Source organism: Triticum urartu, chromosome 2 (genome assembly GCF_003073215.2).
Source record: "Triticum urartu cultivar G1812 chromosome 2, Tu2.1, whole genome shotgun sequence".
Taxonomy (NCBI): domain Eukaryota; kingdom Viridiplantae; phylum Streptophyta; class Magnoliopsida; order Poales; family Poaceae; genus Triticum; species Triticum urartu.
In genome coordinates this window covers 527,778,566-527,842,967 of record NC_053023.1, presented here as the reverse complement: position 1 = coordinate 527,842,967, position 64,402 = coordinate 527,778,566, and the positions used below count along the sequence as shown (strand labels likewise).

The window sequence follows — 64,402 nt, the reverse complement described above, 5'->3', positions numbered from 1 at the left end:
GCTGCTCCGTACGTGTGTTGAACGCGGAGGTGCCGTCCGTTCGGCGCTAGGATCATCGGTGATTTGGATCACGACGAGTACGACTCCATCAACCCCGTTCTCTTGAACGCTTCCGCGCGCGATCTACAAGGGTATGTAGATCCACTCCTCCCTCGTTGCTAGATGACTCCATAGATTGATCTTGGTGACACGTAGGAAAATTTTGAATTTATGCTACGTTCCCCAACAGTGGCATCATGAGCTAGGTCTATGCGTAGTTTCTATGCACGAGTAGAACACAAAGTAGTTGTGGGCGTTGATTTTGTTCAATATGCTTACCGTTACTAGTCCAATGTTGACTCGGTGGCATTGTGGGATGAAGCGGCCCGGACCGACCTTACACGTACTCTTACGTGAGACTGGTTCCACCGACTGACATGCACTAGTTGCATAAGGTGGCTAGCGGGTGTCTGTCTCTCCCACTTTAGTCGGATCAGATTCGATGAAAAGGGTCCTTATGAAGGGTAAATAGCAATTGGCATATCACGTTGTGGTTTTGCGTAGGTAAGAAACGTTCTTGCTAGAAACCCATAGCAGCCACGTAAAACATGCAAACAACAATTAGAGGACGTCTAACTTGTTTTTGCAGGGTATGCTATGTGATGTGATATGGCCAAAAGGATGTGATGAATGATATATGTGATGTATGAGATTGATCATGTTCTTGTAATAGGAATCACAACTTGCATGTCGATGAGTATGACAACCGGCAGAAGCCATAGGAGTTGTCTTAATTTATTTATGACCTGCGTGTCAACATAAACGTCATGTAATTACTTTACTTTATTGCTAACGTTAGCTGTAGTAGTAGAAGTAATAGTTGGCGAGGCAACTTCATGGAGACACGATGATGGAGATCATGGTGTCATGCCGGTGACGATGATGATCATGGAGCCCCGAAGATGAAGATCAAAAGGAGCAATATGATATTGGCCATATCATGTCACTATTTGATTGCATGTGATGTTTATCATGTTTATACATCTTATTTGCTTAGAACGACGGTAGTAAATAAGATGATCCCTCACTAAAATTTCAAGAAGGTGTTTCCCCTAACTGTGCACCGTTGTGAAAGTTCGTCGTTTCGAAGCACCACGTGATGATCGGGTGTGATAGATTCTTATGTTCGAATACAACGGGTGTTGACGAGCCTAGCATGTACAGACATGGCCTCGGAACACATGCGAAACACTTAGGTTAACTTGACGAGCCTAGCATGTACAGACATGGCCTCGGAACACAAGAGACCGAAAGGTCGAGCATGAGTCGTATAGAAGATACGATCAACATGAAGATGTTCACCGATGTTGACTAGTCCGTCTCACGTGATGATCGGACACGGCCTAGTTGACTCGGATCATGTAATCACTTAGATGACTAGAGGGATGTCTATCTGAGTGGGAGTTCATAAGATGAACTTAATTATCCTGAACATAGTCAAAAGGTCTTCGCAAATTATGTCGTAGCTCGTGCTTTAGTTCTACTGTTTAGATATGTTCCTAGAGAAAATTTAGTTGAAAGTGGGTAGTAGCAATTATGCGGACTAGGTCCGTAAACTGAGGATTGTCCTCATTGCTTCATAGAAGGCTTATGTCCTTAATGCACCGCTCAGTGTGCTGAACCTCGAACGTTGTCTGTGGATGTTGCGAACATCTGACATACACATTTTGATAACTACGTGATAGTTCAGTTAAACGGTTTAGAGTTGAGGCACCGAAGACGTTTTGAAACGTCGCGAAACATATGAGATGTTTCGAGGGCTGAAATTGGGATTTCAGGCTCGTGCCCACGTCAAGAGGTATAAGACCTCCGGCGATTTTCTTAGCCTGCAAACTAAGGGAGAAAAGCTCAATTGTTGAGCTTGTGCTCAGATTGTCTGAGTACAACAATCATTTGAATTGAGTGGGAGTTGATCTTCCAGATAAGATAGTGATGTTTCTCCGAAGTCATTACCACCAAGCTGCTAGAGCTTCGTGATGAACTATAATATATCAGGGACATATATGATGATCCTTGAGATATTCGCGATGTTTGACACCACAAAAGTAGAAATCAAGAAGGAGCATCAATTGTTGATGGTTGGTGAAACCACTAGTTTCAAGAAGGGAAAGGGCAAGAAGGGATACTTCATGAAACGGCAATTCAGCTGCTGCTCTAGTGAAGAAACCCAAGGTTGAACCCAAACCCGAGACTAAGTGCTTCTGTAATAAGAGGAACAACCACTGGAGCAGAATTACCCTAGATACTTGGTAGATGAGAAGGCTGGCAAAGTCAATAGAAGTATATTGGATATACATTGTGTTAATGTGTACTTTACTAGTACTCCTAGTAGCACCATGGTATTAGATACCGGTTCGGTTGCTAAGTTTTAGTAACTCGAAATAAAAGCTACGGAATAAACGGAGACCAGCTAAAGGTGAGCTGACGATATGTGTTGGATGTGTTTCCAAGGTTGATATGATCAAGCATCGCACGCTCCCTCTACCATCGAGATTGGTATTAAAACCTAAATAATTGTTATTTGGTGTTTGCGTTGAGCATAGACATGATTGGATTATTTCTATCGCGATACGGTTATTCATTTAAGGAGAATAATGATTACTCTGTTTATTTGAATAATACCTTCAATGGTCTTGCACCTAAAATGAATGGTCCATTGAATCTCGATCATAGTGATACACATGTTCATGCCAAAAGATATAAGATAGTAATGATAGTACCACCTACTTGTGGCACTGCCACTTAAGTCATATCGGTATAAAACGCATGAAGAAGCTCCATGTTGATGGATCTTTGGACTCACTCATTTTTTAAAGGATTGAGACATGCGAACCATGTTTGTTGGTAGATATGCATGAAGAAACTCTATACAGATGGATCGTTTGGACTCACTTGATTTTGAATCACTTGAGACATGCAAATCATACCACGTGGGCAAGATGACTGAAAGCCTCGTTTTTAGTAAAATGGAACTAGAAAGCAACTTGTTGGAAGTAATACATTTTGATGTGTGCAGTCCAATGAGTGCTGAGGCGTGTAGTGGATATCGTTATGTTCTTACTTCACAGATGATTTGAGTAGATGTTGAGTATATCTACTTGATGGATCACGAGTCTGAATTATTGGAAGGTTCAAGTAATTTCAGGGTGAAGTTGAAAGATCGTCATGACAAAAGGATAAAAGATCTATGATATGATCATAGAGATGAATATCTGAATTACGAGTTTGGCACAGAATTAAGACATTGTGGAAATTGTTCCACAACTAATACAGCCTGGAACACCATAGTGTGATGGTGTGTCCGAACATCATAACTGCACCCTATTGGATATGATGCATACCATGATGTCTCTTATCGAATTACCACAATAGTTTATGGGTTAGGCATTAGAGACAACCACATTCACTTTAAATAGGGCACCACGTAATTCCGATGAGATGACACCGTATGAACTATGGTTTAGAGAAACCTAAGCTGTCATTTCTTAAAAGTTTGGGGCTGCGACGCTTATGTGAAAAGTTTCAGGATGATAAGCTCGAACCCAAAGCGGATAAATGCATCTTCATAGGACACCCAAAACAGTTGGGTATACCTCCTGTCTCAGATCCGAAAGCAATAAGGGATTGTTTCTAGAATCGGGTCCTTTCTCGAGGAAAAGTTTCTCTCGAAAGAATTGAGTGGGAGGATGGTGGAGACTTGATGAGGTTATTGAACCGTCTCTTCAACTAGTGTGTGACAGGGCACAGGGAGTTGTTCCTGTGGCACCTACACCAATTGAAGTGGAAGCTTATGATAGTGATCATGAAACTTCAGATGAAGTCACTACCAAACCTCGTGGGATGACAAGGATGCGTACTACTTCAGAGTGGTACGTAATCCTGTCTTGGAAGTCATGTTGCTAGACAACAATGAACCTATGAGCTATGGAGAAGCGATGGTGGGCCCGGATTCCGATAAATGGCTCGAGGCCATAAAATCCGAGAGAGGATCCATGTATGGAAACAAAGTGTAGACTTTGACAGAACAGCTCGATGGTCGTGAGGCTGTTGAGTACATATGGATTTTAAAGGGAAGACGGACAATGATGGTAAGTATCACCATTAAGAAAGCTCGACTTGTCGTTAAGATGTTTTCCGACAAGTTCAAGGAGTTGACTACGATGAGACTTTCTCACTCGTAGCGATGCTAAGAGTCTGTTGGAATTATATTAGTGATTACTGCAATCTTGCAGATAGGATGTCAAAACATTGTTTCCTCGACGATTTTTTGAGGAGAGGTTGTATGTGATACAACCAGAAGGTTTTATCAATCCTGAAAGATGCTAATAAGTATGCAAAGCTCCAGCAATCCTTCTAAGGACTGGAGTAAGCATCTCGGAGTTGGAATGTATGCTTTGATGAGATGATCAAAGATTTTGGGTGTATACAAAGTTTATGAGAAACTTGTATTTCCAAAGAAGTGAGTGGGAGCACTATAGAATTTCTGATGAATATGTGTTGTTAACATGTTGTTGATCGGAAATGACGTAGAATTTCTGGAAAGCATATAGGGTTATTTGGAAAGTGTTTTTCAATGGAAAGCCTGGATTAAGCTACTTGAACATTGAGCATCAAGATCTATAAGGATAGATCAAAACGCTTAATGGTACTTTCAAATGAGCACATACCTTGACATGATCTTGAAGGTGTTCAAGATGGATCAGTCAAAGAAGGAGTTCTTGCCTGAGTTGTAAGGTATGAAGTTAAGACTTAAAGCTCGACCACGGCAGAATAGAGAGAAAGGACGAAGGTCGTCCCCTATGCTTAAGACATAGGCTCTACAGTATGCTATGCTGGGTACCACACCTAAAATGTGCCTTGCCATGAGTCAGTCAAGGGGTACAAGAGTGATCTAAGAATGGATCGCAGGACAGTGGTCAAAGTTATCCTTAGTAACTAGTGGACTAAGGAATTTTATCGATTATGGAGGTGGTAAAAGAGTTCGTCGTAAAGGGTTACGCCGATGCAAACTTTGACACTAATCCAGATTATTCTGAGTAGTAAACTGGATTCATATAGTAGAACAGTTATTTGGAATAGCTCCAAATGTAGCGTAGTAGTTGCATCTACAAGATGACATAAGAAATTTGCGAAGTACATACGGATCTAAAAGATTCAGACCCGTTGACTATAACATCTCTGACAAGCATAACATAATCAAACCCAGAACTCATCGAGTGTTAATCACATGGTAATGTGAACTAGATTATTGACTCTAGTAAACTCTTTGGGTGTTAGTCACATGGGGATGTGACCTTGAGTATTAGTCACATAGCGATGTGAACTGGATTATTGACTCGAGTGCAAGTGGGAGACTGTTGGAAATATGCCCTAGAGGCAATAATAAATTGGTTATTATTATATTTCCTTGTTCATGATAATCGTTTATTATCCATGCTAGAATTGTATTGATAGGAAACTCAGATACATGTGTGGATACATAGACAACACCATGTCCCTAGTAAGCCTCTAGTTGACTAGCTCGTTGATCAATAGATGGTTACGGTTTCCTGACCATGGACATTGGATGTCATTGATAACGGGATCACATCATTAGGAGAATGATGTGATGGACAAGACCCAATCCTAAGCCTAGCACAAGATCATGTAGTTCGTATGCTAAAGCTTTTCTAATGTCAAGTATCATTTCCTTAGACCATGAGATTGTGCAACTCCCGGATACCGTAGGAATACTTTGGGTGTGCCAAACGTCACAACGTAACTGGGTGGCTATAAAGGTGCACTACAGGTATCTTCGAAAGTGTCTGTTGGGTTGGCACGAATCGAGACTGGGATTTGTCACTCCGTGTAAATGGAGAGGTATCTCTGGGCCCACTCAGTAGGACATCATCATAATGTGCACAATGTGATCAAGGAGTTGATCACGGGATGATGTGTTACGAAACGAGTAAAGAGACTTGCCGGTAACGAGATTGAACAAGGTATCGGGATACCGACGATCGAATCTCGGGCAAGTATCGTACCGCTAGACAAAGGGAATTGTATACGGGATTGATTAAGTCCTTGACATCATGGTTCATCCGATGAGATCGTCGTGGAACATGTGGGAGCCAACATGGGTATCCAGATCCCGCTGTTGGTTATTGACCGGAGAACATCTCGGTCATGTCTGCATGGTTCCCGAACCCATAGGGTCTACACACTTAAGGTTCGGTGACGCTAGGGTTATAGAGATATTAGTATGCGGTAACCCGAAAGTTGTTCGGAGTCCCGGATGAGATCCCGGACGTCACGAGGAGTTCCGGAATGGTCCGGAGGTAAAGATTTATATATGGGAAGTCTTGTTTTGGTCGCCAGAAAAGTTTCACGCACTATCGGTATTGTACCGGGAGTGCCGAAAGGGGTCCAGGGGTCCACCAAGGGGGCCCACCTGCCCCGGGGGGCCACATGGGCTGTAGGGGTGTGCGCCTTAGCCTATATGGGCCAAGGACACCAGCCCCAAGAGGCCCATGCGCCAAGAGATAAAGAAGAAGGAAGAGTCCTAAAAGGGGAAGGCACCTCCTAGGTGCCTTGGGGAGGATGGACTCCTCCCTTGGCCGCACCCTTCCTTGGGGGAAGGGCCAAGGCTGCGCCCCCCTCTCCCTTGGCCCTATATATAGTGGGGAGAAGGGAGGGCAGCAATACCTAAGCCCTGGCGCCTCCCTCTCCCTCCCATGACACATCTCCCTCCTCCCGCAGCGCTTGGCGAAGCCCTGTTGGAATCCCGCTACTTCCACCACCACGCCATCGTGCTGCTGGATCTCCATCAACCTCTCCTTCCCCCTTGCTGGATCAAGAAGGAGGAGACGTCGCTGCTCCGTACGTGTGTTGAACGCGGAGGTGCCGTCCGTTCGGCGCTAGGATCATCGGTGATTTGGATCACGACGAGTACGACTCCATCAACCCCGTTCTCTTGAACGCTTTCGCGCGCGATCTACAAGGGTATGTAGATCCACTCCTCCCTCGTTGCTAGATGACTCCATAGATAGATCTTGGTGACACGTAGGAAAATTTTGAATTTATGCTACGTTCCAACACCCCTAGGGGGTGCGCCGGCCCTAGGAGATGGGATCTCCTAGGGGGGGGGGCGGCCAAGGGGTGGAGTGCCCCCCAAGCCAGGTGGGGCGCCCCCCCACCCTAGGGTTCCCAACCCTAGGCGCATGGGGTGGGCCAAGGGGGGCGCACCAGCCCACTATGGGCTGGTTCCCCTCCCCACTTTGGCCCATGGGGCCCTCCGGGATGGGTGGCCCCACCCGGGGACCCCCGGGACCCTTCCGGTGGTCCTGGTACAATACCGGTGACCCCGAAACTTGTCCCGATGCCCGAAATAGCACTTCCTATATATAATTCTTTACCTCCGGACCATTCCGGAACTCCTCGTGACGTCTGGGATCTCATCCGGGACTCCGAACAACATTCGGGTTACTGCATATACATATCCCTACAACCCTAGCGTCACTGAACCTTAAGTGTGTAGACCCTACGGGTTCGGGAGACATGTAGACATGACCGAGATCGCTCTTCGGTCAATAACCAACAGCGGGATCTGGATACCCATGTTGGCTCCCACATGCTCCTCGATGATCTCATCGGATGAACCACGATGTCGAGGATTCAATCAACCGTATACATTCCCTTTGTCATCGGTATGTTACTTGCCGAGATTCGATCGTCGGTATCCCAATACCTCGTTCATCTCCGTTACGGAAGTCACTTTACTCGTACCGTAATGCATGATCCGTGACCAGACACTTGGTCCACTTTTGAGCTCATTATGATGATGCATTACGAGTGGGCCCAGTGATACTCTCGTCATACGAGTGACAAACAGTCTTGGATCCGTGTCAACAACAGACACTTTCGGAGATACCCGTAGTATACCTTTATAGTCACCCAGTTACGTTGTGACGTTTGGTACACCCAAAGCACTCCTATGGTATCCGGGAGTTACACGATCTCATGGTCTAAGGAAAGGATACTTGACATTGGAAAACTCTAGCAAACAAACTATACGATCTTGTGCTATGTTTAGGATTGGGTCTTGTCCATCACATCATTCTCCTAATGATGTGATCTCGTTATCAATGACATCCAATGTCCATAGTCAGGAAACCATGACTATCTGTTGATCAACGAGCTAGTCAACTAGAGGCTTACTAGGGACATGTTGGTGTCTATGTATTCACACATGTATTACGATTTCCGGATAACACAATTATAGCATGAATAAAGACAATTATCATGAACAAGGAAATATAATAATAATGCTTTTATTATTGCCTCTAGGGCATATTTCCAACAAATATTAGTAACTCAAACTCCAAGTGGTGCTCCCAACTCTTGATGAACCACATCAACCTTGAGCAACCCACACAAGTTCAACTACATGAGCAAGACCCACACCACCACCCAAGGTATGTTATTCCATCTTAGAGAAGCTTTACTCCAGGTCATGAGTCAAAGCAACTCAACAAGATGTGAATACATCAAGATGCTTAAACGAAAATGGTAACCCCATTTTGAGCTTAAACGATGAGTATGACCTATGATCAAGTGTTCACTTGACTCCTAAGTCAATATACTCTAACATAGGTGACTTTGTCGACCAATTCTAGATGAAGTTCTCTTGTGTTTCTCTGTGCTCTTGCATTTGTCTCGTGCATATTTATTTCCCCTTTCAAAAAAACTTCATCTAGATTTCCTTTCTGTATTTGTGTCTGCATTCCCTGCATCCAATTCATTGCAAATCTTTCAGCTAATTCCTTGCAAATCCTTGTGAGATCTAAATTGCCTAGTGAGCTGAGGTGACAAGTGTTTTCTCTGTGATGGACTCGGTCACACCGGTTTGTTTCCTTCGGTCCAACCGAATTCTTTCGGTGCCACCGAAGTACACAACTCCTGCCACCGATTTCACTACAGGAAAGACAATTTGCCACTTGATTCCTACATTCTTTTTGTTCCACCTCCACTCAATGTTTCTTGTCCTCTACCAGCATCACATTCGACCTGCTACTTTGCATTGTGACTCAAGGACCGAACCCATTTGCTCTCACTGTCAGAGGCGACTTCTTACGCGGGTTATTGTGTACAGAGGGAAGCGCTTGAATGAAGGCTTAAGGTTGCTCATGTTCTATAGGGAGAGAGAGCCAGTGAGAGTGTACAAAGACCTCGCAGATGCTTGGTGTTCAAGAGGAGAGAAGTCATGTCTTTAAGAGGGGAAAGACATGTTCATATTTGATTGTTTGCATTTGCTCTTTTTTTCTTTCGTTGCTCTGATTTTCTGTTCCCTATCTTCTCCCTATCCCAAGCAAGATTCAGGGGGAGCAAGACATCTAAGGGAAGGAAATCCTTGAATTCATTGCACATATTTACCTTTGGGGACATGTCTATATCCAATAGAGTACTCAGTACTCACTCTCTACATGTCATCCCAGTCTTGGTACTCTTGTGGTTTCTTTGTTTGCTCTGGCTAGTAGGTGTATCTGTGTTATCTAACCTTGTTTACTCAGGTTCATTCCTTCCTAAGCCAACTCAAGACCACAAGGTAAGTATATGCATCACAGTCATGTGTATGAGGATTTCTTGCTGATGTACATACTGTTTGCAAGAAGGACTCATGAGCATGAAGGTACATTTCCTATATTCACATCATTTGCTCTGATGCATATAGCCAAGATACATGTAACACATTGCTTACTCTGTCATGCTTATGCATTCACATGCTTCCTATATTCCATATTTACATGATTGCATACATGTAGGGGGAGCCTATGCATGTTACATGTCTTTCCAAAGCTTTACTTTATTTCTATATCTTTATCTAAAGCTTTGATGTATGTTGTCATCAATTACCAAAAAGGGGGAGATTGAAAGCACAAGTGCTCCCTGGGTGGTTTTGGTAATTAATGTCAACATATCTCTTGTTGGACTAACTTTACCTAGTATGTTTCAGATAAGTTCAACAATGGAGTGGCATGGACTAGAGGATGTGGAACCCCTTCAAGATGCTGAGACAAAGGATTGGCTCAAGCTCAAAGCTCAGGACTCTACATTTTATTTTAGTGATCCAAGATCACATTGAGTCCATAGGAAAGCCAATACTATTAAAGGGGATGAGGTGTTGCTTAATGGCTTGCTTGCTCAAAGTGCTTAGTGATATGCTCCAAAGCCCTCAACCACTTTCTCATATCCACATATGTCCCAAACCAAAAGTCAAACTCGGCCCCACCGAAATTTCTATCCGGCGCCACCGAGTTCTCTTGACATAGCCACTGCCAGAAACCCTAATCAATTCGGTCTCACCGATGGGATCTCGGTCTCACCGAGATGGGCTTGCAAACTCTCTGTTGCCTATTGCAATATTTCGGTCCCGAGGTATGCAATCGGTCCCACCGAGTTTGCTTGCAACTCTCTGTTTTGCTTATTACCCAAAATCGGTCCCACCGAGTTTGTGTAATCGGTCAAACCGAGTGAGTTTTACCCTAACCCTAGCACATCGGTCCCACCGAGTTGATCATATCGGTCCCACGAAAATCCTAACGTTGCACATTTTGAACTAAATCGGTCTGACCGAGTTTATGATTCGGTCCCACCGAGTTTGGTAAATTTGTGTGTAACGGTTAGATTTTGTGTGGAGGCTATATATACCCCTCCACCCACTCTTCATTCATGGAGAGAGCCATCAGAACATGCCTACACTTCCAACACATTTTCTGAGAGAGAACCACCTACACTTGTGTTGAGGTCAAGATATTCCATTCCAACCATATGAATCTTGATCTCTAGCCTTTCCCAAGTTGCTTTCCACTCAAATCTTCTTTCCACCAAATCCAAATCCTGTGAGAGAGAGTTGAGTGTTGGGGAGACTATCATTTGAAGCACAAGAGCAAGGGGTTCATCATCAACACACCATTTGTTACTTCTTGGAGAGTGGTGTCTCCTAGATTGGCTAGGTGTCACTTGGGAGCCTCCAACAAGATTGTGGAGTTGAACCAAGGAGTTTGTAAGGGCAAGGAGATCGCCTACTTCGTGAAGATCTACCGCTAGTGAGGCAAGTCCTTCGTGGGCGATGGCCATGGTGGGATAGACAAGGTTGCTTCTTGGACCCTTCGTGGTTGGAGCTCCTCACGTGGACTGCGATGAGCCCGTGGACAGAGTCGCGCAACGTGTTACCCTGCCGTGGGTTTCGCATCCAGTCTCTAGCTCCGCTTTAATGCTCTCCGCAACTGTGCTACTGGCGTAGCTTTACCTCCGCTATGTATTATTTAGTTCCTTGTTCTATTGCTTGCGTCTCCGGTCTTATCTATTCGTGAATGTTTTATTCGTTGTGCTTAAACTTACTTAACTATAGTTTAAACTGCAAATTTTTTATGGGTCTATTACCCCTCTGACACTCTTTTCATCTTTAGGAGGCGACCATGTGGGTTTTGGCATGGCTATGTGTTCGATGCAAGGAGTAGCCCTAGATTTTCTTGCAGAATTCTATGTTCCTGTCTCTTGGAAGCGGAGACAAATGAGTAGTTGCTGATATGTTAGAGAGATCTTTTAGGAATAATGTTCTCATGTTTGACTTTGTAATCCCTGATTTTATTTCTCAATTTTGTAATGACCTATCGATTTGAGGAATTAAAGTTGTTTTTTCAAAAAATGTTTTTTGTTACGTGCACAAGTGCGTATGCAAGTTGGTTTTGTGACTTTTCTAGTGAGGAGGATTACTCCCATACCTTTCATGCGGGGACAACCATGGTCTTGTTTTTTTGGATTTTATTACGGGCATCTCTAAGGGATTCAAAGAAGGAAAAAAGGCTCTAATGAGGGCAAGCGTCATTTATTCTCCTAGACTTGTTCACGGAATAGGTCCCGACAAAAATAGGGAGTGACCATTTTACATGCATTTGTGTTAGAGCATGTCGTGTGGGAGCGTGGTGAACTTGTTGGTTCTTGGTCTAACCAGTGCAGACCGATGGTTCGCTCGGTCCTCAGCCTGCACGTAGTTTGAGATATTCTACGAAGGTTTAGGTTCAGTATTTAGAGATACACTTCACACGCTTACAAGATTGATCACATAAGTACTGGCAGAAATTAGAGTTGAGTATTGCAAACAAGGGAGCTTCTCGTGTGTCTCCATATTTCATAGTGCGCCCGTAGGTATGTCTCCTCTCTTATAATTCCTTGTTAGTGTGTGAGGTGCCGCTGCTCGGAGGCTTACATCGCGTCACTGGGGTTCTAATCGATCACCAAGGATCCAGATTTACCCAGCCAAACAAGTCCACATGGCTTGAACCAAAAAGCTCCGTAGGGGTAGATATTCACAATTGGGTCTCTGAGCTTCAAGATCTTGATTCCTTCAAGAATACAATTGGTTGAAGTGCTATCAGTGAATTCCACGTCTAGGAGACGCAACTTTCAGGAGTAAAGAAATTAAATCTTTGGTAAACTGCGCCAAGAGACTCATCAAAGTATTTCATACAATTAGGATCTTCTCTCTTCGACACAAGCTATTTAGTGTTGTGAGAGGAGGAAGTAGGGGTTCGAGAGAAGAGAGGAGTCGGTTTTCAAGAGTCATGCGAGATGTTCTTTGAATATCCACACTTTAATTCTTTCTACTCCTTGAAACTCTTAGCTTGTACCGTATTAATACTGTTGCTCGAGTGCGCTAAGCTGTGGGCTTTGCTAGACGATTATTTTAGATAGTGTTGTTGTCGCCTCGTCGGGCATGACGTCGTATTCTCAAGCATTACGGAAATCTGCAACTACGCAGATCGATGCGCAGATTTCTATCTGGTGAGGTGCATGGGCCCAGCGCGTAAGGAGCGCGCGACGGCGGTAATGCCTTCGATACTGCGCGCCTTGCGTCTTCTGGCTCTGTGAGCGCCGGGCTAAAAGGTTGTACTGCGCGTGTGTTGTGGATAATGCCGTTATGTATCGAATGTGCTTCGCGTCTCGGGATCAATAGTGAGGCCGACAGACTGAGTTGACAGGGCAGATGTTCAGCCTGCGACATATGGAACTGCCATTATAACTGGGCCTGCGACGCACGACACCTCCGAGATCTACACACGTTATTCTCGGGTGACGTACCTCATACTCTTGATCCAGTGAGGCCGAGGGTGAGTTTGTCAGCACGACGAGGTTGTGTTGACGTGGATGATGAAGTTACCGACGCAGGGCTTCGCCTAAGCACTACGACAATATGACCGAGGTGGAAAACTGTGGAGGGGGGCACCGCACACGGCTAAAGATCAACTTGTGTGTCTATGGGGTGCCCCCTCCCCCATATATAAGGAGGGGAGGAGGAGGCGGCCGGCCACAAGGGGCGCGCCCAAGGGGGGAGGAATTCCTACTCCTAGTAGGAGTAGGTTTCCCCCTTTCCTAGTCCAAGAAGGAGAAGAAGGGAAAGAGGAGAGAAGAGAAGGAAGGAGGGGGCGCCCTTCCCCTTGTCCAATTCGGAACTGGGCAGGGGGGCGCCACCTCTGGCCGGCCCTCTCTCTTCTCCACTAAGGCCCATTGTGGCCCATTAATCCCCCGGGGGTTCCGGTACCCGGTACTCGAAAATACCCGATACACTTCGGAACCATTCCGGTGTCCGAATATAACCTTCCAATATATCAATCTTTATGTCTCGACCATTTCGAGACTCCTCGTCATGTCCGTGATCTCCGGGACTCCGAACAACCTTCGGTACATCAAATCACATAACTCATAATACATATTCATCGAACGTTAAGCGTGCGGACCCTACGGGTTCGAGAACTATGTAGACATGACCGAGACTCATCTCCGGTCAATAACCAATAGCGGAACATGGATGCTCATATTGGTTCCTACATATTCTACGAAGATCTTTATCGGTCAAACCGCACAACAACATACGTTGTTCCCTTTGTCATCGGTATGTTACTTGCCCGAGATTCGATCGTCGGTATCATCATACCTAGTTCAATCTCGTTACCGGCAAGTCTCTTTACTCGTTCCGTAATGCATCATCTGAACTAACTCATTAGTCACATTGCTTGCAAGGCTCATAGTGATGTGCATTACCGAGAGGGCCCAGAGATACCTCTCCGATACACGGAGTGACAAATCCTAATCTCGATCTATGCCAACTCAACAAACACCATCGGAGACACCTGTAGAGCATCTTTATAATCACCCAGTTATGTTGTGACGTTTGATAGCACACAAGGTGTTCCTCCGGTATTCGGGAGTTGCATAATCTCATAGTCATAGGAACATGTATAAGTCATGAAGAAAGCAATAGCAAAAACTAAACGATCATTATGCTAAGCTAAACGGATGGGTCTTGTCCATCACATCATTCTCTAATGATGTGATCCCGTTCATCAAATGACAACACATGTCTATGGTCAGGAAAATTAACCATCTTTGATTAACGAGCTAGTCAAGTAGAGGCATACTAGGGACACTCTGTTTGTCTATGTATTCACACATGTACTAAGTTTCCGGTTAATACAATTCTAGCATGAATAATAAACATTTATCATGATGTAAGGAAATATAAATAACAACTTTATTATTGCCTCTAGGGCATATTTCCTTCAGTCTCCCACTTGCACTAGAGTCAATAATCTAGTTCACATTGTCATGTGATTTAACACCAATAGTTCACATCTTTATGTGATTAGTTCACATCTCCATGTGACTAATACCCAAAGGGTTTACTAGAGTCAATAATCTAGTTCACATCGCTATGTGATTAACACCCATCTGATCATGTTTTGCTTTGGAGAGAGTTTAGTCAACGGGTCTGCCAACATTCAGATCCGTATGTATCTTGCAAATCTCTATGTCTCCCACCTGGACTGATCCGGATGGAATTGAAGCGTCTCTTGATGTGCTTGGTTCTTTGTGAAATCTGGATTCCTTTGCCAAGGCAATTGCACCAGTATTGTCACAAAAGATTTTCATTGGACCCGATGCACTAGGTATGACACCTAGATCGGATATGAACTCCTTCATTTGATGCTTCCGAAGCAGCTATGTACTCCGCTTCACACGTAGATCCCCGACGACGCTCTGCTTGGAACTGCACCAACTGACAGCTCCACCATTCAATATAAATGTATCCGGTTTGTGACTTAGAGTCATCCGGATCAGTGTCAAAGCTTGCATCAACGTAACCTTTTACGGTGAGCTCTTTGTCACCTCCATATACGAGAAACATATCCTTAGTCCTTTTCAGGTATTTCAGGATGTTCTTGACCGCTGTCTAGTGATCCACTCCTGGATTACTTTGGTACCTCCCTGCTAAACTTATAGCAAGGCACACATCAGGTCTGGTACACAGCATTGCATACATGATAGATCCTATGGCTGATGCATAGGGAACATCTTTCATATTCTCTCTATCTTCTGCAGTGGTCGGGCATTGAGTCTTACTCAACTTCACACCTTGTAACACAGGCAAGAACCCTTTCTTTGCTTGATCCATTTTGAACTTCTTCAAAATTTTGTCAAGGTATGTGCTTTGTGAAAGTCCAATTAAGCGTCTTGATCTATCTCTATAGATCTTAATGCCTAATATGCAAGCAGCTTCACCGAGGTCTTTCATTGAAAAACTTTTATTCAAGTATCCCTTTATGCTATCCAGAAATTCTATATCATTTCCAATCAGCAATATGTCATCCACATATAATATTAGAAATGCTACAGAGCTCCCACTCACTTTCTTGTAAATACAGGCTTCTCCAAAAGTCTGTATAAAACCAAATGCTTTGATCACACTATCAAAATGTTTATTCCAACTCCAAGAGGCTTGCACCAGTCCATAAATGGATCGCTGGAGCTTGCACACTTTGTTAGCTCCCTTTGGATCGACAAAACCTTCCGGTTGCATCATATACAACTCTTCTTCCAGAAATCCATTCAGGAATGCAGTTTTGACATCCATCTGCCAAATTTCATAATCATAAAATGCGGCAATTGCTAACATGATTCGGACGGACTTAAGCATCGCTACAGGTGAGAAGGTCTCATCGTAGTCAATCCCATGAACTTGCCGAAAACCTTTTGCGACAAGTCGAGCTTTGTAGACAGTAACATTACCATCAGCGTCAGTCTTCTTCTTAAAGATCCATTTATTCTCAATTGCTTGCCGATCATCGGGCAAGTCAACCAAAGTCCATACTTTGTTCTCATACATGGATCCCATCTCAGATTTCATGGCTTCAAGCCACTTTGCGGAATCTGGGCTCACCATCGCTTCTTCATAGTTCGTAGGTTCATCATGATCTAGTAGCATGACTTCCAGAACAGGATTACCGTACCACTCTGGTGCGGATCTTACTCTGGTTGATCTATGAGGTTCAGTAGTATCTTGATCTGAAGTTTCATGATCATTATCATTGGCTTCCTCACTAACTGGTGTAGGTGTCACTGAAACAGTTTTCTGTGATGAACTACTTTCTAGTAAGGGAGCAGGTACAGTTACCTCGTCAAGTTCTACTTTCCTCCCACTCACTTCTTTCGAGAGAAACTCCTTCTCTAGAAAGGATCCATTCTTAGCAACGAATGTCTTGCCTTCGGATCTGTGATAGAAGGTGTACCCAACAGTTTCCTTTGGGTATCCTATGAAGACACATTTCTCCGATTTGGGTTCGAGCTTATCAGGTTGAAGCTTTTTCACATAAGCATCGCAGCCCCAAACTTTAAGAAACGACAACTTTGGTTTCTTGCCAAACCACAGTTCATAAGGCGTCGTCTCAACGGATTTTGATGGTGCCCTATTTAACGTGAATGCAGCCGTCTCTAGAGCGTAACCCCAAAACGATAGCGGTAAATCAGTAAGAGACATCATAGATCGCACCATATCTAGTAAAGTACGATTACGGCGTTCGGACACACCATTACGCTGTGGTGTTCCGGGTGGCGTGAGTTGCGAAACTATTCCACAGTTTTTCAAATGTACACCAAACTCGTAACTCAAATATTCTCCTCCACGATCAGATCGTAGAAACTTTATTTTCTTGTTACGATGATTTTCAACTTCACTCTGAAATTCTTTGAACTTTTCAAATGTTTCAGACTTATGTTTCATTAAGTAGATATATCCATATCTGCTTAAATTATCTGTGAAGGTGAGAAAATAACGATATCCGCCACGAGCCTCAATATTCATCGGACCACATACATCGGTATGTATGATTTCCAACAAATCTGTTGCTCTCTCCATAGTACCGGAGAACGGTGTTTTAGTCATCTTGCCCATGAGGCACGGTTCGCAAGTACCAAGTGATTCATAATCAAGTGGTTCCAAAAGTCCATCAGTATGGAGTTTCTTCATGCGCTTTACACCGATATGACCTAAACGACAGTGCCACAAATAAGTTGCACTTTCATTATCAACTCTGCATTTTTTGGCTTCAACATTATGAATATGTGTATTACTACTATCGAGATTCAATAAAAATAGACCACTCTTCAAGGGTGCATGACCATAAAAGATATTACTCATATAAATAGAACAATCATTATTCTCTGATTTAAATGAATAACCGTCTCGCATTAAACAAGATCCAGATATAATGTTCATGCTCAACGCTGGCACCAAATAACAATTATTTAGGTCTAATATTAATCCCGAAGGTAGATGTAGAGGTAGCGTGCCGACCGCGATCACATCGACTTTGGAACCGTTTCCCACGCGCATCGTCACCTCGTCCTTTGCCAGTGCCCGCTTATTCCGTAGTCCCTGTTTCGAGTTGCAAATATTAGCAACAGAACCAGTATCAAATACCCAGGTGCTACTGCGAGCTCTAGTAAGGTACACATCAATAACATGTATATCACATATACCTTTGTTCACCTTGCCATCCTTCTTATCCGCCAAATACTTGGGGCAGTTCCGCTTCCAGTGACCAGTCTTCTTGTAGTAGAAGCACTCAGTTTCAGGCTTAGGTCCAGACTTGGGTTTCTTCTCCTGAGCAGCAACTTGCTTGCCGTTCTTCTTGAAGTTCCCCTTCTTCTTCCCTTTGCCCTTTTTCTTGAAACTAGTGGTCTTGTTAACCATCAACACTTGATGCTCCTTCTTGATTTCTACCTCCGCAGCTTTCAGCATTGCGAAGAGCTCGGGAATAGTCTTGTTCATCCCTTGCATATTATAGTTCATCACGAAGCTCTTGTAGCTTGGTGGCAGTGATTGGAGAATTCTGTCAATGACGCAATCATCCGGAAGATTAACTCCCAATTGAATCAAGTGATTATTATACCCAGACATTTTGAGTATATGCTCACTGACAGAACTGTTCTCCTCCATCTTGCAGCTATAGAACTTATTGGAGACTCCATATCTCTCAATCCGGGCATTTTCTTGAAATATTAACTTCAACTCCTGGAACATCTCATATGCTCCATGACGTTCAAAACGTCGTTGAAGTCCCGATTCTAAGCCGTAAAGCATGGCACACTGAACTATCGAGTAGTCATCAGCTTTGCTCTGCCAGACGTTCATAACATCTGGTGTTGCTCCAGCAGCAGGCCTGGCACCCAGCGGTGCTTCCAGGACGTAATTCTTCTGAGCAGCAATGAGGATAATCCTCAAGTTACGGACCCAGTCCGTGTAATTGCTACCATCATCTTTCAACTTTGCTTTCTCAAGGAACGCATTAAAATTCAACGGAACAACAGCACGAGCCATCTATCTACAATCAACATAAACAAGCAAGATACTATCAGGGACTAAGTTCATGATAAATTTAAGTTCAATTAATCATATTACTAAAGAACTCCCACTTAGATAGACATCCCTCTAATCTTCTAAGTGATTACGTGATCCAAATACACTAAACCATAACCGATCATCACGTGAGATGGAGTAGTTTTCAATGGTGAACATCGTTTATGTTGATCATATCTACTATATGATTCACGCTCGACCTTTCGGTCTCCGTGTTCCGAGGCCATATCTGCATATGCTAGGCTCGTCAAGTTTAACCTGAGTATTCTGCTTGTGCAAAACTGGCTTGCACCCGTTGTAGATGGACGTAGAGCTTATCACACCCGATCATCACGTGGTGTCTGGGCACGACGAACTTTGGCAACGGTGCATACTCAGGGAGAACACTTCTTGATAATTTAGTGAGAGATCATCTTATAATGCTACCGTCAATCAAAGCAAGATAAGATGCATAAAAGGATAAACATCACATGCAATCAATTTAAGTGATATGATATGGCCATCATCATCGTGTGCTTGTGATCTCCATCTCCGAAGCACCGTCATGATCACCATCGTCACCGGCGCGACACCTTGATCTCCATCGTAGCATCGTTGTCGTCTCGCCAATCTTATGCTTCCACGACTATCACTACCGTTTAGTAATAAAGTAAAGCATTACATCGCGATTGCATTGCATACAATAAAGCAACAACCATATGGCTCCTGCCAGTTGCCGATAACTCGGTTACAAAACATGATCATCTCATACAATAAAATTCAGCATCATGCCTTGACCATATCACATCACAACATGCCCTGCAAAAACAAGTTAGACGTCCTCTACTTTGTTGTTGCAAGTTTTACGTGGCTGCTACGGGATTAAGTAAGAACCAATCTCACCTACGCATCAAAACCACAACGATAGTTTGTCAAATAGACTCCGTTTTAACCTTCGCAAGGACCGGGCGTAGCCATACTTGGTTCAACTAAAGTTGGAGAGACAGTCGCCCGCAAGCCACCTGTGTGCAAAGCACGTCGGGGGAACCGGTCTCGCGTAAGCGTACGCGTAAGGTTGGTCCGGGTCGTCTCGTCCAACAATTCCGCCGAACCAAAGTATGACATGCTGGTAGGCAGTATGACTTATATCGCCCACAACTCACTTGTGTTCTACTCGTGCATATAACATCAACATAAATAACCTAGGCTCGGATGCCACTGTTGGGTTTCGTAGTAATTTCAAAAAAATTCCTACGCACACGCAAGATCATGTGATGCATAGCAACGAGAGAGGAGAGTGTTGTCTACGTACCCAACGCAGACCGACTGCGGAAGCGCTGACACGACGTAGAGGAAGTAGTCGTACGTCTTCACGATCCAACCGATCAAGCACCGAAACTACGGCACCTCCGAGTTCGAGCACACGTTCAGCTCGATGACGATCCCCGGACTCCGATCCAGCAAAGTGTCGGGGAAGAGTTCCGTCAGCACGACGGCGTGGTGACGATCTTGATGAACTACAGCAGCAGGGCTTCGCCTAAACTCCGCTACAGTATTATCGAGGAATATGGTGGCAGGGGGCACCGCACACGGCTAAGGAATAGATCACGTGGATCAACTTGTGTGTCTAGAGGTTCCCCCTGCCTCCGTATATAAAGGAGCCAAGGGGGAGAGGTGCGCCGGCCAGGAGGAGGGCGCAGGAGGAGTCCTACTCCTACCGGGAGTAGGACTCCCCCCTCAATCCTATTCCAACTAGGATTCCCAAGGGGGAAAGAGGGAGAGGGGTGGCCGGCCACCTCTCCTAGTCCTAATAGGACTAGGGGAGGGGGGAGGCGCGCAGCCCTTATGGGCAGCCCTTTCACCTTTCCACTAAGGCCCACTAAGGCCCATATGATTCCCGGGGGGTTCCGGTAACCTCCCGGTACTCCGGTAAAATCCCGATTTCACCCGGAACACTTCCGATGTCCAAACATAGGCTTCCAATATATCAATCTTTATGTCTCGACCATTTCGAGACTCCTCGTCATGTCCGTGATCACATTCGGGACTTCGAACAACCTTCGGTACATCAAAATGCATAAACTCATAATATAACTGTCATCATAACCTTAAGCGTGCGGACCCTACGGGTTCGAGAACAATGTAGACATGACCGAGACACGTCTCCGGTCAATAACCAATAGCGGGACCTGGATGCCCATATTGGCTCCTACATATTCTACGAAGATCTTTATCGGTCAGACCGCATAACAACATACGTTGTTCCCTTTGTCATCGGTATGTTACTTGCCCGAGATTCGATCGTCGGTATTCCAATACCTAGTTCAATCTCGTTACCGGCAAGTCTCTTTACTTGTTCTGTAATACATCATCCCGCAACTAACTCATTTAGTTGCAATGCTTGCAAGGCTTAAGTGATGTGCATTACCGAGAGGGCCCAGAGATACCTCTCCGACAATCGAAGTGACAAATCCTAATCTCGAAATACGCCAACCCAACATCTACCTTTGGAGACACCTGTAATGCTCCTTTATAATCACCCAGTTACGTTGTGACGTTTGGTAGCACCCAAAGTGTTCCTCCGGCAAACGGGAGTTGCATAATCTCATAGTCATAGGAACATGTATAAGTCATGAAGAAAGCAATAACAACATACTAAACGATCGAGTGCTAAGCTAATGGAATGGGTCATGTCAATCAGATCATTCAACTAATGATGTGACCTCGTTAATCAAATAACAACTCATTGTTCATGGTCAGGAAACATAACCATCTTTGATTAACGAGCTAGTCAAGTAGAGGCATACTAGTGACACTTTGTTTGTCTATGTATTCACACATGTATTATGTTTCCGGTTAATACAATTCCAGCATGAATAATAAACATTTATCATGATTATAAGGAAATAAATAATAACTTTATTATTGCCTCTAGGGCATATTTCCTTCAAAAACTTCTCAAATCAGCAAGGAAACCAAACACCAGAAGCCAAACATCCTGATTCAGATTGAAATTTTTTCAATTCATATCCTCATTGTGCCTTTGAAAGACGATGTGGATGTCGTCATAGGCATGCGGCCCTCTGTTAACTAAGAAATCTCTGTCTGCCGCGCTATGAACCCGCACAAAAGCTTGCCCAAAAGGGCATTTCTTCACAGCCGTGACTCCAATACGCTTGGATTGAAGAAACTCAAGGAGGATCTCACGGGCATTGAGAAAGCTTACTTCTCCTTGAGGCATGGGGATGATTGTTCCAATGGCAAGATCCTCGTTGGCAGGAACCTGATTGCCATGAAGCACACGATGATGCGCGGGACGCCCTTCGACCTCAATCGCATCGAAGCCATCTGGGAGGAAAGGGATAGGGTCAAAGGGGAATGTTGCCATTGCCGACGGCTGGACTGGGGCAGCTCCGGAAGAAACCCTCGACGAAGGAGCTGGTTGCAGCAGAGGCGGAGGAGTGTGGTGGGAATGCGATTCGACAGCGGCGGTAATGGCTTGATTTGACTAAACAGCAGATATGGCAGTCTCTCTGGATGGTGGGTCTAAATGTGGCGATTGACGGTTGTCAGGACCACTAGCCAAAAGTGGTTGCTGCAGCAGAAGAGGAGGTTGAATGTGAGGCGTCGACTCGGAGATCGCGCCACCGAATCTATAGTTATCTTTGATATGGCCTAGGCGACGGCATCCTCTACAGCGGATTTTTTTTACAACCAGGCCTGAGATGGCCCACCTCAAGACAGCGAACACAGAAGAGGTTGTTGGGCTCTCTAGTGGGCTAGACCGGCCTAGAGTTTTGAAAACCCATGGATCCCGCCCTCCCAATAGCCACATTAGTTGGCGCAGTTAGTACAGGGCTTAAGGCTGCCGTTGATTGAGTGAGGCGTTCCGAAACTGACAGGGGACATAGCGAATTGGATCTGGCCGGAGATTTGGGTGGGGATTTGGTATGCGAGGTATGATCTTGGAATATTCTAGGAGTTTGAACCGTTGCAGCATAGGATCTACGGTCACTGGATCGATCTACCACCGTCCATTCTTGATCAAGGTCTTGCTGATAGAGCCGGAACTCTTTGTGGAAATCTGGTCCACCATTCCCCCAGAGAAAGAAACTAAGATTGAAAAGATCATTGGCACAATTACCCTCTTTGATAATAGCAAAACCTACATTCTTAGAGGAAACCCTGAACTTGAAGGACCAATTCTAAAGGCAAGAAACTTTGAAACGAGAAGCATGTCCCCCAAAGCAAGATTGAAGCATGAGACTGACCTAATCCTCATTGATACGAAGTTTAGAGCGAGTCACCTCAGCCACTAGGAAGAATTCCTTGAGTTTGCCGCCTTCAAAGTGGTTGATAGGCACACCATATTGTTTCCAGATGAAAGCTTCAGAGGCCAAACCTTGCTCGAACTTGAGATCTGAGAGGGCCATCTTGGAGGAGGACGGCGTGCACCGAGCCTGGGATGGTGGCTACCAGCACCGGAGTGGCGGCCGGTGGGATTTGTGGCCGCCGCGGCCGGAGTGGCCAGCGGCGTAGGGAGGGGCTAGGCGCATGGAGGGGCTAGAGGGAGTCCGCCAAGTTGTAAAACTTCAGTTAGATGCTTAATCTTCGCCTTGTGCCACTAGAGTTGGTGCGATGGTGTAGTCTCAGATTGCCGAGGATATCAAAGGATCTATATATAACCTTTGTTAGTTGTTTGCCTTATGTGTAGACGAGTGTCATGGCTGGTCGCTGGAACACTTCGTTGTTGTTTTATTACTGCCTTTAGTCTCCTAACCGTATTCATGGCAACCTTCCGGTTGCCCGACGACCTATAATGCTACAACAAACTCACTAAAAACTTTCTTTGATTAAGTCTTCCGCTTGACTAGCTAAAAAATAATTTAGTGTTTCAGCACACCATAAACTGAAAACAAATGAAGAATACTGCTTATAAATAAGTAAAAACGACGCTCGACATGCACAATTTGTTAGGAAGGCTGACTTGTACATAAAGTGTAAGCAAGCTACCGCATTCACGCCTTCATTTGACTACCGGTCAGGAATGTAAGCTTACAAAAAGCCTTAGAAGTATGTTTGCATGTCATGTTTTTGGCTTCTAATCCCACACCATATTCTTCAAAGATTGAGGAACAAGAGGATATATAATAAAAGAAACCTTTCTTAGAGAGAAAACTAAGCCGCTAATGTTCGGTTTGGATAAATAAAGTCATGTCGAGAGTCAATTCGTGGGACCCAAACACCCTAGCTTCGTGGAAAAGACCAGAATGGGTGTGAAGCGGATGAACTTTATATTACAATGGTCTCTACCATTGATATGTCGCCATCATCGACACACAACCCTAAGACAGAAGAAACTTAGTCCTACTCTTCAAACAATGATGCATGGTTAACATTGCCTCCGTGCACTCAGAATGGCACTAAAGGGCAAAGGAAATTGGTTTACAAAATAGAAACATTGTTGTGCTCCTCTCCATGGTGACCAGGGTTTGTGGTGGTTGGTCAATCATTTCGCATGAGCTCTATTGCTCATGTTTGTTCCTCTTTGTTATGTTGTACCGAATTTATTGTATTAATGTAGCCAGTTTGTCACTGAAACCCCCACTAAAGTTGGTTTATGAAGAAAAAGTTAACGGAAATTTACTTCACAAACACAAATTTAAGTCTCTCTCAAGAAAAAACTAAACACAATATTTCTTGTCAAAAAGTAGGTGCATGATATGATTAAGTGGACTCACACAATAGATATGATAGAGATGTTATCCTAAATAGTTGGGTTGGGTCTTTAGAACTAAATCAACAACTAACTACAAGAAAAAATGAAAGGAATCGTGGGGTGATTGTTCAAAGTTGCTCCGATCGGCGTAGAGAAGGTACCAACCATATATAAAGTTGACAATAAAACACATTATACAATAGTATCCTTTAGTGACTTTTCTAAGAATTAATGCTTATATTTGTGTACTATAAGATAATCAATGCTTGCATCCGCTACAATTCTATGGTGATTAAAAAAAATAGAAACCCGGACTTCAACGTATCGATGCTTGCAAGATAGGCATGGTGAATCCTCCAAAACCGGGACTCTTTGTGTGGCCAGGTTTTGCAAGCAAAATACTTCCCCCTGCGGGAACATCTTGGAAGCACAACCAGTCGCAGGCATGAGTTATATTTTGTGCAGTATTCTTAAGGGTGTCGCTTTTGTGAAGGAGGGCATGATATGGAGAGTTGGCTCAGGTGAAAATATAAGAATCAGAAATGTTTGTTAGCTTTAATCATGGTGGCTGGGTAGGAGCGCTCTTTCCTAACGGTTGTTGGTTAGCTTTAATCACGGTGTTCATACCGTGAGAGGAGCTTCTGTGCCTATGTCGTTCAAACCCTGAGAGTGGTTTCTATGCCTATGGTGTTCAGCTCAATTATCACTGTTGATTGTCTGGATAGCTTATCAGACATGCCGCCTGGTCTTATCGAACATAGTTATATGTCCTTTTTTCACGGAAAAACTTTCAATCTATTCATCATCGATCATACTATGAGCATTGGAAATAATAAAAATTACAGCCAGATGCATAGACCACCTAGAGACGAGTACAAACACTGAATGAGTCGAAGACGCGCCGCCATCATCACCCCTCCCTCACTGGAGTCGGACAAAACATGTTGTAGTAGACAATCTGAAAGTCGCCGTGCTAAGACTCCATAGGACCAGCGCACCAGAATAGCAACCGCCGCTGATGAAGAGAAGTGTAGATCGAAATGATTCAACCTGAAGACACAATTATATGTCTTTTGTATTCTAATAACACATGATGTTTGTAGTTTCCCGCACAATAATCATCTAAATGAAGCATGGTCACCCTCCAATTTTTCCATCAAAGATAATCCTCTCATTTTGACCTTTAGCATCATGCGCTAGTTCGTGTTAGTGCAAGCAAAACATTATCGTCAGCATGCACGCACATACATATACGTGAACCTAAATAAAAGGAAAGAGACCAGAGGCAGCTCGACGTGAGTGTCCGAACCACTACACCGTCGTCCATCCTAATCCGCACGTACAGAAACCACAAACTTAATTAGCAGCCAAACCTCCATCACAAACCTCCCATGCATGGCTCGCGCAGGTCCATGTATTATCTTAACCTAATCCGAATGCCACTCGTTAGTGGAACAATCGCCCATGGCCATCCGTCTCCTTCCACTACCTTGTTATTTCCTTAATCTCTTTCGCGGCGTTCTTCCTTTAGTTTGTCCGGCTCTTCAGCATAATGCGGCTAGTTTAAGCTGGCAGATGAGATGGGGGTTTTAAAGGACTCCAAATTGCACTAGAATAGCTTGTGTTCGTGCGATCTTAATTCGGTCAGAGCATGCCTTGATCAAAAGGTACAAAATATTTTGGAGATATATACCAAAAAATGAAAAATAAATTATCTTTGCACCCCTTCTTGGGGAGCTACTTTGCTTTAGAAGGAAAATGCTGACCAACTGGCTTTAGCACTGTTTGGTGTCTCATATATGTTTAATCGTACCAATAGTTGGTTTTCTATGGATTCATAGCATGTTTAATCATGCAAATGGCTGTGGTTGGGTTTTTATGTACCATTTGGTTCACTTGAAAAATCTGAAATAACAAAAAAAAACTATACAATCCAATAGTCATTTTTTTTCACGAGGAAATCCAATAGTCACTGTGATGCACGTAACCATTTTTTATTAAAGAGCAACACAAGTTCAAAGCAACGAAAATTCAAGCCAAGCTCAAGAGCTTTTTCAGACTCGTATATTTTAACACTTAACACCAACTGTTTGTGATGCCTACCCGAAGTCCACTCACCAGTGAAGGACAGCCATTCAAAACAGAGCAGAACAAGGGGGGCGGTGATAAAAAATGACTTCGTGTTTATTATCTTATCCATCCAATCCAATTCTTTTTGGCATCCCTCCAAAGGGAAAGTCCCAGTCAGCTTCTGGTTTTATAATCAGTGTCAACGTAAAAGCTCAGCCGGGTGAAAGGATTGCCCTAATTGGCACATTTAAGGTCGTATAAATCACCATCAAGTTTGACCGCCTGTTTTATTTTTCTGCGGCCAGAGGACTCGGCAGCAGTGAGCTATGAAGACGACACGCACGTACTCTACGCACTAGGGATACGGATACCCAACTCTGCAGACCTGCTCGGGCAGCCTTCAGCTTTTCTTTTGCGGCCGGTTTTGCTCAGGCGACCGTCTCACTTTTCAGCCCTCGAATTGAGAACCTCCAGGCCGAAATTTGATTGGCTGATGGCTGACAATGAATTTCGCCCGAGTCCCAAAATATTTGATGCTGACAATGAATTTCGCCTGTGTTGAGATCGCCTGGATCGATCCCACCAAACCCAAACCTTCCATAGTGGTACCCAAATTTAAACCAAGAGGATATGAACCTGGTATTGCACCTTCCCTCGCCCACTCAGTTGCTGTCATCTCAGTTCCTCCGTTCGCTTACAATTGGCATCGAATTCGATCAAACATTTCCGAGAGCATCCGGTGAAACACTGATGCAGTTACCATGAGCAGCAAGGGATCCGAACCTGATCAGACAAGATCCTCAATGCAGCTGGTGGATGGTGGCAACATGAGCTACCCATGTCCAGCTGATCCCAGCAGCAGGATCTTTGACTGGCACAAGTGATTGACCAGTACTTGAAGCTAAGATGACTAGACTGCAATGATGTAGCACTTTGCAGCATGATTCCTACACACCACTCATGCATGCAGTCAGTGCACAAGAAAGGCGTAACAGATTGGGCGGCAGATTAGTTTGTTTGTTTAGGCACAGTGGTACGTGGCTAGCTAGTGCTTGCACCATGCTGCAGCATGGAACAGCAGCAGCTTTGCAAGTGGTTTCCTTATAACCATTAAAAAGGTGATAACAGGAGGCGAGGTGGTGACACCATGCGTAACCGGAACTGAACCCGATCGCCCCCAGTTGGGCAAAGCCCCCAACAACCACCTGCATCGGCCGAATGCTAGTGCCGTCCGTTCGTGCAGTGCGGTGCCCAATCACCCCTTCTGCAACCAAAAGCTAGTGGCGTCTGCGCGGGGCCACATGTCCGGTCATATCTGTATATATGTGTGCAGCGCCCTGTGCCTGCATTGGACTGCTCAGAGCAACACATTTAACACTTGCAAGCTGTACAGAGAAGGCATGGAGAGGGAGATTGGTCCAGAGTATGAGCTGAACGAGATAGATGGCGGCACGTTGCATGGCTCTGTGGGGAGCAGGCTCTCCCTGTTCGCCAGGGAGTTCAAGTGGAGAAGCAGCAGCTGGCATAGCAGCAGCGCCTTGAGGCTCCCCAACAATTGCTATGGCAGCAGCTTTGTCATCGACCCCAATGGAAGGTACGTCCGTAAGATAGTGCTTAGAAGCCAGATAGTGCTGAAAAAGATGATCCAAATGTTGCATTCAAAATCAATGACTATTAACTGAGTGCTGGCCGATTAGAGAAGCTCTGCATGAGAACGATGAGAGATGCATACCATGCAGAGGCATGGAAGCATGGAGCTAGCTAGGCAGCCATGATTCTTGATGTTGAACGTGCTCTGCTCTGCTCTGCTGCAGATGGTACAGGATGTGGTCGAACATGATGTTCCTCTGGTCCATCTACTCCGTCTTCTACACCCCCTTCGCCTTCTGCTTCTTCCGGGGCATCCCCGAGCACCTGCTGGACCTCGAGTGCGTGCAGCTCATCTTCCTCGCCGACGTCGCCGTCCACTTCTTCCTCGCCTACCGTGACCCTCACACCCACCGGGTGGTCTACGACCAGCAGAGGATCGCGCTACGGTCAGAGCCTCTCACAATGAACTCAAGACGGAATGACATGTTTCTGAATTTCTGAAAGTGTTCTTGCCTTTTCAGCTACATCAAGGGCAGCTTCGCTCTCGACATGCTCGGATGCTTCCCCTGGGACGCAGTCTACAAGGTAAATTAACTTGGTTCACAATCTCAAGAACCAGTCCGATCAACATTTCTGCATCGGAAAGAATGAAAAAGAAGTTGATACACACACGAGACACCATGAGTCCATGACACCATTGCTGGCTCCTTGCGTGATCAGTTTACGGGGAGGATGGAGGTGGTGAGGTACCTGGTGTGGCTGCGGCTGTACAGGGCGAGGAAGATCCAGGGCTTCTTCAAGAAGATGGAGAAGGACATCCGCATCAGCTACCTCTTCACGCGGATCGCGAAGCTGGCCACCGTGGAGCTCTACTGCACGCACACCGCCGCCTGCGTCTTCTACTACCTCGCCACCACGCTGCCCCCGGCGCGCGAGGGGGGCACCTGGATCGGGAGCCTCGCCATGGGCGACCAGAGCTACATCAACTTCAGGAAGGTCGACCTGCTCACCCGCTACATCACCTCCCTCTACCTCGCCATCGTCACCATGGCCACAGTCGGTAATAAGCATTCTCGACGCCATGCATGCCCCATGTCGGTTGCAGTTCTTGATCTGACACAAGAAAAAAACATGTGCAGGCTATGGTGATGTGCATGCGGTGAACCCGAGGGAGATGGTGTTCATCGTGGTGTACGTCTCCTTCAGCATGCTGCTCGGCGCCTACCTCATCGGGAACATGACGGCGCTCATCGTCAAGGGGTCCAGGACCGAGCGGTTCCGGGACAAGATGACGGAGCTCATCAGGTACATGAACAGAAACCGGCTGTGCAGCGACATCAGCTCCCAGGTGAAGGCGCACCTGCTGCTGCAGTACGAGAGCAGCTACAAGAGAGACAGGATCGTCGACGACATACCCGCCGCGGTCCGATCCAAGGTACTGTTCAGGGCTTCAGGCTAGTTTTTCTCTGACCAAATAAATTTTCTTTTTGGAGCAACTTTAATCAGTTTGAGCATTTTGTTTTAAACTTCTCCCAGACACTGTACCTGGAAACGGTCTCAAAAGTGCACCTGTTCAGAGGATGCTCAGAAGACTTCCTGAGCCAGATTGTAAGAACTTGAGTAGACTCATGCTTGTCTCACTGCAGTTTATCTCAGGTGGACAATTCATCTAACTCTTCAGTTGATGGTTTCAGGTGGTTAAAATACAGGAAGAATTCTTCCTCCCCGGGGAAGTTATTTTGGAGCAAGGCACTGTAGTGGATCAGATATACATTGTGGCACATGGATGTCTGGTACTACTTTTCACTGAATTTTTCTCCATAAACCAAGAGAAAACACAACTCTGCTGTATTACTGACCTTCACCTATCATGTCCCATGTGATCTTACAGGAAGAGTTCGCCGCCGCCGGAGAAGGCGGATCAGAAGAGATCGTCTCAGAGCTGCTGCCCTACGACATAGTCGGCGACGTCGCCGTGATCTGCAACACTCGACAGCCATACACAGTTAGAGTCAGTGAACTCTGCAGCCTCTTGAGAATTGACAAGCAGTCCCTGACTAGCATCTTGCAAATGTACCTCAAGGATAGCCGTCAGATACTGAGCAACCTACTCAAGGTACATCCTAATTTAGCAGTAGAATCATAGTAAATGTTAGCATTTCGACGCAAAAAGATTGGCGGTACTGAAGCATTTCTTCTGCAGGGGAAACGAACAGAGTCAAAGGGGAAGCAACTAGAATCAGATATCACATACCTTATAGCAAAGCAAGAAGCTGACCTGGTCCTTGGAGTCAACAATGCTGCCTACCATGGAGATTTGTTTCGGTTGAAAGGCTTGATCGGTGCAGGAGCAGATCCGAGTAAACCGGATTACGACGGGAGGACCTCCTTGGTACGTGAACCTTTGCAGATCAATCATCAGTCAAATTACTACAGGAGTTCCACATGCTAACTAGTACTCCCTCTGTAAACTAATATAAGAGTGTTTAGATCACTACTTTAGTATTCTAAACGCTCTTATATTAGTTTACGGAGGGAGTACTAAAAGTTAACTGCAAAAATTATCAGTCAAGATTCTATTTGCACAGTAACAACTCTTCAACTTTTCCCACATCTTTTCCTTGCAGCATGTGGCTGCATCAAGAGGATACGAAGATATCGTCAGGTTCCTTATCCAGCGAGGAGCAAACGTCAACAGCATAGGTGCGGTTTCCTTTTTCTTTTTTTATTTACAGAAGCAGTTCAAAACAGTAGTACTCCCTCCGTCCGGAAAAACTTGTCCCAAACTTATCTCTCAAATGGGTGTATCTCGCACTAACTTGGTGCTAGATTCATCCATTTGAGGGACAAGCTTTTTTGGACGGAGGGAGTATGAAGCAACTAACACACACATCTGAAAATGCAGATAAGTCTGGGAAGTCGCCGCTGCTGCAAGCGGTGAAATCAGGGCACGAGAGGATCATCTCGCTGCTGGTGGCGCACGGCGCGGCGCTGAACCTGGAGGACGCAGGAGGCTACCTGTGCAGGGTGGTCGCCCAGGGCAAGATCGACCTGCTGAGGAGGCTGCTCAGGTTCGGCATCGACCCCAACTGCAGGAACTACGACCGGAGGACGCCCCTCCACGTAGCCGCCAGCGAGGGCCTGCACCTCGTCGCTGGGATGCTGGTGGAGTTTGGTGCTGACCTTGTGGCCGCAGACAGGTGGGGCAACACCCCGCTCGACGAAGCACAACGGTGCGGCTGCAAGCCGCTGGTGAGGATCCTGGAGCAGGCTAGAGCTGCTGCTGCTGCCGATCATTAGGTTCATCAAACCATTTGGCTGTAGTTCATGTAGGCTAGGGGTAGGAACTATTATTGGCAATCCAATATTCTTTCTGAGAGCATCTATCACGGATTCATTTCAAAGAGAAGTAGCACCCCAGATGCCATCGCAAAGATGTGTATCCAGTGTGAGAGTAACAATGGCAGGCAGAGCAAACGGATGGCATGTCAATTCACTAACCAACCATTTAATTACTAGAGAGGTGGGTTTTCACGCTCAACAATCCATCAAAACTACTCCATCTGTTCCTAAATAAGTCTGTGTAGAGATTTCATTATGAACCACATACAGATGTATATAGATGCATTTTAGAGTGAAGATTCACTTATTTTACTTTGTATGTAGTCCATAGTGAAATCTATACAAAGACTTATACTCCCTCCGTCCGGAAATACTTGTCATCAAAATGGATAAGAAGGGGTGTATCTAGAACTAAAATACATCTAGATACATCCTCTTTTATTCATCTTGATGACAAGTATTTCCGGACGGAGGGAGTATTTAGGAACGGAGGGAGTAGAAAGCAACAGATGGCCTACTCATACTACTACCAACATAGTACAGTACTACCCGTACTATGTCCCCTCAGATGATTTTGATTTGAAACGGTGTCAAAATTCAAAAAAAGGAGCACCACATTGGGATGTTTGAACCCAAGCCAACGGCCTGTACAAAGCCACCTCCTGTCCCCATCACCAGCCAAAATCCTAACATGTCACCAAGATAACGCAACAGCGGAGCAAACAGCATCGTTGGGAAATGAGAGATTTCCCATGGTTCAAGCATCACCAGTCACCACCATCACGAGTCGGAAGCTTTCATCATCACCGCTATATCGAGTCAGAAGCTTTCGTCGTGGCTTTGTAGCTGCAACCAGGGCACATGTAGTCCTCGATTCCGTTCGCCATCTCAGTAGTCACGCCAACACACTTGCCGTGGAACCACCTCTGACAGTGGTCGCAGCCAATCCATAGGTGCCCGTCGTTAGCGCTGTAGATCTCGTCGCAACCGGCACACTTGGTTATAGCTTGATCCTCGCCGCCCCCACCCTCTTTGCCACCATCCTCCTCCTTGAGCATTGGCCGGTCCTCCATTACCTTCCAGCTGTTGAAATTGGCGTAGTAATCTTCCTTGGGCATCGGCAGGGCCGGTGTCACCGGCTTGCAGTTAGAAGTGAATTGATTTGGTGGCTGGAATGGGATGCAGAATGAGTGATAATTGATAAAGCCTGTGTTTGATATGTACAACAAATAAGGAATGTCGTGTGGTCAGCGCATGTTAACCTGGGAGCTGGACTTATTTTTCCTGCTGCCGTTGGGGGTCTGTGCTTGCCTCTCATAGCTTCCTGTCACAGCTTCATAGACAGTGGGAAGACGATTGATCAACCTGAAGAGCTGTTCCCTGCAACCAAAATACAAGTGCCACTTCAGCACCATTATCAAACTCCATGATAGCAATCAGTACTTCGTTCCAAACTAAACACCGTACTCCGGATACACCTATCTAGGCTGGCATAGAAATGACATGCATCACAAAACAAGCTCCGTTCAGAAGCAAGAACGTAAAGGAGAACCAATGCCACATAGGTTCAGAACCCAGCACTATCATTGCAACTTTAGAAGACAGCAGCAGTTCATTAAGTAGGTATGATGGTTTATCTCAAGAAGTTGCACAAATCTGTCAGCATGAGTTGAAGTGAAAAGCAAATTGGTCCTCCAAGTTTGGTTCTTAGACAAGAACAAGCAGGAGGAATGTTGCCCATCTTACCTAAAGAAGGCCAAGTTTAAAAAACACATTACATCTAGCCCATTTTTGCCGAAGACAAAATGAATGGCTTGAAATGATAATGACAATACTGCAATCTATGCACCATAAAAAATGTGAAACTGTTGCAAAATTATCCGACAATCATGACATATACTACCTCCGTTCCTAAATATAAGACATTTTAGAGACTTGTACAGAGGGAGTAGAAGATACTTTAGGGGATATAAATACAATTGAAAATGTAAATGATGAAGCATTCGTCGATTGAAGTTAGAACATCACTATAGACAGTAAGAAATGCTTAAATACTGATGATTTCTTGAAATATACAGCAAGCTAGATAAGAATATCAGTACTGATACTTTCCACCAAATATAACATCCTCAGTACTGCTCCACTTACCATTTTGATCAGCTTTTTTCTTTGTTCAGACATCATTCAATTAGTAGAGGTTTATATTCAACTAGTGAAAATATTCAAATATTTATCAGAACACTCTGCACTTGTTGGGTTACAAGAATTGTAAAGAGGTGTATGCACCTAACAACTAATTCTAGGCTCTATGAGAAATAAGAAGGTAAAAGGGAGAAAAGGCATTTAAAAAAATAAGGTCCATTATCTGAGTGAATTATGACAAAGATTAGCAAAAGGGCCTAAGACTCACAGATTTACATACATTACAAATTCACATTGAGATATTTCCAAATGAAAATGAAATGAAATGTATGACACGGTGCTGAACGTCTTTGTGCATAGTAAGTTGTAGTAGCAAGCAAAGTATGGACTGTATCATGCAATACATTCAACACATAGAATGTCCTGCTTGGAAAAGAAATTGATTGTAAAAGAAAGGAAGAAATATAGCGTTTGCAGTAAAGAAAAGCAGCATACCTGCCAGCTCTGTCAAATGAGACACGACCCGCGTGGTAAAATGCTATGGACATTAACCATGCATCACTATGAATAGCTATCATAGATAGCCAAACTTTCTTGGGTGTAACATCACGAGCAAAGTTTATCCCACATACTGGCTCAGGAAGTTGAACAGGAACCTCCTCAGGTAGTTGACTCACTTCCCAGGTCCCATCAGGCAGTCCAACGAGGCACAAGGCCTTCTCGTCTGGCAAATAAAGGGTCATCACAAGTCAGAGTTGTGCCTACGAAGATGACAACTTTGTTCATTCCACAAGTAACCCAGAAAACGACATGACACAAAATGAGCATGCTAGTGCATGCAGTATCATTAATTTAATGAAAACCCACAAGCACATACAAGCTGATGCCGACACAGAGTACAGCAACACTACGCATTTTGCAGTGACACCCAACTACTGACAGAGGCAATTGGGAATTCGGGACTTCCAATTCTGCAGCACAATCCTTTGGCCACTCAAAGCTCAACAGGCCATTTCAATTTACCCGCATTGTTAGTATTCATGGCAATTTCTCCAATTTACAGCTGAATATAAGCAAAAGTGATGGTTAAATGTTCTGGTAGCGCAATCAGATAAGGCATACAGAATTTCCATTGCACCATATTATCACCAAACTCGTAATTCTCCCCTGATTTGACTCCCCAAATTTTAAATTTGACTCATCACTCATTAGCAAATTTGTTCCATCGGAGACTACCGGAATTACTTCATCAATCATTCCACTGGTAATGCAACGAAAACTGCCAATATTATGGAATCAGCAACTACATCGAGCATCACGAGGCAATCAAATAACGTCAGTGAAACTACATATTATTATTAACCTTGGGGTTGCCTATGTACATATTTCTACCTGCTAATAGATGGAAACCACAAATTCCATCTCCCCCAAAATCAACATCAGAAGAAGTAAGGAAACTCACCGGGGTCGCACTGCTGGTAGAACTCCTCCACATCTGCGGACCAATAAACAAATAAAACCAACCATCAGCGTGAAAAAACCCCGCACCAAAATCCACGCCAGAGAGGGGGGAGGGGGGACCTTCGGTGAGGGCCTTCACAATGCCGGCGCGGCGGCCGCGGTAGTGCCCGAAGACGAACTCCGGGGAGTGCCCGTTCGGGTGGACGGCAGGCGAGAGGATGCCGTCGGCCATCGCCGCCACACAGTGCGCGGCCAGCCGGAAATAGGGTTTTGATGGTGGAGGGGGAGGGGATTCCACTACTTGACCAATCAGAAGGAGCAGAGAAGCCGGGTGATTTATTACGTTCGTGGCTTCGCGAGAAAGCCGCAATTTGAGATTTTGAAGGTTGGCGAAGTGGGGCCGAGTGGAGATCATGAGTCCTCCATCTTTACGCCTGACTGTGAAGTCAGCTGTATTTTTTTAACACAGTATCACAAACGCAAGCGCTCATATATATATATATATATATAGAGAGAGAGAGAGCCTGTATTCATTTTACAACAAAGTATTTCGTTACGTGCACATACAACAAAGCAGTATATAAAGACACAAGATTAAATGTGAAAGAAGTCGGGCAATGATGTTATTAAAATTAATATTTTTTTTGAGAAATAATCTAACATTTTTAAGAAGTTGATCCCCACTACTACCTATTCTCTTATCATGCACAATGTCCACATCAGCAATCAACATGCAACCATCCACCTCTTTCCACCTAAGCAGTCTAGCCAAATTATCTATTCCATCGTGTGATTTAGTTTTCCTTTTCCTCTTCCTTTTGTAACCGATGAGAAATCTTAAGAGCCGTTGATTCGTTACGCTACTAGCAGGAGAACCCACCAGGCCACCACAGGCTGCCCACACGGGTGTTTCTCTCCTGACAACCTATCACTCCCTTTCCCCTCGGTGCAGTCCGGCGTGGCTGCCAGGGCCCCTCTCGCGCCCCTCCGACAGAATCTTTGGTCAGACTCCCTTTTGCGATTCTCCCGAACCGATTTGGTGCCGAGGAGAGATCCTTTCCCCCTGTCCACAATACGGCTTGGCAGCGGGATCCGATGTCTGTGTGATGGCGCTCTACCGGCACCGACCGCTGGTCCAACTCGCTGCAGCGGCTCTCTGGGATTATCTCTGGTTATTTCCCATGCCGGTGTTATGCATGCGTCCCCGTGGCGGCTTCCGTGGTGCCATGCTCCTCCTCTCCCTTCTCGATGTTAATTCCGATGAAGGTAACTCCGGCGTGGCTGAGAAGGTTGGCTTTGGTCAGTTCGTCGCATCGGACCAGCCTTTGGGGTCCGAAGCAGGTTTATTTCCAGCCTGGGAGGAGGCTCTGGTAGCCACGCCGACCTCAGCCAGTTCTCTGGAGCATGTATCGTCGTAAGTTCACCTGTCTATCTCCCTTCCATCCCGTCAGTTTGTTTTCTCATAATCAGTAACATAGCACATGATTTAATCCCTTGCATTCCATGTTGACCGGGCTATTCCTCTTCTCAGTGTGGATCCTGCGTCCATGGTCACACGGTCCTCCTCAGTTGCCGATCATATTCCGTGGTGCCATTGTAGGGAGCCGGCCTCATCTCATGGACTGGATGCGGGTGGTGGATCCAGCTCTCTGGTCAGTTGACCGGAATCCTCTGCTATGGGGTGGATGCGACGTCGGGCAGGACCGATGTTTGACAGAGACAACTTGGAGGGGCCACCTTGTTAATATAGATGTGACATTCCAATATAAAACAATTTTGGGTGCAATAGGTGCCATTGCTCGTGACTTAAAATGTAACTTTATAGCTATAGCTAATTGGTTCCTTCCACATATCAGTTGTGTTGATGCAGCAGAGATAACAACAATCAGAAACGAAATATACTTAGCAGGACGAATCGAGTGTAATAAGCTGATGATAGAATTTGACTGTCGTTTTGCAGTGGAAGCAGTTCAGCGGGGAGGTGAAAGCACAAGTGCTCCCTGGGTGATTTTGGTAATTAATGTCAACATATCTCTTGTTGGACTAATACTTCTACCTAGTATGTTTCAGACAAGTTCAACAATGGAGTGGCATGGACTAGAGGATGTGGAACCCCTTCAAGATGCTGAGAACAAAGGATTGGCTCAAGCTCAGGACTCTACATTTTATTTTAGTGATCCAAGATCACATTGATCCATAGGAAAGCCAATACTATTAAGAGGGGATGAGGTGTTGCCTAATGGCTTGTTTGCTCAAAGTGCTTAGTGATATGCTCCAAAACGCTCAACTACTTTCTCACATCCACATATGTCCCAAACCAAAAGTCAAACTCGGCCCCACCGAAATTTTCTATCCGGCGCCACCGAGTTCTCTTGACATAGCCACTGCCAGAAACCCTAATCAATTCGGTCTCACCGATGGGATCTCGGTCTCACCGAGATGGGCTTGCAAACTCTCTGTTGCCTATTGCAATAATTTCGGTCCCACCGAGGTATGCAATCGATCCCACCGAGTTTGCTTGGCCAACTCTCTGTTTTGCTTATTACCCAAATCGGTCCCACCGAGTTTGTGTAATCGGTCAAACCGAGATGAGGATTTACCCTAACCCTAGCGCATCGGTCCCGCCGAGTTGATCATGTCGGTCCCACCGAAAACCCTAACGGTCACATTTTGAACTAAATCGGTCTGAACGAGTTGTATGATTCGGTCCCACCGAGTTTGGTGATTTGTGTGTAACGGTTAGATTTTGTGTGGAGGCTATTTATACCCCTCCACTCACTCTTCATTCGTGGAGAGAGCCATCAGAACATGGCTACACTTCCAACATACATTTTCTAAGAGAGAACCACCTACACTTGTGTTGAGGTCAAGATTTTCCACTCCAACCACATAAATCTTGATCTCTAGCCTTCCCCAAGTTGCTTTCCACTCAAATCATCTTTCCACCAAATCCAAATCCTGTGAGAGAGAGTTGAGTGTTGGGGAGACTATCATTTGAAGCACAAGAGCAAGGAGTTCATCATCAACACACCATTTGTTACCTCTTGGAGAGTGGTGTCTCCTTGATTGGTTAGGTGTCACTTGGGAGCCTCCGTCAAGATTGTGGAGTTGAACCAAGGAGTTTGTAAGGGCAAGGAGATCGCCTACTTCGTGAAGATCTACCTGAGTGAGGCAAGTCCTTCGTGGGCGACGGCCATGGTGGGATAGACAAGGTTGCTTCTTCGTGGACCCTTCGTGGTTGGAGCCCTCCGTGGACTCGCGCAACCGTTACCCTTCGTGGGTTGAAGTATCTATCAACGTGGATGTACGATAGCACCACCTATCGGAACCACGCCAAAAATCTCCGTGTCTCCAATTGCGTTTGCACACTCCAATCCCATCCATTTACTTTCCGCTGCTCATATACTCTTGTCATGCTTGCTTGATACGTATTGTGAATGTTTAAACTTGTGCTAAAACTCTACTTAAACCTAAAGAAGTTAAAAACTGCAACTTTTCTTACTTAGAGTCTATTCACCCCCCCTCTAGACACCTCTTCTCGATCCTTTTAATTGGTATCAGAGCATTGGTCTCCATTGCTTTGGTTTAATCACCATTGGAGGAAGATGGATGAGTCTACGTTGGGGAGTCTTAGACATAGAGTGCCTATTCTTGATGGAGAGTTCTTTCATGATTGGAAAAATGAGATGCTTGAGATTTTGAATGAATATCATTTGAACAAGTACATTACTAGCCCTTGTGCACCTCATGTTGATCCTTTGCATCCTACCCTTGATGAGTCTATTGACATGATCCACAACCTTAGAACTGTTAATCTTATCACTAGAGGCTTGCCTAGAAACTTGATTGGATGTTTGCCTACTCTTGATTGTGCCTACACTATATGGAGATTCCTTGAGGAACGTTTTCCAAACTATTCCTTGAAGAACTTAGATGTGATTCTTCATAAGTCCATTGCCTTGATTAAGATGAGCTCCAATGATCCAAAATTTGGTGATTGCTTATTTGAGCTTACAAATCTTACGAGTGCCAAAGGAGATGTTGGAATCATTAGCAATATCATTTCTGAAGTCATTAGAATTCATAGAGATGAACATTGTTACGGTCGTACTTCTAATGAATTACCCTCTCTAGGAGTTGATCAATCACAAGACGATGTAGAACATGGATACTATGATGAGTATGATGATAGTGACTATGATCTTGATGATGCAATGAGACACTTTGGTCTTATGGCTAATCTTTGCGGCTACATGGCTGGAGGAAAGGAATGGGTCCCTGATAGTGGATGTATTGATCATATGACCGGAGACAAAGATATGTTTCGTGAGCTTGCTGAAAACGACGACCCTCAAAAGTATGTCACTTTTGGTGATAACTCAAAGGGTAAGGTGGTTTGCCTTGGTAAAGTGGCCATCTCACATGATAGCTCCATACAAAATGTTATGCTCGTTGAATCTCTTGGCTAAAATTTACTTTCCGTATCTAGACTTGACGACTTTGGTTTCAATGTCCTATTTACTGAAGTAGATTGCCAAGTGTTTCGTAGACATAATCATAAAATGGTCTTTACCGGTATACGTAGAGGTGATCTTTACATTGTTGATTTCACTAAAAAGGCTCAACCTAGAACTTGCTTAATTGTTAAATCCTCTAAAGGCTGGTTTTGGCATAGAAGGCTAGGTCATGTGGGCATGCGAAATCTTGATAAGCTTATTAAAGGTGATCATATCCTTGGAGTAAAAGATGTTATATTTGACAAGGATAGACTTTGTAGTGCTTGTCAAGCAGGAAAACAAGTTGGGGGGAGTCACCCCGTGAAGAACATCATGACCACGAGAAGACCGCTCGAGCTACTTCATATGGATCTCTTTGGTCCCAATGCCTACAAGAGTCTCAGTGGTAACTCATTTCGTTCTAGTCATAGTTGATGATTTTTCAAGATTTATGTGGGTGTTCTTTCTTGATGATAAATCACATGTCCAAAAAATCTTCAAAAACTTCACTAGGAAGGCCCAAAATCAATTTGAAGTGAATATCAAGAAGGTTCGAAGCGACAACGGAACGGAGTTCAAGAACGCAAATGTGGATACCTTTATTGACGAAGAGGGGATTTCACACGAGTTCTCGGCTAAGTACACACCTCAACAAAATGGAGTTGTTGAGAGGAAAGAACCGGACTCTTATTGAGATGGCAAGAATGATGCTTGATGAGTACAAGACTCCAAAACACTTTTGGGCGGAAGCGGTTGAGACGGCTTGTCATGCAACAAATCGCTTGTATATTCACAAGCTATTCGGCAAGACGGCATACGAGCTCCTCACCGGTAACAAACCCCAAGTTGGATACTTTCGAGTATTCGGCTCAAAGTGCTACATTCTTGATAAGCATTGTCGTTCTAAATTTGCTCCTAAATCCCATGAAGGTTTCCTACTTGGTTATGGCTCAAACTCTCACACTTACCATGTCTACAACAATTTCACCCGAAAGGTTGAAGAGACGGTAGATGTGAAGTTTGATGAATCTAACGGCTCGCAAGTAGAGCAATTGCCAATTGATGTAGGAGACAAAGACCCTTCGGAAGCAATCCAAGACTTGTCTATTGGCAAGATTCGTCCAATGGAGGTGAAGGAGAGTACCTCGTCCGTCCAAGTAGAAGCTTCCACCTCACGACAAGGTGAACCAAGAGTTGATACGGAAGCATCCACAAGTGGGACACACCAAGACGAAGCAAACACGGAAGTACACCAAGATGAACATCAACAACCTCCTTCTCCACCACAACAAGAGAACGACAACGTCAACAATGAAGAAGGCCAAGAAGAAGAACAATATGAAGAGGATGTTCCACCCCGAGCCAAGCAAAAGCTCCCACGAGTTCGAGCAAGAGTTGCCAAAGACCACCCCGTCGAGGAAATCTACAATGATATCCAAACCGGGAGAATCACTCGCTCTAAAACTAGTTTGGCTATTTTTTGTGAACATTACTCATTCATCTCTAGCATTGAACATATGAAGGTTGAAGAAGCATTAGAAGATCCGGATTGGATAAACGCCATGCATGAAGAGCTACATAACTTTGAGAGAAACCAAGTGTGGACATTGGTTGAGAAGCCCGACAACAACCACAACATCATTGGCACCAAATGGGTGTTTCGCAACAAGCAAGAAGAAGATGGTCAAGTCGTCCACAACAAAGCTCGTCTCGTCGCCCAAGGCTATACTCAAGTTGAAGGTATGGACTACGGTGAGACATATGTCCCCGTTGCTAGACTTGAGTCCATCCACATCTTGCTTGCCTATGCTAATCACCATGATATCACTTTATACCAAATGGACATTAAAATTGCTTTTCTAAATGGTGAAATCGAGGAGGAAGTTTATGTTAAACAACCTCCCGGCTTCATCAATCCTAAGAAAACCGATCATGTTTACAAACTTCACAAAGCTCTTTATGGTCTTAAACAAGCTCCTAGAGCATGGTACAAATGCTTGACCAAGTTCCTTATTGAAAACGGCTTTGAAATTGGAAAAAATAGAGTCTACTATTTTTACTAAAAGGATTAATGGAGAACTATTTATGTGCCAAATTTATGTTGATGATATAATATTTGGTTCGACTAACCCTCATTTTAGTGAGAAGTTTGGAAAGCTAATGTTGGAGAAGTTTGAGATGTCTATGATGAGTGAACTCAAGTTCTTTCTTGGTTTGCAAATCAAGCAAACTAAGGAAGGAACCTTTGTTTCCCAAACAAAGTACACCAAGGACTTATTCAAGAAGTTCAATATGCAAGAATGCAAAGGTATGACTACACCCATGCCTACTAGTGGACATCTTGATTTGACCAATGATGGTGAACCGGTTGATCAAAAAATTTACCGCTCTATGATTGTTTGATTGTTATATCTATGTGCCTCTCGTACCGATATTATGCTAAGTGTGTGCATGTGTGCACGATATCAAGCGGCCCCTAAAGAGTGTCATCTTAAGGCTATGAAAAGTATAGTGAGATACTTAATACATACACCAAATTTTGGCATTTGGTATCCTAAGAGGTCTTCTTTTGATCTTGTTGGCTATTCCGACTCGGACTATGCCGGAGACAAGGTTCATAGAAAGTCCACTTCAGGTACTTGTCAATTTCTTGGTAGATCTCTTGTGTCTTGGTCTTCCAAGAAACAAAACTCGGTATCCTTATCCACGGCCGAAGTGGAATACATTGCCGCTGGTTCATGTTGTGCTCAATTACTTTGGATGACCCAAACTCTTAAAGATTATGGGATATATGTGAAACATGTTCCATTGCTTTGTGACAATGAAAGTGCTATCAAGATTGCTCACAATCCCGTGCAACATTCTCGAACTAAGCATATTGAAGTTTGTCATCATTTCATTCGAGATCACGTTGCCAAAGGGGACATTGATCTTAAGCATGTTCGCATCGATAAGCAATTGGCGGGTATATTCACCAAACCGCTTGATGAGAAAATCTTTTGCCGTTTTAGAGGAGAATTGAACATCATTGATGCTTCAAACTTGGAGTAGAAAACTCCATTTGGATACATGCAAGGAATGAGCCTTTGACTAATCCTTGATATTTCTTTCATGATGGTATTTATATGTCTTGGATATACTTGCACCCTTGCATGCTACCTAACCCTTGTAGGTACTTGGATGAATCTAAATCCATGAGATTTCAACTCACTCATATCTTGAGCAATTTCTACATCTCCAAGTCTCTACACAATGGTGGTTGAAGTCAAGGAAGCACGAAACCCCTCAAACATATCCTTTGACAAATTCTACATTAAGTTTCATGATTGTCATCTTGGATATACAAGTGCTCTTCCTTGCAAAGTTAACCCTGTTGGGGAACGTTGCAGAAAACAAAAATTTTCCTACGGTTTCACCAAGATCCATCTATGAGTTCATCTAGCAACGAGTGATCGGATTGCATCTACATACCTTTGTAGATCACGCACGGAAGCGTTCAAAGAACGGGGATGAGGAAGTCGTACTCGACGTGATCCAAATCATCGGAGATCCTAGCGCCGAACAGACGGCACCTCCGCATTCAACACACGTACGGTCAGCGTGACATCTCCTCCTTCTTGATCCAGCAAGGGGGAAGGAGAGGTTGATGAAGATCCAGCAACACGACGGCGTGGTGGTGGATGCAGGGGTCACCGCAGCAGGGCTTCGCCGTTCTACTGCGAGAGGGAGAGGTGTAGCTGGGGAGAGGGAGGCGCCAAGACTCAAGGGTGCGGCTGCCCCTCCCCCCCTTTTATATAGGCCCCCCTAGGGGGTGCGCCGGCCCTAGGAGATGGGATCTCCTAGGGGGGGCGGCGGCCAAGGGGTGGAGTGCCCCCCAAGCCAGGTGGGGCGCCCCCCCACCCTAGGGTTCCCAACCCTAGGCGCATGGGGTGGACCAAGGGGGGCGCACCAGCCCACTATGGGCTGGTTCCCCTCCCCACTTTGGCCCATGGGGCCCTCCGGGATGGGTGGCCCCACCCGGTGGACCCCCGGGACCCTTCCGGTGGTCCCGGTACAATACTGGTGACCCCCGAAACTCTCCCGATGGCCGAAACTACACTTCCTATATATAATTCTTCACCTCCGGACCATTCCGGAACTCCTTGTGATGTCCGGGATCTCATCCGGGACTCTGAACAACTTTCGGGTTACTGCATATTATATCTCTACAACCCTAGCGTCACCGAACCTTAAGTGTGTAGACCCTACGGGTTCGGGAGACATGTAGACATGACCGAGATGGCTCTCCGGTCAATAACCAACAGCGGGATCTGGATACCCATGTTGGCTCCCACATGCTCCTCTATGATCTCATCGGATGAACCACGATGTCGAGGATTCAAGCAACCCCGTATACAATTCCCTTTGTCAATCGGTACGTTACTTGCCCGAGATTCGATCGTCGGTATCCCAATACCTTGTTCAATCTCGTTACCGGCAAGTCACTTTACTCATACCATAATGCATGATCCCGTGACCAGACACTTGGTCACTTTGAGCTCATTATGATGATGCATTACTGAGTGGGCCCAGAGATACCTCTCCGTCATACGGAGTGACAAATCCCAGTCTTGATCCGTGTCAACCCAATAGACACTTTCGGAGATACCCGTAGTATACCTTTATAGTCACCCAGTTACGTTGTGACGTTTGGTACACCCAAAGCACTCCTACGGTATCTGGGAGTTACACGATCTCATGGTCTAAGGAAAAGATACTTGACATTGGAAAAACTCTAGCAAACGAACTATACGATCTTGTGCTATGTTTAGGATTGGGTCTTGTCCATCACATCATTCTCCTAATGATGTGATCTCGTTATCAATGACATCCAATGTCCATAGTCAGGAAACCATGACTATCTGTTGATCAACGAGCTAGTTAACTAGAGGCTTACTAGGGACATGTTGGTGTCTAAGTATTCACACATGTATTACGATTTCTGGATAACACAATTATATCATGAATAAAAGACAATTATCATGAACAAGGAAATATAATAATAATCCTTTTATTATTGCCTCTAGGGCATATTTCCAACAGTCTCCCACTTGCACTAGAGTCAATAATCTAGTTACATTGTGATGAATCGAACACCCATGGAATTCTGCTGTTGATCATGTTTTGCTCTAGGGAGAGGTTTAGTCAACGGATCTGCTACATTCAGGTCCGTATGTACTTTACAAATATCTATGTCTCCATCTTGAACATTTTCACGAATGGAGTTGAAGCGACGCTTGATGTGCCTAGTCTTCTTGTGAAACCTGGGCTCCTTAGCAAGTGCAATAGCTCCAGTGTTGTCACAGAAGAGTTTGATCGGCCCCGACGCATTGGGTATGACTCCTAGGTCGGTGATGAACTCCTTCACCCAAATTGCTTCATGCGCTGCCTCCGAGGCTGCCATGTACTCCGCTTCACATGTAGATCCCGCCACGATGCTCTGCTTGCAACTACACCAGCTTACTGCCCCACCATTCAAAATATACATGTATCCGGTTTGTGACTTAGAGTCATCCAGATCTGTGTCGAAGCTAGCGTCGACGTAACCCTTTACGACGAGCTCTTCGTCACCTCCATAAACGAGAAACATTTCCTTAGTCCTTTTCAGGTACTTTAGGATATTCTTGACCGCTGTCCAGTGTTCCTTGCCGGGATTACTTTGGTACCTACCTACCAAACTTACGGCAAGGTTTACATCAGGTCTGGTACACAGCATGGCATACATAATAGAACCTATGGCTGAGGCATAGGGGATGACACTCATCTCTTCTATATCTTCTGCCGTGGTCGGACATTGAGCTAAGCTCAATTTCACACCTTGCAACACAGGCAAGAGCCCCTTCTTAGACTGATCCATATTGAACTTCTTCAATATCTTATCAAGGTATGTGCTTTGTGAAAGACCTATGAGGCGTCTTGATCTATCTCTATAGATCTTGATGCCTAATATATAAGCAACTTCTCCAAGGTCCTTCATTGAAAAACTCTTATTCAAGTAGGCCTTAATGCTGTCCAAAAGCTCTATATCATTTCCCATCAAAAGTATGTCATCTACATATAATATGAGAAATGCTACAGAGCTCCCACTCACTTTCTTGTAAACGCAGGCTTCTCCATAAGTCTGCATAAACCCAAACGCTTTGATCATCTCATCAAAGCGAATGTTCCAACTTCGAGATGCTTGCACCAGCCCATAAATCGAGCGTTGGAGCTTGCACACCTTGTCAGCATTCTTAGGATTGACAAAACCTTCCGGCTGCATCATATACAATTCTTCCTTAAGGAAACAATTAAGGAATGCCGTTTTGACGTCCATTTGCCATATCTCATAATCATAGAATGCGACAATTGCTAACATGATTCGGACGGACTTCATCTTCGCTACCGGTGAGAAAGTCTCATCGTAGTCAACCCCTTGAACTTGTCGATAACCCTCAGCGACAAGTTGAGCTTTATATATGGTCACATTACCATCCGCATCTGTCTTCTTCTTAAAGATCCATTTATTTTCTATGGCTCGCCGCTCAACGGGCAAGTCAGTCAAAGTCCATACTTCATTTTCATACATGGATCCTATCTCGGATTTCATGGCTTCCAGCCATTTGTCGGAATCCGGGCCCGCCATCGCTTCTTCATAGTTCGAAGGTTCACCGTTGTCTAACAACATGATTTCCAAGATAGGGTTGCCGTACCATTCTGGTGCGGAACGTGTCCTTGTGGACCTACGAAGTTCAGTAGCAACTTGATCTGAAGTTTCATGATCATCATTAACTTCCTCTCTAGTCGGTGCAGGCACCTCAGGAACATTTTCTTGAGTTGCGCCATTTTCCGGTTCAAGAGGTAATACTTCATCAAGTTCTACTTTCCTCCCACTTACTTCTTTCGAGAGAAACTCCTTCTCTAGAAAGGATCCATTCTTGGCAACAAAGATCTTGCCTTCGGATCTGAGGTAGAAGGTATACCCAATAGTTTCTTTAGGGTATCCTATGAAGACGCATTTTTCCGACTTGGGTTCAAGCTTTTCAGGTTGAAGTTTCTTGACATAAGCATCGCATCCCCAAACTTTTAGAAACGACGGCTTAGGTTTCTTCCCAAACCATAACTCAAACGGTGTCATCTCAATGGATTTTGACGGAGCCCTATTTAAAGTGAATGCGGCAGTCTCTAAAGCATAGCCCCAAAAAGATAGCGGTAAATCGGTAAGAGACATCATAGATCACACCATATCTAATAGAGTGCGATTACAACGTTCGGACACACCATTACGTTGAGGTGTTCCAGGCGGCGTGAGTTGTGAAACTATTCCACATTTTCTTAAGTGTGTGCCAAATTCGTGACTCAAGTATTCTCCTCCATGATCTGATCGCAGGAACTTGATTTTCCTGTCACGTTGATTCTCAACCTCACTCTGAAATTCCTTGAACCTTTCAAAGGTCTCAGACTTGTGTTTCATTAAGTAGACATACCCATATCTACTCAAGTCATCAGTGAGGGTGAGAACATAACGATAACCACCGCGAGCCTCAACACTCATTGGACCGCACACATCAGTATGTATGATTTCCAATAAGTTGGTTGCTCGCTCCATTGTTCCTGAGAACGGAGTCTTGGTCATTTTACCCATGAGGCATGGTTCGCATGTGTCAAATGATTCATAATCAAGAGACTCTAAAAGTCCATCTGCATGGAGCTTCTTCATGCGTTTGACACCTATGTGACCAAGGCGGCAGTGCCACAAGTATGTGGGACTATCATTATCAACCTTACATCTTTTGGTACTCACACTATGGATATGTGTAGCATTACGCTCGAGATTCATTAAGAATAAACCATTCACCATCGGAGCATGACCATAAAACATATCTCTCATATAAATAGAACAACCATTATTCTCAGATTTAAATGAGTAGCCATCTCGTATTAAACGAGATCCTGATACAATGTTCATGCTCAAACTTGGCACTAAATAACAATTATTGAGGTTCAAAACTAATCCCGTAGGTAAATGTAGAGGTAGCATGCCGACGGCGATCACATCGACCTTGGAACCATTCCCGACGCGCATCGTCACCTCGTCCTTCGCCAGTCTCCGCTTATTCCGCAGCTCCTGCTTTGAGTTACAAATGTGAGCAACTGCACCGGTATCAAATACCCAGGAGCTACTACAAGTACTGGTAAGGTACACATCAATTACATGTATATCACATATACCTTTTGTTTTGCCGACCTTCTTGTCCGCTAAGTATTTGGGACAGTTCCGCTTCCAGTGACCACTTTCCTTGCAATAAAAGCACTCAGTCTCGGGCTTGGGTCCATCTTTGGCTTCTTCTCGGCAGCTTGCTTGCCGGGCGAGGCAACTCCCTTGCCTTCCTTCTTGAAGTTCTTCTTACCCTTGCCTTTCTTGAACTTAGTGGTTTTATTCACCATCAACACTTGATGTTCCTTTTTGACTTCTACCTCTGCCGATTTCAGCATTGCAAATACTTCAGGAATGGTCTTTTCCATCCCCTGCATATTGAAGTTCATCACAAAGCTCTTGTAGCTCGGTGGAAGCGACTGAAGGATTCTGTCAATGACCGCGTCATCCGGGAGATTAACTCCCAGCTGAGTCAAGCGGTTATGTAACCCAGACATAGTGAGTATGTGCTCACTGATAGAACTGTTTTCCTCCATCTTACAGCTGAAGAACTTGTCGGAGACTTCATATCTCTCGACCCAGGCATGAGCTTGAAAAACCATTTTTAGCTCTTCGAACATCTCATATGCTCCGTGTCTCTCAAAATGCTTTTGGAGCCCCGGTTCTAAGCTGTAAAGCATGCCGCACTGAACGAGGGAGTAATCATCGGTACGTGTCTGCCAAGCGTTCATAACGTCTTGTTCTGCAGGGAGAACAGGTGCGTCACCTAGCGGTGCTTGTAGGACATAATCTTTCTTGGCAGCTATGAGGATGATCCTCAGGTTCCGGACCCAGTCCGTATAGTTGCTGCCATCGTCTTTCAGCTTGGTTTTCTCTAGGAACGCGTTGAAGTTGAGGACAACGTTGGCCATTTGATCTACAATACATGTTGTAAAGATTTTAGACTAAGTTCATGATAATTAAGTTCATCTAAATCAAATTATTCAATGAACTCGCACTCAGATAGACATCCCTCCAGTCATCTAAGTATAACATGATCCGAGTTAACTAGGCCGTGTCCGATCATCACGTGAGACGGACTAGCCAACATCAGTGAACATCTTCATGTTGATCGTATCTTCTATACGACTCATGCTTGACCTTTCGGTCTTCTGTGTTCTGAGGCCATGTCTGTACATGCTAGGCTCGTCAAGTCAACCTAAGTGTTTGCATGTGTAAATCTGTCTTACACTCGTTGTATGTGAACGTTGGAATCTATCACACCCGATCATCACGTGGTGCTTCGAAACGACGAACTGTCGCAACGGTGCACAGTTAGGGGGAACACTTTCTTGAAATTATTATGAGGGATCATCTTATTTACTACCGTCGTTCTAAGTAAACAAGATGCAAAAACATGATAAACATCACATGCAATCAAATAATAATAGTGACATGATATGGCCAATATCACATAGCTCCTTTGATCTCCATCTTGGGGCTCCATGATCATCTTGTCACCGGCATGACACCATGATCTCCATCATCGTGTCTCCATGAAGTTGCTCGCCAACTATTACTTCTACTACTATGGCTAACATGTTTAGCAATAAAGTAAAGTAATTTACATGGCGTTTCTCAATGACACGCAGGTCATACAAAAAAAATAAAGACAACTCCTATGGCTCCTGCCGGTTGTCATACTCATCGACATGCAAGTCGTGATTCCTATTATAATAGCATGAACATCTCATACATCACATATATATCATTCATCATTCATCACAACTTTGGCCATATCACATCACAAAACACTTGCTGCAAAAACAAGTTAGACGTCCTCTAATTGTTGTTGCAAGTTTTACGTGGCTGCAATAGGGTTCTAGCAAGAACGTTTTCTTACCTATGTGAAAGCCACAACGTGATTTGTCAACTTCTATTTACCCTTCATAAGGACCCTTTTCATCGAATCCGCTGCAACTAAAGTGGGAGAGACAGACACCCGCCAGCCACCTTATGCAACTAGTGCATGTCAGTCGGTGGAACCGGTCTCACGTAAGCGTACGTGTAAGGTTGGTCCGGGCTGCTTCATCCCACAATACCGTTGAAGCAAAATAAGACTAGTAGCGGCAAGAAAGTTGACAACGTCTATGCCCACAACAAATTGTGTTCTACTCGTGCAAAAAGAACTACGCATAGACCTAGCTCATGATGCCACTGTTGGGGAACGTTGTAGAAAACAAAAAATTTCCTAAGGTTTCACCAAGATCCATCTATGAGTTCATCTAGCAACGAGTGATCGGATTGCATCTACATACCTTTGTAGATCACGCGCGGAAGCATTCAAAGAACGGGGATGAGGAAGTCGTACTCGACGTGATCCAAATCACTGGAGATCCTAGCGCCGAACGGACGGCACCTCCGCGTTCAACACACGTACGGTCAGCATGACGTCTCCTCCTTCTTGATCCAGCAAGGAGGAAGGAGAGGTTGATGAAGATCCAGCAGCACGACAGCGTGGTGGTGGATGCAGGGGTCACCACAGCAGGGCTTCGCCGTTCTACTGCGAGAGGGAGAGGTGTAGCTGGGGAGAGGGAGGCGCCAAGACTCAAGGGTGCGGCTGCCCCCTCCCTCCCCCCCTTTATATAGGCCCCCCTGTTGGAAATATGCCCTAGAGGCAATAATAAATTGGTTATTATTATATTTCCTTGTTCATGATAATCGTTTATTATCCATGCTAGAATTGTATTGATAGGAAACTCAGATACATGTGTGGATACATAGACAACACCATGTCCCTAGTAAGCCTCTAGTTGACTAGCTCGTTGATCAATAGATGGTTACGGTTTCCTGACCATGGACATTGGATGTCATTGATAACGGGATCACATCATTAGGAGAATGATGTGATGGACAAGACCCAATCCTAAGCCTAGCACAAGATCATGTAGTTCGTATGCTAAAGCTTTTCTAATGTCAAGTATCATTTCCTTAGACCATGAGATTGTGCAACTCCCGGATACCGTAGGAATACTTTGGGTGTGCCAAACGTCACAACGTAACTGGGTGGCTATAAAGGTGCACTACAGGTATCTTCGAAAGTGTCTGTTGGGTTGGCACGAATCGAGACTGGGATTTGTCACTCCGTGTAAATGGAGAGGTATCTCTGGGCCCACTCAGTAGGACATCATCATAATGTGCACAATGTGATCAAGGAGTTGATCACGGGATGATGTGTTACGAAACGAGTAAAGAGACTTGCCGGTAACGAGATTGAACAAGGTATCGGGATACCGACGATCGAATCTCGGGCAAGTATCGTACCGCTAGACAAAGGGAATTGTATACGGGATTGATTAAGTCCTTGACATCATGGTTCATCCGATGAGATCGTCGTGGAACATGTGGGAGCCAACATGGGTATCCAGATCCCGCTGTTGGTTATTGACCGGAGAACATCTCGGTCATGTCTGCATGGTTCCCGAACCCATAGGGTCTACACACTTAAGGTTCGGTGACGCTAGGGTTATAGAGATATTAGTATGCGGTAACCCGAAAGTTGTTCGGAGTCCCGGATGAGATCCCGGACGTCACGAGGAGTTCCGGAATGGTCCGGAGGTAAAGATTTATATATGGGAAGTCTTGTTTTGGTCGCCAGAAAAGTTTCACGCACTATCGGTATTGTACCGGGAGTGCCGAAAGGGGTCCAGGGGTCCACCAAGGGGGCCCACCTGCCCCGGGGGGCCACATGGGCTGTAGGGGTGTGCGCCTTAGCCTATATGGGCCAAGGACACCAGCCCCAAGAGGCCCATGCGCCAAGAGATAAAGAAGAAGGAAGAGTCCTAAAAGGGGAAGGCACCTCCTAGGTGCCTTGGGGAGGATGGACTCCTCCCTTGGCCGCACCCTTCCTTGGGGGAAGGGCCAAGGCTGCGCCCCCCTCTCCCTTGGCCCTATATATAGTGGGGAGAAGGGAGGGCAGCAATACCTAAGCCCTGGCGCCTCCCTCTCCCTCCCATGACACATCTCCCTCCTCCCGCAGCGCTTGGCGAAGCCCTGTTGGAATCCCGCTACTTCCACCACCACGCCATCGTGCTGCTGGATCTCCATCAACCTCTCCTTCCCCCTTGCTGGATCAAGAAGGAGGAGACGTCGCTGCTCCGTACGTGTGTTGAACGCGGAGGTGCCGTCCGTTCGGCGCTAGGATCATCGGTGATTTGGATCACGACGAGTACGACTCCATCAACCCCGTTCTCTTGAACGCTTCCGCGCGCGATCTACAAGGGTATGTAGATCCACTCCTCCCTCGTTGCTAGATGACTCCATAGATTGATCTTGGTGACACGTAGGAAAATTTTGAATTTATGCTACGTTCCCCAACACCCCCTAGGGGGTGCGCCGGCCCTAGGAGATGGGATCTCCTAGGGGGGGGGGCGGCCAAGGGGTGGAGTGCCCCCCAAGCCAGGTGGGGCGCCCCCACCCTAGGGTTCCCAACCCTAGGCGCATGGGGTGGGCCAAGGGGGGCGCACCAGCCCACTATGGGCTGGTTCCCCTCCCCACTTTGGCCCATGGGGCCCTCCGAGATGGGTGGCCCCACCCGATGGACCCCCGGGACCCTTCCGGTGGTCCCGGTACAATACCGGTGACCCCCGAAACTCTCCCGATGGCCGAAATTGCACTTCCTATATATAATTCGTCACCTCCGGACCATTCGGAACTCCTCGTGACGTCCGGGATCTCATCCGGGACTCCGAACAACTTTCGGGTTACTGCATATTATATCTCTACAACCCTAGCGTCACCGAACCTTAAGTGTGTAGACCCTACGGGTTCGGGAGACATGTAGACATGACCGAGATGGCTCTCCGGTCAATAACCAACAGCGGGATCTGGCTACCCATGTTGGCTCTCACATGCTCCTCGATGATCTCATCGGATGAACCATGATGTCGAGGATTCAAGCAACCCCGTATACAATTCCCTTTGTCAATCGGTACGTTACTTGCCCGAGATTCGATCGTCGGTATCCCAATACCTCGTTCAATCTCGTTACCGGCAAGTCACTTTACTCGTACCATAATGCATGATCCCGTGACCAGACACTTGGTCACTTTGAGCTCATTATGATGATGCATTACCGAGTGGGCCCAGAGATACCTCTCCGTCATACGGAGTGACAAATCCCAGTCTTGATCCGTGTCAACCCAACAGACACTTTCGGAGATACCCGTAGTATACCTTTATAGTCACCCAGTTACGTTGTGACGTTTGGTACACCCAAAGCACTCCTACGGTATCCGGGAGTTACACGATCTCATGGTCTAAGGAAAAGATACTTGACATTGGAAAAACTCTAGCAAACTAACTATACGATCTTTTGCTATGTTTAGGACTGGGTCTTGTCCATCACATCATTCTCCTAATGATGTGATCTCGTTATCAATGACATCCAATGTCCATAGTCAGGAAACCATGACTATCTGTTGATGAACGAGCTAGTTAACTAGAGGCTTACTAGGGACATGTTGGTGTCTAAGTATTCACACATGTATTACGATTTCCAGATAACACAATTATAGCATGAATAAAAGACAATTATCATGAACAAGGACATATAATAATAATCCTTTTATTATTGCCTCTAGGGCATATTTCCAACAAACCCATGTAGGAAGATGAACTTAAATTCCAAGTGGTGCTCCCAACTCTTGATGAGCTACATCAACTTTGGGCTACCCACACAAGTTCAACTACATGATCAAGATCAACACCACCACCCAAGGTATGTTATTCCATCTTAGAGAAGCTTTACTCCAAGTCATGGGTCAAAGAAACTCAACAAGATGTGAATACATCAAGATGCTCAAACGAAAAATGGTAACCCCATTTTGAGCTTAAACGATGAGTATGACCTATGATCAAGTGTCCTCACTTGACTCCTAAGTCAATATACTCTAACATAGGTGACTTTGTCGCCGACCAATTCTAGGTGAAGTTCTCTTGTGTTTCTATGTGCTCTTTGCTTTTGTCTCGTGCATATTTATTCCCCCTTTCAATAAAACTTCGTCTAGATTTCCTTTCTGTTTATTTGTGTTCTGCATTCCCTGCATCCAATTCATTGCAAATCTTTCAGCTAATTCCTTGCAAATCCTTGTGAGACCTAAATTGCCTAGTGAGCTGAGGTGACAAGTGTTTTCTCTGTGATGGACTCGATCACACTGATTTGTTTCCTTCGGTCCAACCAAATTCTTTCGGCGCCACCGAAGTACACAACTCGGTGCCACCGATTTCACTACAGGAAAGACAGCTTGCCACTTGTTCCTGCATACTTTTTGCTCCAGCTCCACTCAATGATTCTTGTCCTCTACCATCATCATATTCGACTTTCTACTTTGCATTATGACTCAAGGACCGAACCCATTTGTAATAACAATCCAGAAGAGCCTTCTTGGTAATTGATGTCAAAGGGGGAGAGAGAGGTCACATCAAAGCTTAAGCTTAATCATTTCTATAGGGAGAGAGCATACTCAGGGAGAGTCTAAGAAACCCCAGATGCTTGGTATTCCAGAGGAGAGAAGTCACATGTCTTTAAGAGGGGAAATACATGTTCATATTTGATTAGTTGCATTAGCTCTATTTCTTTATGTTGCTCTGATTTTCTGTTCCCTATCTTCTCCCAATATCCCATGCAAGATTCAGGGGGAGCAAGACATCTAAGGGAAGGAAATCCTTGAATTCATTGCACATCCTTACCTTTGGGGACATGTCTATATCCAATAGAGTACTCAGTACTCACTCTCTACATGTCATCCCAGTCTTGGTCCTCTTGTGGTTTCTTTTGTTCGCTCTGGCTAGTAGGTGTATCTGTGTTATCTAACCTTGTTTACTCAGGTTCATTCCTCCCTAATCCAACTCAAGACCACAAGGTAAGTATATGCATCACAGTCATGTGTATGAGGATTTCTTGCTAATGTACATACTGTTTGCAAGAAGGACTCATGAGCATGAAGGTACATTTCCCATATTCACATCATTTGCTCTGATGCATATAGCCAAGATACATGTAACACATTGCTTACTCTGTCATGCTTATGCACTCAGATGCTCCTATTCTCCATACTTACATGTTTGCATACATGTAGGGGGAGCCTATGCATGTTACATATCTTTCCAAAGCTTTACCTGTTATTCTCTATATCTTTATCTAAAGCTTTGATGTATGTTGTCATCAATTACCAAAAAGGGGGAGATTGAAAGCACAAGTGCTCCCTGGGGTGATTTTGGTAATTGTCAACATATCTCTTGTTGGACTAATACTTCTACCTAGTATGTTTCAGATAAGTTCAACAATGGAGTGGTATGGACTAGAGGATGTGGAACCCCTTCAAGATGCTGAGAACAAAGGATTGGCTCAAGCTTAGGACTCCATTTTATTTTACTGATCCAAGACCACATTGAGTCCATAGGAAAGCCAATACTATTAAGAGGTGATGAGGTGTTGCCTAATGGCTTGCTTGCTCAAAGTGCTTAGTGATATGCTCCAAAACCCTCAACTACTTTCTCACATCCACATATGTCCCAAACCAAAAGTGAAACTCGGCCCCACCAAAATTTTCTATCCGGCGCCACCGAGTTCTCTTGACATAGCCACTGCCAGAAACCCTAATCAATTCGGTCTCACCGATGGGATCTCGGTCTCACCGAGATGGGCTTGCAAACTCTCTGTTGCCTATTGCAATAATTTCGGTCCCACCGAGGTATGCAATCGGTCCCACCAAGTTTTCTTGGCCAACTCTCTGTTTTGCTTATTACCCAAATCGGTCCCACCAAGTTTGTGTAATCGGTCAAACCGAGATGAGGATTTACCCTAACCCTAGCGCATCGGTCCCACCGAGTCGATCATGTCAATCCCACCGAAAACCCTAACGGTCGCATTTTGAACTAAATCGGTCTGACCGAGTTGTATGATTCGGTCCCACCGAGTTTGATGATTTGTGTGTAACGGTTAGATTTTGTGTGGAGGCTATTTATACCCCTCCACCCACTATTCATTCATGGAGAGAGAAATCAGAACATGCCTACACTTCCAACATACATTTTCTGAGAGAGAACCACCTACACTTGTGTTGAGGTCAAGATATTCCTCTCCAACCACATAAATCTTGATCTCTAGCCTTCCCCAAGTTGCTTTCCACTCAAATCATCTTTCCACCAAATCCAAATCCTGTGAGAGAGAGTTGAGTGTTGGGGAGACTATCATTTGAAGCACAAGAGCAAGGAGTTCATCATCAACACACCATTTGTTACCTCTTGGAGAGTGGTGTCTCCTAGATTGGTTAGGTGTCACTTGGGAGCCTCTGTCAAGATTGTGAAGTTGAACCAAGGAGTTTGTACGGGCAAGGAGATCGCCTACTTCGTGAAGATCTACCCTAGTGAGGCAAGTCCTTCGTGGGCGATGGCCATGGTGGGATAGACAAGGTTGCTTCTTCGTGGACCCTTCGTGGGTTGAAGTCTCCATCAACATGGATGTACGATAGCACCACCTATCGGAACCACGCCAAAAATCTCCGTGTCTCCAATTGCGTTTGCACACTCCAATCCCATCCCTTTACATTCTCGCAACTTGCATGCTTTACTTTCCGCTGCTCATATACTCTTGTCATGCTTGCTTGATACCTATTGTGAATGTTTAAACTTGTGCTAAAACTCTACTTAAACCTAAATAAGTTAAAAACTGCAAATTTTCTTACTTAGAGTCTATTCACCCCCCCTCTAGACACCTCTTTTCGATCCTTTCAGGAGGCGACCATGTGGGTTCTGCCATGGCTATAGTGTTCGAATGCAAGGAGCTAGCCCTAGATTTTGCAAAGATATCATATGTTCACTGTCTCCTCTGAGAAGCGGAGAAGCAAATGAAGTTGCTGATATGTTAGAGAAGAATTCTTTTAGCGAAATAATGTTCTATGTTCTTGACTTTGTAATCCCTGATTTTATTTCTCAAACTCTTGTAAATGACCTATCGATCATATGAGAAATAAAGTTGTTTTTCTTTCAAAAAAATGTTTTTTGTTACGTGCAACAAGTGCGTATGCAAATGTCTGGTTTTGTGACTTTTTCTAGAGGAGGATTACTCCGACCACTACATCATTTCAATGCGGACAACCATGGTCTTGTTTTTCTATGGATTATACCGTTCAGGGCATCTCTAAGGGATTCAAAAGAAAGGAAAAAGGCATCATGAAGGGCAAAGCCGTCATTATTCTCCTAGCTTGTTCACGGATAGGTCGACAAATAGGAGTAGACCCCATTTTACCATGCATTTTGTAGAGCATGTCGTGTGCGGAGCGATGGTGAACTTGTTGCCATCATCCTGGTCTCCAACCATGTGCAGCACCCGATGGCTTCGCCTCGGTCCTCAGCCCTGCAACGTAGTTGAGCATATCTCCTACCCGAAGGCTTCTAGGTTAGTATTTAGAGATACACTTACCAACACGCTACAAAGATTATGACATCACAATAAAGTAACTTGCAAGAAATTAAGAGTTGAGTAATGCAAACACAAGGGGCTCGATGATGTCTCCATATTTCAAATAGTCGGTACTGTTCTACTACACCTTGATGTGGGCTTCGAGCCAAATGGTTCTAAGATCGATCACAAGGATCCAGATTTCACCCACCAAGCAAAAACAACCAATCCACCATGGCTTGAACCAAAAAGCCTCGCTAAGGGGTAGATCTTCACAATTTAGCGGCTCTCTGAGCTCTCACAAGATCTTGATTCCTTCAAAATACAATGGTTGAAGGCTATCAAGTGAATTCCAACCGTCTAGGAGACGCAAAACCTTCAGGAGTAACAAGCAAACTAAATCATTTGGTAAAACTCGCCAAAAGATACTCAATCAAAGTACTTCTCAATAACACATAGGATCTCTCTCTCTCTCGCACACAAGGATATTTAGTGTTGTGAGAAGAGAGGAAGTAGGGGTTCGAGAAGAAGAGAGGAGCTCGGTCTTCAAAGAGTCATGCGAGTGTTCTTTGAATCATCCAACACTTAAATTCTTTTCTACCTCCTTGAAACTCTCTAGACTTGAACTTGTGGCATTTGAAGACTTAGAATATGTTGGGGAACGCAGTATTTCAAAAAAAATCCTAAGATCATGCAAGATCTATCTAGGAGATGCATAGCAACGAGAGGGGAGAGTATGTCTACGTACCCTCGTAGACCGAAAGCGGAAGCGTTTAGTAACGCGGTTGATGTAGTCGAATGTCTTCACGATCCAACCGACCAAGTACCGAACGCACGGCACCTCCATGATCTGCACACGTTCAACTCGGTGACGTTCCTCATACTCTTGATCCAGTTGAGGCCGAGGGTGAGTTGCATCAGCACGACGGCGTGTTGACAGTGATGATGAATTTACCGACGCAGGGCTTCGCCTAAGCACTACGACAATATGACCAAGGTGGAAAACTGTGGAGGGGGGCACCGCACACGGCTAAAGATCAACTTGTGTGTCTATGGGGTGCCCCCCTCCCCCATATATAAAGGAGGGGAGGAGGAGGCCGGCCGGCCACAAGGGGCGCGCCAAGGGAGGAGGAATCCTACTCCTAGTAGGAGTAGGTTTCCCCCTTTCCTAGTCCAAGAAGGAGAAGAAGGGAAAGAGGAGAGAAGACAAGGAAGGAGGGGGAGCGCCCCCCTCTCCTTGTCCAATTCGGACTAGGCAAGGGGGGGGGGCGTGCCACCTCTGGCCGGCCCTCTCTCTTCTCCACTAAGGCCCATTGTGGCCCATTAATCCCCCCGGGGGTTCCGGTAACCTCCCGGTACTCCAGAAAATACCCGATACACTTCAGAACCATTCCGGTGTCCGAATAAAACCTTCCAATATATCAATCTTTATGTATCGACCATTTCGAGACTCCTCGCCATGTCCATGATCTCATCCGGGACTCCGAACAACTTTCGGTACATCAAATCACATAACTCATAATACATATCGTCGTCGAACATTAAGAGTGCAGATCCTACGGGTTCAAGAACTATGTAGACATGACCGAGACACATCTTCGGTCAATAACCAATAGCGGAACCTGGATGCTCATATTGGTTCCTACATATTCTACGAAGATCTTTATCGGTCAAACCGCACAACAACATACGTTGTTCCCTTTGTCATTAGTATGTTACTTGCCCGAGATTCGATCATGAGTATCATCATACCTAGTTCAATCTCGTTACCGGCAAGTCTCTTTACTCATTTCATATGCATCATCCCGTGACTAACTCATTAGTCACATTGCTTGCAAGGCTCATAGTGATGTGCATTACCGAGAGGGCCCAGAGATACCTCTCCGATACACGGAGTGACAAATCCTAATCTCGATCTATGCCAACTCAACAAACACCATCGGAGACACTTGTGGAGCACCTTTATAATCACCCAGTTACGTTGTGACGTTTGATAGCACACAAGGTGTTCCTCCGGTATTTGGGAGTTGCATAATCTCATAGTCATAGGAACATGTATAAGTCATGAAGAAAGCAATAGCAATAAACTAAACGATCATAGTGCTAAGCTAACGGATGGGTCTAGCCCATCACATCATTCTCCTAATGATGTGATCCCGTTCATCAAATGACAACACATGTCTATGGTCAGGAAACTTAACCATCTTTAATTAACGAGCTAGTCAAGTAGAGGCATACTAGGGACACTTTGTTTTGTCTATGTATTCACACATGCACTAAGTTTCCGGTTAATACAATTCTAGCATGAATAATAAACATTTATCATGATATAAGGAAATATAAATAACAACTTTATTATTGCCTCTAGGGAATATTTCCTTCAGTCTCCCACTTGCACTAGAGTCAATAATCTAGTTCACATTGTCATGTGATTAAACACTAATAGTTCACATCTTTATGTGATTAGTTCACATCTCCATGTGACTAACACCCAAAGGGTTTACTAGAGTCAATAATCTAGTTCACATCGCTATGTGATTAACACCAAATCATGATCATGTTTTGCTTATGAGAGAAGTTTAGTCAACGGGCCTGCCACATTCAGAGCCATATGTATTTTGCAAATTTTCTATGTCTCCCTCCTTGAATTGATCGCGGATGGAATTGAAGCGTATCTTGATGTGCTTGGTTCTCTTGTGAAATCTGGATTCCTTTGCCAAGGCAATTGCACCAGTATTGTCACAAAAGATTTTCATTGGACCCGATGCACTAGATATTGCACCTAGATCGATATGAACTCCTTCATTTGCTGCTTTCGAAGTAGTTATGTATTCCGCTTCACACGTAGATCCCGCCACGACGCTCTGCTTAGAACCGCACCAACTGACAGCTCCACCATTCAATAAAAATATGTATCCAGTTTGTGACTTAGAGTCATCCGGATCAGTGTCAAAGCTTGCATTGACATAACCGTTTACGACGAGCTCTTTGTCACCTCCATAAACGAGTAACATATCCTTAGTCCTTTTCAGGTATTTCGGGATGTTCTTGACCGCTGTCCAGTGATCCACTCCTGGATTACTTTGGTACCTCCCTGCTAAACTAATAGCAAGGATTTGGTACACAACATTGCATGCATGATAGAACCTATGGCAGAGGCATAGGGAATGACTTTCATTTTCTCTCTATCTTCTGCAGTGGCCGGGCATTGAGTCTTACTCAAATTCACACCTTGTAACACAGGCAAGAACCCTTTCTTTGCTTGATCCATTTTGAACTTCTTCAAAACTTTATCAAGGTATGTGCTTTGTGAAAGTACAATTAAGTGTCTTGATCTATCTCTATAGATCTTGATGCCCAATATATAAGCAGCTTCACCGAGGTCTTTCATTGAAAAATTCTTATTCAAGTATCCTTTTATGCTATTCAGAAATTCAGTATCATTTCTGATCAAAAATATGTCATCCACATATAATGTCAGAAATGCTACAGAGCTCCCACTCACTTTCTTGTAAATATAGGCTTCTCCAAAAGTCTGTATAAAACCATATGCTTTGATCACACTATCAAAGCGTATATTCCAACTCCGAGATGCTTGCACCAGTCCATAAATGGATCGCTGGAGCTTTCACACTTTTTAGCACCTTTTGGATCGAAAAAACCTTCCGATTTCATCATATACAACTCTTCTTTAAGATATCCATTAAGGAATGCAGTTTTGACATCCATTCGCCAAATTTCATAATAATAAAATGTGGCAATTGCTAACATGATTCGGACAGACTTAAGCATCGCTACATGTGAGAAGGTCTCATCGCAGCCAACTCCTTGAACTTGTCGAAAACCTTTCGCAACAAGTCGAGCTTTGTAGACAGTAACATTACCGTCAGCGCTAGTCTTCTTCTTGAAGATCCATTTATTATCTATGACTTGCCGATCATCGGGCAAGTCAACCAAAGTCCACACTTTGTTCTCATACATGGATCCTGTTGGGGAACGCAGTAATTTTAGAAAAAATCCTACGCACACGCAAGATCTATCAAGGTGATGCATAGCAACGAGAGGGGAAGAGTGTTGTCCACGTATTGTCGTAAACCATAAGCGCAAGCTGAAAGCACAAGTGCTCCCTGGGTGATTTTGGTAATTAATGTCAACATATCTCTTGTTGGACTAATGCTTCTACCTAGTATGTTTCAGATAAGTTCAACATTGGAGTGGCATGGACTAGAGGATGTGGAACCCCTTCAAGATGTCGAGGACAAAGGATTGGCTCAAGCTCAAAGCTCAGGACTGTACATTTTATTTTAGTGATCCAAGATCACATTGAGTCCATAGGAAAGCCAATACTATTAAGAGGGGATGAGGTGTTGCTCAATGGCTTGATTGCTCAAAGTGCTTGGTGATATGCTCCAAAACCCTCAACCACTTTCTCATATCCACATATGTCCCAAACCAAAAGTCAAACTCGGCCCCACCGAAACTTTCTATCCGGCGCCACCGAGTTCTCTTGACATAGCCACTGCCAGAAAGCCTAATCAATCTGGTCCCACGATGGGATCTCGGTCTCACCGAGATGGGCTTGCAAACTCTCTGTTGCCTATTGCAATAATCTCGGTCCCACCGAGGTATGCAATCGGTCCAACCGAGTTTTCTTGGCCAACTCTCTATTTTGCTTATTACCCAAATCGGTCCCACCGAGTTTGTGTAATCGGTCAAACCGAGATGAGGCTTTACCCTAACCCTAGCACGTTGGTCCCACCGAGTCAATTATATAGGTCCCACCGAAATGCCTAATGGCCACATTTTGAACTAAATCGGTCTGACCGAGTTTCATGATTCGGTCCCACCGAGTTTGGTGATTGTGTGTAACGGTTAGATTTTGTGTGGAGGCTATTTATACCCCTCCACCCACTCTTCATTTGTAGAGAGAGCCATCAGAACATGCCTACACTTCCAAGATAGAACCACCTACACTTGTGTTGAGGTCAAGATATTCCATTCCAACCACATAAATCTTGATCTCTAGCCTTCCCCAAGTTTCTTTCCACTCAAATATTCTTTCTACAAATCCAAATCTTGTGAGAGAGAGTTGAGTGTTGGGGAGACTATCATTTGAAGCACAAGAGCAAGGAGTTCATCATCAACACACCATTTGTTACCTCTTGGAGAGTGGTGTCTCCTAGATTGGCCAGGTGTCACTTGGGAGCCTCCGTCAAGATTGTGGAGTTGAACCAAGGAGTTTGTAAGGGCAAGGAGATCGCCTAGTTCGTGAAGATCTACCCGAGTGAGGCAAGTCCTTCGTGGGCGACGGACATGGTGGGAAAGACAAGGTTGCTTCTTCGTGGACCCTTCATGGGTGGAGCCCTCTGTGGACTCGCGCAACCGTTACCCTTTGTGGGTTAAAGTCTCCATCAACATGGATGTACGATAGCACCACCTATCGGAACCATGCCAAAAATCTCCGTGTCTCCAATTGCATTTGCACATTCCAATCCCATCCCTTTACATTCTTGCAACTTGCATGATTTACTTTCCGCTGCTCATATACTCTTGTCATGCTTGCTTGATATGTATTGTGAATGTTTAAACTTGTGCCAAAACTCTACTTAAACCTAAAGAAATTAAAAACTGCAACTTTTCTTGATTAAAGTCTATTCACCCCCCTCTAGACTCTACTTCTCGAACCTTTCAATTGGTATCCGAGCTTTGGTCTCCATTGCTTTGGTTTAATCACCATTGGAGGAAGATGGATGAGTCTACGTTGGGGAGTCTTAGACGTAGAGTGCCTATTCTTGATGGAGAGTTCTTTCGTGAGTGGAAAAATGAGATGCTTGAGATTTTTAATGAATATCATTTGAACAATTACATTACTAGCCCTTGTGCACCTCATGTTGATCCTTTGCATCCTACCCTTGATGAATCTATTGACATGATCCGCAACCTTAGAACTATTAATCTTATCACTAGAGGCTTGCCTAGAAACTTGATTGGATGTTTGCCTACTCTTGATTGTGCCTACACTATATGGAGATTTCTTGAGGAAAGATTTCCAAACTATTCCTTGCAAAACTTAGATGAAATTCTTCATAAGTCTATTGCCTTGAGTAAGATGAATTCTAGTAATCCTATGTTTGGTGATTGTCTATTTGAGCTTACCAATCTCATGCGTGCCAAAGGAGATGTTGGAATCATTAGCAATATCATATCCGAAGCCATTATAATTCATAAAGGTGACCATTGTGATGATCATTTATCTAATGAATTACCCTCTCTAGGAATTGATCAAATACAAGACGATTTTGAACATGGATACTATGATGAGGATGATGATAGTGGCAGTGATCTTGACGATGCGATGAGACACTTTGGTCTTATGGCTAATCTTCGCGGCTACATGGCTGGAGGAAAGGAATGGGTTCTTGATAGTGGTTGTACTGATCATATGACCGGAGACAAAGATATGTTTCATGAGCTTGCTGAAAACGACGGCCCTCGAAAGTATGTCACTTTTGGTGATAACTCAAAGGGTAAGGTGGTTGGCCTCGGTAAGGTGGCCATCTCACATGATAGCTCCATACAAAATGTTATGCTCGTTGAATCTCTTGGCTAAAATTTACTTTCCGTATCTAGACTTGACGACTTTGGTTTCAATGTCCTATTTACTGAAGTAGATTGCCAAGTGTTTCGTAGACATAATCATAAAATGGTCTTTACCGGTATACGTAGAGGTGATCTTTACATTGTTGATTTCACTAAAAAGGCTCAACCTAGAACTTGCTTAATTGTTAAATCCTCTAAAGGCTGGTTTTGGCATAGAAGGCTAGGTCATGTGGGCATGCGAAATCTTGATAAGCTTATTAAAGGTGATCATATCCTTGGAGTAAAAGATGTTATATTTGACAAGGATAGACTTTGTAGTGCTTGTCAAGCAGGAAAACAAGTTGGGGGGAGTCACCCCGTGAAGAACATCATGACCACGAGAAGACCGCTCGAGCTACTTCATATGGATCTCTTTGGTCCCAATGCCTACAAGAGTCTCAGTGGTAACTCATTTGGTCTAGTCATAGTCGATGATTTTTCAAGATTTACGTGGGTGTTCTTTCTTAATGATAAATCGCAGGTCCAAAAGATCTTCAAAAACTTCGCTAGGAAGGCCCAAAATCAATTTGACGTGAAGATCAAGAAGGTTTGGAGTGACAACGGAACGGAGTTC

The 64,402-nt window shown here is 44.7% G+C and overlaps 2 protein-coding genes across 2 annotated transcripts; one reads left to right on the top strand and one right to left on the bottom strand.

Moving 5' to 3' along the window:
* Window positions 1-27,826: 27,826 nt before the first annotated feature.
* LOC125538498 (potassium channel KOR2-like) lies at window positions 27,827-31,784 on the top strand. Its single transcript, XM_048701777.1, has 11 exons — window positions 27,827-28,134; window positions 28,355-28,576; window positions 28,652-28,715; window positions 28,851-29,190; window positions 29,270-29,565; window positions 29,667-29,738; window positions 29,825-29,923; window positions 30,022-30,246; window positions 30,334-30,522; window positions 30,758-30,833; window positions 31,036-31,784. The coding sequence occupies exons 1-11, from the start codon at window positions 27,842-27,844 to the stop codon at window positions 31,428-31,430; spliced, it is 2,271 nt and encodes a 756-aa protein (XP_048557734.1). The 5' UTR covers window positions 27,827-27,841; the 3' UTR covers window positions 31,431-31,784.
* Window positions 31,785-31,968: 184 nt separating this feature from the next.
* LOC125538499 (PHD finger protein ALFIN-LIKE 4-like) lies at window positions 31,969-35,439 on the bottom strand. The gene is made up of 5 exons (XM_048701778.1): window positions 35,196-35,439; window positions 35,077-35,109; window positions 34,110-34,338; window positions 32,735-32,852; window positions 31,969-32,641 (listed from the first exon to the last, which is right to left on the bottom strand). Exons 1-5 carry the CDS (start codon window positions 35,305-35,307, stop codon window positions 32,282-32,284), a joined length of 852 nt encoding a protein of 283 aa, XP_048557735.1. The 5' UTR covers window positions 35,308-35,439; the 3' UTR covers window positions 31,969-32,281.
* Between the last annotated feature and the right edge of the window lie 28,963 nt (window positions 35,440-64,402).

What these genes read in the sequence shown, in the direction of transcription:
- LOC125538498 (XM_048701777.1), top strand. Translation starts at nt 27,842, where the DNA reads ATGTCCGGTCATATCTGTATATATGTGTGCAGCGCCCTGTGCCTGCAT. An exon ending in GTCATCGACCCCAATGGAAG is followed by an intron (nt 28,135 to 28,354) that starts GTACGTCCGTAA and finishes GCTCTGCTGCAG; the next exon opens with ATGGTACAGGATGTGGTCGA. An exon ending in CGTCACCATGGCCACAGTCG is followed by an intron (nt 29,191 to 29,269) that starts GTAATAAGCATT and finishes AAACATGTGCAG; the next exon opens with GCTATGGTGATGTGCATGCG.
- LOC125538499 (XM_048701778.1), bottom strand. Translation starts at nt 35,307, where the DNA reads ATGGCCGACGGCATCCTCTCGCCTGCCGTCCACCCGAACGGGCACTCC. An exon ending in TGTGAAGGCCCTCACCGAAG is followed by an intron (nt 35,110 to 35,195) that starts GTCCCCCCTCCC and finishes ATTGGTCCGCAG; the next exon opens with ATGTGGAGGAGTTCTACCAG. An exon ending in TCATTTGACAGAGCTGGCAG is followed by an intron (nt 32,853 to 34,109) that starts GTATGCTGCTTT and finishes TTTTGGTTGCAG; the next exon opens with GGAACAGCTCTTCAGGTTGA.